The sequence below is a fragment of the Lissotriton helveticus genome, chromosome 1_1 (genome assembly GCF_964261635.1).
Source record: "Lissotriton helveticus chromosome 1_1, aLisHel1.1, whole genome shotgun sequence".
Taxonomy (NCBI): Eukaryota; Metazoa; Chordata; class Amphibia; order Caudata; family Salamandridae; genus Lissotriton; species Lissotriton helveticus.
In genome coordinates this window covers 56,198,107-56,270,195 of record NC_136057.1, presented here as the reverse complement: position 1 = coordinate 56,270,195, position 72,089 = coordinate 56,198,107, and positions in this window count along the sequence as shown.

Here is a 72,089-nt window from a genome sequence, read left to right as displayed (position 1 = left end):
GAGGCGGTCAAGTGGAGGGGGGCGGGGAAGGTTTGGTTTCTAACAATATTGAACAGTTCTCTGGGTCTATTTTGGCATGGGCGAATTGTGAACGAAAGAAGGATGCCTTTTCAAAGAAAATGTGTTTCTTGAAAAGTAGATCTAGTGGTTCTGAGGAGGACGAGATTGGAGGGGGAAGGGTGTTCTCTCCAAGTTCTTTCATCCAGTCTGAGAGCAATTCTTTCATTGGTGAGGGCTGAGTTAAACCATGATTTGGAAGGGGTATTTTTTTGAGTTTTTCATTTGGATGGTGCCAGTTGATCTAAAACCTCGGAGACAGTTTTATTATAGTGCTCAGTGAGCTCATTTGCATTAAGAGAGAGAGAGGGGTACAACTAAGTTGAGCTTGGAGTTTGGCCTCCAGTACACCAGGGGGGATAAGATTAAGGTTTTTGGTAGAAATGTTGGTTTTGTTGTTTTTAGGTGGGGGGCGGGGCTAATGGGGAGATCATGAACAGTATGAGGTGGTGGTCAGACCAATTAACAGGGATAATGTTGGATAGGGAAGCCAAATCATTGTTTGCAATGATGGCGTCAAGAGTCGCCCCTTTAGAGTGGGTTGGGGAATGGCAGAGTTGTTTGAGGTCATTAATCTCAAGAAGTTGTTTGAGGTCATTAATCTCAAGAAGGTTATTGAGAAGTTTAATGGTAGGGTCCTCGTGCACGTTCCAGTGAAGGTTTGAGTCTCCTAGGATGAGATTTTTAGAGCTAGAAAGTGACGATTGAGTAAGGAAGGTCAGATAATTCCTAAGCGAAGGGAAGAGGTTCACCCGGAGGGTGATCGATGTTGTGTAGACATATTGGGGGGAGCGTCTTGGATCTTAAGTTCCGCTCCTTGGTATTCAAAGGTTGCAAAGTCTGTGTTTTTGACTAGGGAGAGCTATAGTTAGCTTTTAAAGATTATTTCTAATCCACCTCATATTCTCTTTGGTCTGTCATTTCTGATGATAGAGTAACTGGGGGCGGAGGGGAGTAAGTCAAGAATGGGTGTTGAATGATCATTGAGCCAGATTTCCGTGAGGAAGGCGACGTCTATATCTTCACTAAGGATTATTACGGAAATTGTGGTCGCACGTTGAACCGCCGAACGGCAGTTCACGGGCATGCAGGCCAGGGCTTAGGGTTGTTTTTGTGTGGGGGGCACGAGTGGATGGCGGAAAGTTGAGGAATGGGTCTGGGGAGCCGGGAGAGGAGGGGATTCTGCTAGTCCCTATTATAACAGGGATGTTGGAGTGAGGAACGGCCGTTTCCTTAAGTGAGGTTATTGGCGGGTAGGAGTTGCAGATGTCGGATAGGTCAGTGGTGGAGTGGTCACTTAAGGTGCGAAGAGGTCTATGTGTACTGTTGTGTAGTAGTGTGGTTTTCCAAGGTTTGGGATTAGTGGGTTTTTGAGGACCAGTGTATGGTGAATTGGACCAGAAGAGGCGGGCTTTGGGGGTTAAGGGATTTGAAGTCTTTGAAATCCTCTGTAAGTGGGGGACTTCAGATACCAAGTAAGCAATATTGCAGTCAATGTTGCAAAGTGTCTGAGTTAAAAGAGTGAGATGGGACATAGTTGAGGCAGGAGGTGTTTTCTGAGTTGGTCGGGGGAGGTGTTCTGGCGTTCAGAGAGGGTGGGAGGTCTGGGGCGATAACGGTGCTGACGTTGTGGGAGTGGGGAGGTCTGTGGGGGGAGTTCTGGCAGTCAGAGGGGGAGGTACGTGGGGAAGGACGGGATAGTTATAAGAGGTAGTTGGGGCAGGAGGAGTGGAGGAGGTGTGTTTGTAGTTGGTCGGGGTGGAGGTCTGGTGTTGGGAGAGGGTGAGAGGCCTTGGGGGTGGTAAGCGGGGTGCTGAAGCTGTGGGAATAGGGGAGGTCTGGGGAAGAGAAGGGTGATCTGGCAGTGTTCGGGAGGGACAGGCATGGAGAAGGGTGGGATAGTTGTAGGGGTTTGGGGACGGGATAGTAGGAGAAGAGAGGGTGTAAGGAGTGAGTGGAGAGGCAACATCAGAGTTGGGGGTAGAGGAAATTCAGAGAGGGGGGTGTAGGGGCAGGAGGGAGTATGGTGGTGCTAGCTAAGAGGGGAGCTTGGGGGAAGGAGAGGGGTTAGCAGTGGTACTTGGGGTTAGAAGGTAATGGTTGTTGGAGAGCATGGGAGTTTGGGGGATGGTGAGTGAGTTTGAGATGTTTTGGGGGGTTCGGGGTTGGGTGGTGGATAGGAAGTCATAGAATAGGATATATCCTTGAGGTTAGAGATGTCTAGGGGAAGAAGTGTATTTGTCGTGGAGGCAGGGGAGCACAGGGTTGTGTCCGGGGAATGGGGAGTAGAGATGGGAGGAGTAGGTAAGGGCAATTGGTGGAAAACAACAGTTGATGGACAGAATGCAGAACAATGTCATACATTCACCCCAGTACGGAGATATGGGCCTAAATCCATCCTTTTTTGCACTCCACCCCAGTTCAGACATGGCCATATGCAAATCAGCCTTGACCCTGTGCCTCATGGGAACAGTCCAGCCCGGACTGACAAGCCATATCTTTCCTGGACCGGAATCAAGCATGCTAGGTCCGGTTTCTGGCTATCAGCTGTCTTCAAAAAGTGTGAGCCCACCTTCCTGGGTTCAGAGATCTGTCTTGTGTTATGGCTCTTCTCAAACAAATTATAAGTAGAGCCAAAAAATTACAGAAAGAAAAAAAAAATTCTTGCTTGAGTCCCTTCACTCACCGGCTTTTCCTCGCGGTGACATGCTTCATCATTGGGGCCATCCCAGTTCTCTACGAAAAGGGGCGTGCTGCGACTTGCGAACTACGTAGGAGCACTTAGTTGTGAAGGACTATGTGTGGTGCAAAAAAAGGGTGTAGTGAGATGGAGTGGTGAAGGTAAATTAAAAATACCGTGCTAGTGGGCCTCAATAATTTATTCTGCTCCTAGGTTGGTATGCTTAAAAATGGGGTTCATACTGAAATCCGACCAACTATGAAGGTAGGGTCAGTATATGGTCAACATGTTTCACGCCACCCCTGGCGTTTCTTCAGGACCATACAAATATTGGGGTATCTAATGTTTCGACACTTTACATGAACCAAGTATTAGGATATCTTATGTACATTGACTCCCTACCTGCTCACTCCCCTCTCCTCTCTATGCACCCTTACTAACTCCCCCTCTCTTTACCCTCGTACTCCTACTCTCCCTCACCTCTCTCCCCTCTCCCTACTAACTTTCTTTTTCCATTACCATCCCAACCTCTATCTCTATTCTCCCTGCCCCTTTTAGACACGCCGGCAATCAGTAACATGTTTGTAACTCGTTCTCGCTTAAATCTCTTTAATCTACTTAATTGTATTTGTGTTCTCATGCCTTGTAAAGCGCTCTGATACTCTTGGGTCCAGTAGCGCTATATAAAACCTTTGAAATAAATGAAATAAATAAAATAAATAAATACAGGGTCCAGCCCTGTATTTCCCACTCCCAAAAACCTAAAATAAAGGTTAGGTGAGTGAGTCCCATGCTCTCCACACCACTGGAGTCAAGCTATCCTGGCTGAAGACGGCTGATATCCAGAAACCGGTCCTAGGATGCTTGATTCGGGTCCAGGAAAGACATGGCTTGGCAGTTCGGGCTGGACTGGTCCCATGAGGCACAGGGTCAAGGCTGATTTGCATATGGCCATGTCTGAACTGGGGTGGTGTGGAGTGCAATGAAAAGATGGATTTAGGCCCAGATCTCTGTACTGGGGTGAATGTATGACATTGTTCTGCATTCTGTCCATCAACTGTTGTTTTTGCATTTGTCACCCCGAGTGCTTTGGGTATGCTCAGACGTGAGTCCCATGCTCTCCACACCACTGGAGTCAAGCTATCCTGGCTGAAGACGGCTGATAGCCAGAAACCGGTCCTAGGATGCTTGATTCCGGTCCAGGAAAGACATGGCTTGGCAGTTCAGGCTGGATTGTTCCCATAAGGCAAAGGGTCAAGGCTGATTTGCATATGGCCATGTCTGAACTGGGGTGGTGTGGAGTGCAAAAAACGATGGAATTAGGCCCAGATCTCTGTACTGGGGTGAATGTATGACATTGTTCTGCATTCTGTCCATCAACTGTTGTTTTTGCATTTGTCACCCGAGTGGGATGGGTATGCTCAGACGTGAGTCCCATGCTCTCCACACCACTGGAGTCAAGCTATCCTGGCTGAAGACGGCTGATAGACAGAAACCAGTCCTAGGATGCTTGATTCCGGTCCAGGAAAGACATGGCTTGGCAGTTCGGGCTGGACTGTTCCCATGAGGCCCAGGGTCAAGGCTGATTTGCATATGGCCATGTCTGAACTAGGGTGGTGTGGAGTGCTAAAAAAGATGGATTTAGGCCCAGATCTCTGTACTGGGGTGAATGTATGACATTGTTCTGCATTCTGTCCATCAACTGTTGTTTTTGCAAGGGCAATTGGTGGGACAGAGTGCTGAAATGATGCTCAAAGATGTTGAGGTGGTGTTCAGAGGCTTGTATGAGGATATTTTGAGTTTTGAAGATGGAGATGTCCATTTCACCAGGGAAAATAGGGGAAGGAGTAGTAGATAGTTTGAAACCGTAAGGAATATTGATAGATTTAGTAACTGGGAGGTAGCGTAGGAAGGTGCTCTTTCATTTGGAGAGGCGCTTAGAATAGAAAATGTAGTTGGTTATTATAGGGGACGTGAGGCTGTGGTAGTTATTTACAATTAGGGTTTCGGGATGCCTGATTAGTTATTTATGTTTGACATTTTTCTTAGCATTTTTAGAAAGATTGGGAGGGTAGAGAATGGACCAAGAGTTGGGGCCATGTTTGATGAGGGAGGGGTGTAGGGAGGAGAGAGCGGGGTTGGAGTGAGACATGGGATTAGGACTAAGGTGAAGCATGATGGTCTAAAGGTTGGAGGAGATGGGGGAAAGGAGGGAGGGTGGAGTGATATAAAGCTAATAAGAGGATAACGAGGAGTTAGGAGTGGGAGGTTGTAGTAGGATGAGGGAATAGGCTAAAACACTGTAAAAAAATTGTATTGACAATAAAATATTCATTAATTAATAATAAATGGATATATACATTTAACACTAAAAACTATCAATAAAAACAAGTATTAATTAATACAAATTAATCAATACATTTTAAATAATGAAATTACTTCCCACCCTATTCCCCCATAAACCCACAACCCAGCTACAGACTAAAAGCGCAAAACTCATTTTAAATAAATTAATACATTTAATATAATTACATTTCTTCCCACCCTATTCCTCTATAAACCCACAACCCGCTATGGAATTATAAGCACAACATTCATATTAAAATGTATATTAAAAAAAATAATAATAATACATTTATTATAATTAAATTACCTCCCACCCTATGCCCCTATAAACCCACAACTCACTACAGAACTAAAAGTGCAAAATGTAGATCATTTTTTTATAACTACTAAAAATATAAAAAATACAAACAATTCTTGTACACAACATACATCACATGCATATAAAATTTACACTGAAATACATAACCATAATAAAAACGATATTTTTAACAACTGTATTTTTGCAAACGATATTGAAGACTTTGGTATTTGTAAAATCGATATTATTTACCTGAATTCGATATTCTTAACCTCTATATTTTTGCTGTTGATATTTCTGACCCACGATATTTCGAACTTGGTATTTGTGCACCTCGACATTGTGTCCTCTATATTCTGTTTCGACACCGTTAAATATAGCTTAACGATGATACAATATCTCTCCCAGTGCCTTCGCACTTTCCCAAGTGATTTCCTGTTTCCAGAATTTAGACAAATGGTCTACCTTGTTAAACATACCTGGGCCGGGACTTGTGTGGAGGGGGGAGTGTCCTCTTGCTGATACTGAAAGGGGTGCCACCAAGAATGGTGGTTCAATCCCTGTGTACAGCCACCGGAGAACCCATTATGGGGAATGCTTCGATAGTACAGACATTCCCGTGTTTTAACCAAACATTATATATCCACATGATAACACTACCCCAGGACCACAAAGACAACTTTATGGATGACATAACCCTACCATGGGCGGAGGGAGGCAAGCAGAAAATTGTACTCACCCCATCATGCTGCAGAAGGTACTGACGGCTGTATAAAGTCTGGCGGGTGGCAGGTTCCTCAACTCTAACGGGTTAAGACACGTATGAAAGGTTTGTCCTAAATTAATTTGAGTAGTGCACAGTAATTTATAAATTGATACCAGATATGAAGAGAAAAACCGTCTAATTATTGATTAGAAATAGGTGCACTTTCTTGCACCAGTATTCCCTCGTTTTCATGAGATTAGCACACATGCACTGCTAGTCCGAAGCTTGAGAGATGTTTGGTGATGTCAAAGTGTGAATGATGTGTAGTAGTACTTGTATAGCGCACGAATCAACCCATGAGGGTATCTCGGCGCTTGTACGCATACCGCTGTGGAAACCTTCCTGGCTTTTCCCTGTGAAGTGCCCACTCCTGGACACCCCCAAGGTGAAGCCAGGCATCCCAGCACTGTTGGGGCCGTTGTGGAGATTAAGCAAGCTATTGCCCAGAGTTGCAGAGTGGGACCCATGATTAGAATAGGCACCGAGGCGAGAATGATCAGGTCTGAGGAAATTGAGCCCAAGACCCGCCGAGGCGGGAATTGAACCCTGGTCCCGGGCTAGACCTCTGCATCAGGGTCTGCCCCTCTAACCATTGAGCCACACTTCTCCACTTCAATGATGCATTTCTCACAGTGACAGTGACCTATTCAGCATAAGCAGTAACAACATTTGTGGACGTGATTCAAGATACCAGTATCTTGCTGCTTTCCATAATGCAAGATTGCAGGTTGCTGATTTCTTCTGATTAAATTTACTAATTTGATCGGTAGATGTTTTGTTGATTTTATTGATCAGGATTTTGTCCCAGCATATGATAAGATAGAAGTTTAATAGGCTGTTATGTTTACATACGTAACAATATGATGTTAAAGGAGATTTTAATTAGCCCTAATATAAGATGAATTTTTAATGTTACACTACTTGCTAGAACTTTATCAAATAGTTATAAAGTTAACTTGTGAGTAAATGTGCAGCGAGTTGTAATGCTATTCGATGTTGGAAAGTAAACTCTTACTTGTGAGAGTCCACTGTATTTGTTGAATGATGTGAGAGAGATGATGCAATCTGTCTGTTGGCAGATTGCACTGTATGTGAGATATGGGATTTTATTTTAGCGGGAACTTTTCATGGAGTTGTTGCAGTTACATGTGTCCATTACAGGTATGGAAATGGGATTTGTTTCAAAAAGAAAAAATAGCTTTCTTTTAATTTTTTAAGAGTAGGCAGTGGTGCGTGGGACCTCTGCCAGCTCTTAAAATTTTTTTTGCAAATATTCTCACAGAGGAATGGGTCCCGAGGGGGCCCCTTTCCATTTGCAAATGGGTTACCACCTACTTGGAGTAGGTGGAAAAAAGTAATTCCATCGATTCTATCGCTTTTTAAGAAACCATCGCGTAAATCCCCCATCCTTACTGTACACAGTACACGGACTGACGGCCTGAAGGAATCTGCCTCAGATGCACCCGCTTCACCATCAACAATCTTAATCAACTCAAGGGACCCTTGCGACAGTTTAGTCGACGAGCAGCTCCCCTGTTCAAACATATTTGCAATACTAGAGCACATCACTCAGAGTAAACAAACAATCTACCACTGGTATTAGTGACTCAGCACCAAGATGTAATTGTGGATCTAGAAATGAGGGCTGGGCTCATAAAGTTGCATCACTCCAATTGGAGGTGGCATTTCTAAAGAAAATGGTGGAGCATTTAAATCGTAGGGTTGAGCTCCTCCCCCTAGCTACCAAGCCACCATCTCAGCCTCCCCCCCCCTGCACCTGTTTCATCAACAAGTATGTAATTGTCTGATGCTCCCCCTGGGGTGGGTGATAGGATTCAAAGTGCGCTACACAATCAAGGCCAATATTTTTGTAGTCCTCCGAGCACTCTATGAGTCAATGTCAATGTCGAATTTCAATAAATTGAACTTCTAAAGACATTTCTGGATTCTAATTTGGATGATTATTGATGAATGAAGACAATATTCGACATTGACATTGACTCATAGAGTGCTCGGAGGACTACAAAAATATTGGCCTTTGGTTTCTTCAGAGATCGTGGTAACCGATCTCATTTCTCCTCCTGAGCACCGACAATACGTATGACTCTATAAATTGACTATTTGCCTATATTCTGCTGTGCGCTCTTGTTGACCGTTACCTATTCTTGTTGTTATACACAATCAAGGCAATGGCCCCTCTTCCAATGTACCCCTCTTAGTACTGTAAGATCTTATGCTGATTCCACAAAAGCCTCGGGGGTTCCACGCACTTCTTCTAATACAGCTGTGCAGGATAGACCCGCCCTTCATGGGAACCGCAACCCCCCTGGGGATAGTTCGCCAACAGTCTATATGGTCAAAGTCCCCAAATGTTCTCCTAGGCAAGTTTTTGAAAGCAGTGAATCCCTGCGCAACAAAGCAATACACTGGTTGCGCCATGTGAGGGGATGCAGGTCTATAATTCGTGAAGACATGTTTAGAGTAAGGAGGATTTCATCAAGCAATTCCCAGACAGACTGCATCGAGTTGTTGCTAACCCATGCCGTACTTGCCAAGAATTTATTGGCTCTGGAGTTTCGTACTTCATCTCCAGAGCACTCAGCCATCCAGATGAGACGCTCTCCAATTTGGTTACCATCTAGACCACCGGTACTCATAGTACGGCCCGTGGGCCAACAGCGGCCCGGCAAGCCTTCCCTGGCAGCCCGCGTACCATCCAAACATCGTACCCATGTTTTCATTTTCTTTTTTTTAAAGTGTGTCAGCAAACACCCCTGCGCGACTCAAGAGACTCTGCTGCTCTGTGGAGGCGGGCGATTCCCGCCATAGTCAGAGTGGAGCTGCAGGGGCCTAAGAGGTAAACAAAGCCTCATTAACATGTGAATGGTCTTTTAAAGACCTGTGAAGGGCTCGGGTGCGGCTGTGTTTGTGTGTGCCCGGAAGCTGTCTCAGCCAGGGCACACACAGGCAGGGTGAGATGAAGAGGGTGACAGAGGGAGAGGGAGGAGGTAGAGGGGGAGAGAGACAGAGGCAGACAGAGGGACAGCGAGGGAGGGAGCAAGAGGCAGACAGAGGGAGAGCGAGGGAGAGCGCGAGTGAGGGAGTGAGACAGAGGCAGACAGAGGGAGAGCAAGGGAGGGAGACAGAGGGAGAGCGAGGGAGGGAGACAGATGGAGAGCAAGGGAGAGGCAGACAGAGGGAGAGCGAGGGAGAGCGTGGGAGAATGAAGGAGAGTGAGGGAGAGCCAGGGAGGGAGACAGAGGACGAGGGAGGGAGGGAGAGCGAGGGAGGGAGACAGAGGGAGAGCGAGGGAGATCACGGGAGAGCGGCGAGAGTGAGTGAGGGAGACAGAGGCAGACAGAAGGAGGGCAAGACAGAGCGAGGGAGGGAGAGCGAGGGAGTGAGACAGAGGCCGAGGAGGGAGACAGAGGTAGACAGAGGGAGAGCGAGGGAGAGCGAGGGAGGGAGACAGAGAGAGAGCGAGGGAGAGCGAGGGAGAGGCAGACAGAGGGAGATCGAGGGAGGGCGAGCGAGGGAGGGAGACAGAGGGAGAGGCAGACAGAGGGAGAGCGAGGGAGAGCGCGAGTGAGGGAGTGAGACAGAGGCAGACAGAGGCAGAGCAAGGGAGGGAGACAGAGGGAGAGCGAGGGAGGGAGACAGATGGAGAGCAAGGGAGAGGCAGACAGAGGGAGAGCGAGGGAGAGCGTGGGAGAATGAAGGAGAGTAAGGGAGAGCCAGGGAGGGAGACAGAGGACGAGGGAGGAAGGGAGAGCGAGGGAGAGCGAGGGAGGGAGACAGAGGGAGAGCGAGGGAGATCACGGGAGAGCGGCGAGAGTGAGTGAGGGAGACAGAGGCAGACAGAAAAGGGCAAGACAGAGCGAGGGAAGGAGAGCGAGGGAGAGCGAGGGAGTGAGACAGAGGCCGAGGAGGGAGACAGAGGGAGAGCGAGGGAGAGCGAGGGAGGGAGACACAGGGAGAGCGAGGGAGACAGAGGCAGACAGAGGGAGAGCAAGGGAGTGCGAGGAAGGAAGACAAAGGCAGATAGAGAGAGAGCGAGGGAGAGTGAGGGAGAGCGAGGGAGAGTGAGGGAGAGCAAGGGAGAGCGAGGGAGAGCAAGGGAGAGCAAGGGAGAGTGAGGGAGAGGGAGAGGGAGGGACAGAGAGGGACAGAGAGGGAGAGGGAGAGAGCGAGGGAGAGCGAGGCAGAGCGAGGGAGAGAGACAGAGGCAGACCTAGGGAGAGCAAGGGAGACCGAGGGAGAGCAAGGGAGGGAGACAGAGGGAGAGCAAGGGAGAGGGAAGGAGACAGAGGAGCGAGGGAGAACGAGGGAGGGGGAGGGAGACAGAGGAGCGAGGGAGACAGAGTGAGGGAGGGAGACAGAGCAAAGGAGGGAGACAAAGCGAGGGAGGGAGACAGAGCGACGGAGGGAGGGAGACAGCGAGGGAGGGAGGGAGACAGAATGAGGGAGTGAGAGAGGGAAACAGAGCGAGGGGAGGGAGGGAGACAGAGTGAGGGAGGAAGACCTCAGAGTGAGGGAGACCTCAGAGTGAGGGAGGGGGAAGGAGAGAGAGGGAGACAGAGGGAAGGAGGGAGAGGGAAGTAAAGAGAGAGGGAAGGAGAGAGAGGGTGAGGGAAATAGAGTGAGGGAGAGAGAAACAGAATGAAGTAGAGGGAAACAGAGAGAGAGGGAGACAGAGAGAGAGTGAGACAGAGTGAGTGAGACAGAGGGAGAGAGGGAGTGAGACAGTCAGAGTGAGGGAGACAGAGGGAAAGAGAGAGTGAGAGGGATTGAGACAGTCAGAGTGAGTGAGACAGAGGGAGACAGAGACAGAAGGAGAGAGAGGTAGAGAGAGGGAGGAAGAGAGAGGGAGAGAGGGAGGGAGACAGAGAGAGTGTCAGACCTTACTATCTTGTCAAAACGACTGTTCTAATTCTTACCTTTGACTTGCACGGGAACAGAGATGCTAGGTCCCAAAACCCTCTCAGGAATACTCCAGAGGTCAACTTATACTGAGCCTCAGAACTACTCCCTCGGGAGAAGGGGGAATGGATAAAATAACAAACAAAGAAGAGACTGGTCCTGGGCTGGTTCCTCTAGTTCTTAGTCTGTCCCGCACACTCTTTCTTCTATGGAATCTGTGGAATGAATAGGAAATTAACTACCAGTTCTAAACTTTCCTCTCCTACTCTATTCTTATAATGTCTTAACTTATTTTTCACTTACCCTGGTCTTCCAAGATCTATGCTTCTCTTCTGTCTTTTCTGTTTATTCTAGTTATCAGATTTATGTCAAATTAGTTGAACCTGAAATGACAAGATTAACGTTTTTTAACTTTAGTTCTTGCTTTGTCTAACTTCCTATTTATTATCCTCTGACTCCTTTACTTACTTCACTAATTTGCCGTACTCCTATTATTCTGCTTTTCTTCTCTGTTCTAGATATTCTTTTCCTATGTCTGTGTTTATTCACTCCTATCTATAGAATACATAAATGGTCATTAGTTTTCCACCTAAGCTTAACCATGTAATTATCTATTCTTAGGTTTTTCACTTACTCTTAAGAGTGTTTGCTGCTTATTACTCCTTCTCTTCTATTAGGCGTCTATTCTTTCCTGCTTTCTTTAATATTAACCGTCTGTTCCTTTTGTTTCATAGGTTACCCTTCTTATTTGACTGACTGAAGATTCGAAGGAAAACCTCTCCTCTACGATTGCTGGTAAGTATCGAATTATCTTATTCACTATTTATGTGTCTTATTAGCTCATATTGTCAATCTCTCAAATCACTTAGCTTTTGTCTTCTTTCGGTGTTTCTCTCCTCAGGTCTCCGGTTCTCACTACGAGCTCGCGCTGATATCTGTCGCTGTGTTGAATCCGTAATTCACAAGAATGCCGGTGGTGCTGAAACACTGGTCAGGTAATCTTAAAAAAAAACGAGTTATCTGCTATTCGTTACCTTAACCTCTCTACAAGGGGGCCTTAAATGATAACTCCGACTAAACTAGGAACGTAGTGAAATGGCTGCTTAACCCGGTTGATTCTCTGGTGAAGTGCGCACTTTCCCTCACGTTCCCCCTTCACCACGATCCCCGAGCAGCACTATTCAGCGACTTGAATATCGAAATCGGTGGCAATCTTGGAACACCGATTTCGAACGAGAACCGACCAGGAATGTTTTTCTGGCAGTACTTCGCTCGTTTTAGTCAAATCGAAGCGGACTGTTGCCAAAATCTGAGTTGGGGTCCTGACAGAGAGAGACTGAAAAAGAAGGAGAGAGAGAGAGAGATGTGTGTATTTGATTTGATTTGATTTGAAAAGAACTTGTTAAGCGCGGCTAACACCGTTAGGTTTCTTGGCGCTGTGCTGGGGCATGGTAAAAATAGATAGAAAGGAAACCGGATCTAAGGATACGAGATAGTGAAGAGGAAAGTTTTGAGAAGTGATCTAAAGCCAGAGTATGAGGGTGCTAGTCTAAGAGAAAGGGGAAGAGAGTTCCAGAAAGATGGGGCCAGAAGAGAGAACCTCAGGCCCCCATGTTTTTTTCTCTTGAACCTAGGGGTGGATAGCAGGGCCATTTGGGATGAACGTAAGGTACGGGATGGAGTGTAAGAGTGAAGAAGAAAGGAGATAAAGGAGGGACCAGAACCAGAGAGGGACTTATAGATAGTGCAGCCTAACTTGAATTGGCAGCGGGCAGAGACCGGCAGCCAGTGAAGACTCTTTAAGAGTGGACGAACGTGCTGATCTCTGGGCTGGTGAAAAATCAGGCGAGCAGCCTGGTTTTGTATCAGCTGGAGTCTTCTCTGTTGGTACTCAGGAATACCGACGAGCCGACTGATCACTAATGCCAAGAGTGCTAACGTGAGTGCTTCGGTGGTAAGAAGACGGGATATTTTCCGGAGTTTCCTGAGTTGGAAGTGGCTGGCGGACACCACTGCACTGATCTGGGGAGTCATTGAAAGATCATTGCTGATAATGACACCCAGACTTTTGGCAGAGTGGACTGGAGAGGGGGGGTTTCCAAGGCTGGCAGGCCAGATGGACGGTTGCCATGGGTTGGAGGCTCCCCCGACAAGAATTAATTCAGTCTTGTCGGGGTTGAGCTTTAGATGATTTGAGCTCATCCAGTCACTGATAAGACAGAGTGTATTTTGGAAAGTGGAAATGGAGTCCTCAGAGGAATCATGTATGCCGGGTCTGGTGGCTCAGTGGACGAAGACGTCCGCTGGAGGGACCAGTGATCAACCTCATGGTACCAGTTTTTTTTGTTGCTCTAGCCCTGCCCCCTCCCCCACTGACCCCGCACCCATCGGTGCCGCCCTCGGAATCAAACCACACTGTAAATTTGGCCCCCGAGAGAAAGTTTGTGAGTACGCATGATCTAGACAGTCACAGCATGATGTGCCAGGGAGACTGGGAGGTGGGTCCGGCCTAAACGCAATTGACTGACTAAATGGGGGTTTAATTCAGAATACCTTTACCATCCCGGTAGGAGCCGGATGCAGGGAGTTTAATTCTATCCCTAGCTTCCCCCATATAGAAGGATCAAAGAGCAAGAGACGTATTGCTGACCAGGCACGGGCCCTCGCCTGTACCTTAGACACTAAAGCCCCCGCGTAATGGTCCAATTTAAAAGTCCTCGAATTTCTTTCCTGGAATATAGTGGGGCTTCAGAAGAAACTACTCATCCCTGAGTGGAATGAGTTCATCGAAAAGTTCGATGTGTGCCTATTCCAGGAAACTTGGAGCCTAACACCTCTATACAAACCTGGCTTCACCACGTATTTTATTTCAGCAATAAGTTCAGGCAAGGGTCGTCCCTCTGGGGGATTGCACATCTGGATTAATATGTCGCTAAATTCGTCGATCGTCACACACACCTCCTTGTCACGAGACATTCTTCATCTGACCATTAGTGAGCCAGCTAATAGCACAACTGTTGAGCTATTTAATATATATGCTAGAGGTTCTCCTGGCGCCCAAACATCCGCAACCATAGCAGCACTGGAGTGGGAGTTATCCCACACTCTGCCTCATTTAACCACCATAGTAGCCGGGGACTTCAACTGCACATTTGAACCTCTGAGCGGGGAGGACCTCTTGGGAATAAACGAAGAAGATGCTAAATGGGCTATTCCGACCCTTACTATTGCTCCTATCAAGAACTGGTCACAGAGGGCTATCCAAATTAATGCCCTAATCCTGGAATACAATTTAAGAGCGGTAAACGGAAGGACATGCTCGGACCAGAGCGGGGCAAATACTTTTAACAGGATGAGCACCCCGTCCCAAATAGATTACATACTTGTAGATGTGAGATTATGGGGGGCATCTTGGATATGGTTGTCAAACATTCTCTGGATAGCGACCATAATCCTTTATGTATGCAAATCAATAACGATTGGTGACCTTCCGCGACAAAGGCCCCAACCTCTTCTCTAATGTCGACAAGAGAGGTAACCCCCTCCAACTGCAATAGATGCCTTAAATGACACAAATTATCTCAGCAAGAATGTAAACTCCAAAACATTAGGGAACTTCTTGATTTAAAGATTAAGGAGCTTGAAACGATCCACTGTGAAGCGGAGAAATTACCTTCTTTTCCTCTGTTTTATCGAGAAACTCTAGATAAGATTGGCTCCTTTTTTTATCATAGATGAGAACAGGGCACGAAAGAGATGTTCAGCAAGGCCCACAAACCCCTGGTACTCACCGGCTTGTAGGGAGAAAAGGCAGGCCTTAGCGTTAGCTGTCAGAACGAAAGACTCCCTGGCAATCAGAGCAGCAAGAAAGGCGTACTCCAGGGCATTAGAGGAGGCAAAACAAAATTGGGATGAGGCACACTGGCAGGAGCTTAAACACGCCTCCAAACAATAGTACTCTACCCTATTCTGGTAGCTAATTAATAGTGGGAAAAGAAAGGGATCTGACCCAATCACGAACCACATTACAGGGCAACAATGGCAGGATCACTTCTCCAATCTTTATTCAGGAGACGAAGGCCCCCTGTGCTTCCAGACTGAGATTCACACAACTACCCCTGATGCCTCCTTGCTACCTGACTGTTTTGATCTATATGAGGTGGACCTAGCAATAAGCTGCATCTCTCCGGGTAAGGCTGCCCGACCTGATGGCCTTCCAGGTGATTTGCTTCTCCATGACCCGATGCCTTGGGCTCATTTTATTTTACTGTTAAAGAATTTGATAGATAGGGGGCCGATTAGTTTAATCGATGTGATTCAGAAGGTGGTTGGCAGGGTCCTCCTTATGAGGCTGAGGTCCTGGATGGAGGACTGGAATATCCTTTCGCACTATCGAGCAGGCTTTAGACAGAAGGTGGGCACGATAGACCAGGTTTTCAGATTTTTCATGATCCACTGGAAAGCAGTGGTGATTGGGAAAGGTAGTTTGTATTTGGTGTTCATAGATCTGAAGACCGCATTCGATCTCATGCCACGCGCCAAGCTTTGGCAGGTCCTGCATGTACTGGGCATCTCCCCTCAGATTCTCAATTTCATAAAACTTCTCCATGAGGACAACTTTGCCAGAATAAGGTGGGGCTCTCAGAGGCAGCTGACGGAGAGGGTCGTGTTGAACAGGGGGTTGCGCCATGGTTGCGTCCTGGCCCCGACCCTGTTCTCTTTATTTATGAACGGTAGATGCTAGCTGCCAAGATCAAATCAGGTTCTCCGCTTGATCCATGTCCTCCAGATATAATGAATCAACTGCATAATATCATTTCTCAGCCACTTACCATCATTTGTAATGCTATCTTCAAGACAGGCGTCTACCCAGAGATCTGGAAGAAGGCCATCGTAAAGCCTTTGCTCAAAAAGCCTTCTTAGACCCTACTATTGCGGCCAACTACAGACCCATTGCTTGCCTTCCCTTTCCCGCTAAAATCGTAGAGGCCATTATGAACCAGCAGCTCTCAGAGTTCATTGAACAACACGAACTCTTGGATGACACGCAATTCGGTTTCCGGAGGGGACACGGAACCGAAACAGCGCTGATAAAGGCCTCCGATGAAATTAGAGAAATCTTGGATTCGGGAGGAGCAGCAGTGCTCATTCTGTTGGATCTCTCGGCGGCTTTCGACACGGTCGACCATGCTATCTTGGTCGACCGTGTCGTAGCCCTGGGGATCAACCATCTGGCCAAAGATCTTATAGCTTCTTTTTTAGCTAACCGCAAACAGGCAGTTAAACTGGGCAATTATTATTCATCAACTTCTAAACTGCCATGCGGGGTCCCCCAAGGATCATCACTAAGTCCTGCGCTTTTTAACATTTATGTCGCAGACTTGGCAAGGGTCATAAAATCTCATGGGATGCGTTTAACTACCTACGCTGATGACACCCAACTTGTGCTGGCGGTGCATAAGAACGGACCAACGGTGGCAGCTAAGTTTCAGGAGGGGATATTAGAGATACAAGCATGGATGCATAGTAATTGCCTAAAATTGAACGCGGAGAAAACGGAGGTTATGACCTTCGGTAACATCCTTCCAGAATGGTCTCCGACTTGGTGGCCGACTCAGATGGGTCCTCCTCCAGTCCCAGTCGCAAAGGTCAGGAATCTTGGAGTGATCTTTGATAAACAACTATCATTCAAACATCATGTAAATAAGGTTGTCTCAGCTGCCTTCTTTATGCTGAAAAAGATAAAAAAACTGCTACCGTATTTACCAGCATCAGCTGGAAAAACCCTAATTACCACCTTGGTGTTTTCCAAGCTTGATTACGGAAATGCCCTCTTTTTCAACACCCATAAATATATTCTGAACAAGCTTCAATCGGTTCAAAATATGGCAGCCAGAATCCTTCTCAACATTCCAAGGCGCCAGTCCACCTCGGCAGCTATACGCCATCTTCATTGGCTAAGAGTGGAGAGCAGGATCAAATTTAAGGCCTTATGCATTGCCTATAAGGCCATTCATCACACTGGCCCGAAGTTTCTAAAGGAGGCATTTCAGGTATTTACCCCTATAAGGAACCTAAGATCAGCAGCTAGTTGCCTACTATCTGTTCCCCGAACAAGAACTGCTACCTGGGGAGACAGACGATTCCTGGTAGCAACTCCTAGATTGTGGAATTCCCTCCCTCCAAACATGAAAACTGCCCCCACTCTCATCTGTTTCCGTAGGGCCTTGAAGACCTGGCTCTTCAACCAATAAGTTTGTGCGCTGATCATCGTATCCTAGAGTATATTTTGCGCCTAGACACCCTCGGGTATTAGCTGCGCATTAAAAAATCCTATAAATAAATAAAATAAATAAATAAATCATCTTAGAGAGGTACCAGCTGTCGCTCCAATTCTGGCCTGGGAGAAAACCCCCACCCTCCTGTTCATCGACGACACCCTCCTGATTTCCAAAACACCGGGCGGCCTTCAGACATTTTTAAACAGGTTTAGCCTTTTTTGCGACTCTTGGGCGTTGACAATAAATACAAGCAAAACAATGTTAATGATAATCAACCCACCAAAACGCTTCAGAAACGGCATGACCCTTAATGACGTTCCACTTGACACCATTGAGTCTTTTGATTATCTGGGAATCTGGGACGTAATAGGGATGAAATGGAGCTCCTTAGCCATAAACGGGTGTCCGGGGCTATCATAAGAGAGCAGCATCTGTCTGTAAGTAGGCCAGTTGCCCCCGCCATTGTGGTCTATGATGGTTAATCGCTACCCTCGGCCCTATGTGGGGCTGAGTTATGGGGCTTCGAGAACACCACTGAACTGGCAAGATCTGAAAATAAGGGATCTCGTCTCTCTTCCAACCTCCACCCCGCTGAAGTCCCTATACCAGGACTTGGGAAGATGTTCGAGCAAGGATATTGTACGTCTGCGCCCCCTACTCTTTTGGGCACGCAAAAGAAGGACCCCTGAGCTGTCCAATTATGCTGCTGCCGTTAGCGAATTGATAATAGCTGACATAGGAAATAGGATCAAATGGATCCCCAACCTCAGACAGCTTTGAATTGATATTGGGTTTGGGGAGGCTTGGGCTAGTCAGACTCCTCCATCCAAGCAGGACCTAAAAAGTGCCCACTGGCAATGGGTACAGGAAGAAGAGATGCGCAATCCCAAAATGGGGAAACTCTCTAAGATGTTCCTTGAGCATAAACCCATTTGCAAATTAGAATCCTTTCTTGATTTTATTCAAACACCCAGCGATAGGGCACTTTATCTGAAAATGAGATTAGGGACTCTCCCGCTAAACGAGGTGACAGCAACCTTGAACCGGCATAAATCTCCATCTGTTCCCTGCCCAGGCTGTGCAGCCCCAAATGAGTCCATTGCCCATTTCTTCTTTGCGTGCCCGGGGTACAGGATGGCTAGAGCCAAGTGGCCCAAACCAGTCTGTAAAATACTTGGCTCCAAGAACTACTGGGTGGCATTGCACATCTTAAAGACTGACACCTCCTCCCTTACTCTGGTCTGTGGTGTGGCTCCATTTTTGGGTTGCACATGGCTAACAAGAACAAAGCTCTTAGCGAGAAATAGCTGCCCGGCAGCCCATGCACATGTCACTTGATGTACTTACCTTGATCTTTGTTTTCTACGAGTTTTTATGGAACTTTGTAACCTAACACCGGACGGCCTTCAGAAATTTTTAAACAGGTTTAGCCTTTTTTGCGACTCTTGGGCGTTGACAATAAATACAAGCAAAACAATGTTAATGATAATCAACCCACCAAAACGCTTCAGAAACGGCATGACCCTTAATGACGTTCCACTTGACACCATTGAGTCTTTTGACTATCTGGGAATCTGGGACGTAAAAGGGATGAAATGGAGCTCCCACATGGCCAAGATGCTCCTTAGCCATAAACGGGTGTCCGGGGCTATCATAAGAGAGCAGCATCTGTCTGTAAGTAGGCCAGTTGCCCCCGCCATTGTGGTCTATGATGGTTAATCGCTACCCTCGGCCCTATGTGGGGCTGAGTTATGGGGCTTCGAGAACACCACTGAACTGGCAAGATCTGAAAATAAGGGATCTCGTCTCTCTTCCAACCTCCACCCCGCTGAAGTCCCTATACCAGGACTTGGGAAGATGTTCGAGCAAGGATATTGTACGTCTGCGCCCCCTACTCTTTTGGGCACGCAAAAGAAGGACCCCTGAGCTGTCCAATTATGCTGCTGCCGTTAGCGAATTGATAATAGCTGACATAGGAAATAGGATCAAATGGATCCCCAACCTCAGACAGCTTTGAATTGATATTGGGTTTGGGGAGGCTTGGGCTAGTCAGACTCCTCCATCCAAGCAGGACCTAAAAAGTGCCTACTGGCAATGGGTACAGGAAGAAGAGATGCGCAATCCCAAAATGGGGAAACTCTCTAAGATGTTCCTTGAGCATAAACCCATTTGCAAATTAGAATCCTTTCTTGATTTTATTCAAACACCCAGCGATAGGGCACTTTATCTGAAAATGAGATTAGGGACTCTCCCGCTAAACGAGGTGACAGCAACCTTGAACCGGCATAAATCTCCATCTGTTCCCTGCCCAGGCTGTGCAGCCCCAAATGAGTCCATTGCCCATTTCTTCTTTGGGTGCTCGGGGTACAGGATGGCTAGAGCCAAGTGGCCCAAACCAGTCTGTAAAATACTTGGCTCCAAGAACTACTGGGTGGCATTGCACATCTTAAAGACTGACACCTCCTCCCTTACTCTGGTCTGTGGTGTGGCTACATTTTTGGGTTGCACATGGCTAACAAGAACAAAGCTCTTAGCGAGAAATAGCTGCCCGGCAGCCCATGCACATGTCACTTGATGTACTTACCTTGATCTTTGTTTTCTACGAGTTTTTATGGAACTTTTTAACCTAATTTTAATTGTAAATATATGATGTATAGTCGGTCTTATCTATTACATTGCATATATGTTTTATATATATACATTTTGGATGTATATGCTTTTATGATCAATTTTATCGAATAAAGCTTATTACTACTGTTAAATGGGTTACCACCTACTTGAAGTAGGTGGAAAAATGTTGATGTTTTGCAACCTTACGTAGGTTGCAAAACATTCACCATACCACTGCGATTCGGTATTAGGAATGGACGCACTAAACACGCCCCTTACTAATACTAAGTCGCAAACCCAATTTGCAATTCAGTGATAGATTACTAAATTTCAAATTGGGCCTTTGTACATTAAAAATTGTTATTTGGAGGACGCAATCATATTCTGTGATTGGGGAAGTTTGCGACCTCACAAAAGGTTTGTACGCCTGGCCCTCTGTGGTTACACAAGCAGCTCTTCTGTTTAAAGGTTCATTGTCATACACATGGTTAACTTGAAAAGAATGCAAGATTGTATGTGACAGACTGATATGAAACCGACATGGCCATTCCTGTCCTACACTGGCTCCTGCCCTACACAAAGAATGAGACTGCATTTGCATTCCTGGGGAAAGTAGCCACCTCCGTCATATAATATCTCGGATGGAAGCAGCTACTATTGGCCAGTCAAAGGCCGGCACATTACAGGGTCCATAACTGGACCAGTGTTCTTCTCTGGCTGAGAGCCTGAATTATTGTGAGCGACCATAGAAACTTATTCAGTTAAATCAGGGCCGCTGTTGTATTTACTGTTGTTAATTGTTGAATTTGCTCTTGTTAATGTGACTAACTAAAGTTAACTTACAGTATTTACCTTTCTCCTGTCATGATAATTCTCTAGAGTTCTTCCAGAGGACATCTAATTGTTTGAAAGGCAACTAACCTCTGCATTAAGGGCAGAACATTCTGCAAAATCTAGACTCCTTAATAATTTGGCCGCAAGATAAGACAAACCAGAGCCATGGGCATGTCCCTGCCCCCAATGCTGAACACATTGGGAATGTTCCATCAATATTCCAATCAGTGTTGGGCACATTTAAATTGAATCTCCCACTCAGCCAGCCAAATTCAACTCCAGAAATTGACTCTAAATTGGTAAAATGGAAGCATTGCGCTGATTCAAAATTGAAGAAATCAGAGCAAACGAGGGAATTGGAAGACTCTCTGAGACCACTACCATCTTACGCAAAGGCAAGATGTGAGAGACATTGGTGTGACACAATTTGCAACAGCAACAAACCGGACAGAGATACCAAGCTACGGTTCACCCAACATAACCCTCTGCAGACCAATGTTCACAAGTGTTGCGATGACTCACTCTCCAATATTGCCTACAGCATGAGACAAAAAAAAACTATCAAACCCACTGAAAAAGCCTGCACTTGTAGTGGTAGATTCACCGCCCACCTCAACAAAGAATCTATTGCCTTAGGCAAACAAATCTGCAAATACAATGGCAACACGCAACAGACAGAAAGTCAAGGACACTAGCCACACAATGATAAATTGAAAAAAACATTTGTTATATATTTAAAGAAACAATCACATTCATACACTGATCATGTTGAAAGCTGTGATCCAACATCTTCAGAGGAGCGTGAGATTGGATCACCCCGAGCCCCACCCACCTCCATCAAGATCTACTGGTTGAGATGGAAAAAGCATTCAATTTAATCATGAACACAACCATCAAGACCCCATCATGGGGAGTAAGAGCCAAATCAACAGAATGAAGAGTGACAGGGACCTCTTGTAACTAAATCTATTCCAATCTGCCAGGTACTGCAAGGCATCCTTTTTATAAGACACAAGAAAACTACAAAAACAGTGCAAAACATCTCCATCAAAATACCCCAGCTCTACTCCCACTCTATCAGTCCATCAAATTGTGCTACCTAAATCTGTGGAAGAGCCCTCTCCTCATCCCCTGCACATGGATAGGCCTCGCTTGTGCATGTCCTCAAGCTTCTTCAGGGAAGGAGTACCTCAAGCACCCAGCAAGATTTGCACACCAAACCTTTTTGCTCTGGCAGCTCCAAATTGTTGTTTCCATTCTCCACTATCCTGCCATTGGTTTCCTTTTTTGCCTCACACAAGGGCCAGGCCACTATTGTCCCCAGTGCATTCTTCATTGCTCCCATATGCTTTCCCACTTATAGGGGCGGCCTCTCCACTCATAGACCTGCTGTTCCACCAACATGCACCCATCCATGTCTGTTTACCCAGGTTCACATTTTGAGGCATATCAGATCCTTATTTCATGCCCACATTCCTTTTTGCTGTTATCAGCCCCATGGTGGTGAGAGTGCTGTGTGTGTGGGGTGTGTTCAATCTCTCCAAATGTTGAGTACCTCTAGCCTGGGAGACAGTTTTCCCTGGAATCCAGTGACATCGCTCTGGCACGCCCATGCAGCCTCCAGTAGCCAGTTAGCCTTTGGCCGCCCCATAGTGCATGAAGAAAGGTTCCCAATCAGCTGCATCCTCTGGCACAGATCTCTGACCCTGTTTTCCCCATCTTACACAGCCTAGATTTTGTTTAGTAGGATGTCTGTAGAAAGAGCAGCTGGACCAGGCAAAAGCTAGCCCAGATCACTATTTCTCGAGGGTGCTAAGTGCCTACTCCCACCCCCTATTTAGCTTCTCTACGGCATTTCAGTAATTGTCGAGTGCTATAAGTAAGTGAGATGGTTTCTTGGTAAGGGGTTCTGACAGCAGGGTGGTCTTTCAGCGGGGGCGCCTTCGCAACCAATGCTCCCACCAATATGTGAGTCGACATAGTATGGTGTGTCTGGAACTAGAAAAAGACCTCCATCTCAGCCCTCTGGCAGTCCTCCCAAAGGACTATCCTGGTGTATCAGCCTCCCATTTTGGCACAAGCTCCCAATTCTCGGATACATGTCTAGTCCCATCCCTCAGATCTCTGCGTTTTCTGCACTTCAGCCTGTGCCACACTGTCCCATATCAGGGTTTGATTCACTATTTCCTTCACCCATACACTTATCCAGTGGTCTCCTTCCGTGATTGAATCATGGACTTGGTATGACACTTTAGTGCTGCCATTGTCTTGGGTCCATACAAAACTGTTGGGTAGCCCCTATTTCCCAGAATCGCTGTATCTACTTTTAGGAATGGCTCATTGCAATGCAGAATAGTATTCCTAGCTATCCAGTAGCGCAATTCCACTGTCATAGACACTCCTCGTGAGTTTGGCAAGGCTGTTGGCACGTCCCCTCCATCACGCAGTAGCATTGTGATTTCTGCCTCCAGCTTTCTTTTTTCTCTTTGTTTTCATAGATTAGGATAAAACAGTGTAGATCATAAGTCGAAGTGAATACAAAACACTTCCAGCATCAATTTCTGTCCACACTCCTCTGACCCTCCCCAACTCTTTGACCCTCCCGTTCCCACTCAGGAGAACTGCATGGATATGACTCACTCGGCTGTGAAACTCAGGAGTTACTAAGGATAGCATGCTTCATTTGTTCATGGCCACATGTGAAACATCCTAGAAAAGGTCAAGAGTATATTCTTGAAAAATGAGCATATCTAATGTATTTACTTCTCACATTAAGAATGTCCTTTAGGTGGGAGGACCCCCGCTTAACTCTAAAACTGCTGGGGCAGACACCAGGTGCTTCCCGTGGTGCTCTTACTCTATGTGCCTGGATTAAGGGAATCTTATGTGGTGGGCCCTCTTTGAGTACAATTTGGAAAAGAGACTTATGGTACAGGATGATGTCATCACATTCCTCTGTTCCGAAACATTCCGGATCAGCACATTATCTCACCGTGATCCATTTTACGAATCTTTCAATTTTCCCAGAGCGCCTTGATTTCTTCAACCTTATTAGATAGGGAACCCAGTATGTTCTTGACCTCTTTGCTCATGGCAAGTATGTCATGTGTTAAAGACCTTGACCTTTGACCCCTCTTTCCCAAGCGTCAGGTAGCTATGTCCTTGCCGGAGTGTTGAAGACCTTGATCTTTGACCCCCTCTTTCCCACGCGTCAGGTAGTTATGTACTCGCCGGAGTGTTGAACACCTTGAACTTTGACCCCCTCATTCCCATGCATCCGGTAGGTATGTCCTCTCTGGAGTGTCGAAAACCTTGACCTCTGACCCCCTCTTTCCCACGCGTGAGGTAAGTATGTCTTCGCCTGAGGGTCGTAGACCTTGACCTTTGATGCACTCTTTCCCACGCGTCAGGTAGGTATGTCCTCGCAGGAGTGTTGAAGACCTTGACCTTTGAACCACTCTTTCCAACACTTTCCGGTAAGTATGTCCTCGCCTTAGTGTCGAAGACCTTGAACTTTGGCCCACTTTTTACAACACATCAGGTAGGTATGTCCTCGCCGGGGTGTTGACTACCTTGACCTTCACCCACTCTTTCCCATGCGTCAGGTAGATATGTCCTCGCAGGAGTGTTGAAGACCATGACCTTTGAACCACTCTTTCCAACACTTTCCAGTAGGTATGTCCTCCCCTTAGTGTCGAAGATCTTGACCTTTGACCCACTTTTTACAACCCTTTCCGGTAGGGATGTCCTCACCGGAGTGTTGAAGACCTTGAACTTTGACCCTCTCTTTCCCACACATTTGGTAGGTATGCCCTCGCCGGAGTGTTGAAGACCATGACCTTTGACCTCTCTTTCCTACGCGTCAGGTAGGTATGTCCTCTCCGTAGTGTTTAAGACCTTGACCTTTTACCCCCTCTTTCCCACGCATCAGGTAGACATGTCCTCTCTGGAGTGTCGAAGACCTTGACCTTTGACCCTCTCTTTCCCACTCGTCAGGTAGGTATGTCCTAGCAGGAGTGTCGACGACCTTGACCTTTTACCCACTTTTTCCAACACTTTCCGGTAGGTATGTCCTTACCGCAGTGTTGAAGACCTTAACCTTTGACCCCCTCTTTCCCACGCATCAGGTAGGGATATCCTCTTCGGAGTGTTGAAGAACATGACCCGCTCTTTCCCACGCATCAGGTAGGTATGTCCTCGCCGAGGTGTCGAAAACCTTGACATTTGACTCGCTCTTTCCAACGCGCCAGGTAGGTATGTCCTCACCAGAGTGTCGAAGTCTTAGACCCACTCTTTGCCATGTGTCAGGTAGGTATGTCCTCACCGGCCTTTCGAAGACCTTGACCTTTGACCCACTCTTTCCCACGCGTCAGGTAGGTATGTCCTTGCAGGAGTGTCGAAGACCTTGACCTTTGACCCTCTTTTTCTAACAATTTCCAGTAGGTATGTCCTCGCCGGAGTGTTGAGGACCTTGACCTTTGACCCCCTCTTTCCCACGCATCAGGTAGGTATGTCCTCGCCGGAGTGTTCAAGACCTGGACCTTTGACCCCCTCTTTCCCACGTGTCAGGTAGGTATGTACTCGCGGAGTGTTGAAGACGTTGAGCTTTGACCCCTCTTTACCATGCATCAGGTAGGTATGTCCTGTCCTGTAGTGTTTAAGACCTTGACCTTTTACCCCCTCTTTCCCACGTGTCAGGTAGATATGTCCTCTCCGGAGCGTTGAAGACCTTGACCCGTTTTTTCCCACTCGTCAGGTAGGTATGTCCTCGCCGGAGTGTGGAACACCTTGACCTTTGGCCCCCTCGTTCCCACACAACAGGTAGGTTTGTCCTAGCCGGAGTGTCGACGACCTTGACCTTTGACCCACTTTTTCCAACACTTTCCGGTAAGTATGTCCTCACCGGAGTGTTGAAGGCCTTGATCTTTGACCCCCTCTTTCCCATGCATCAGGTATGTAAATCCTCGCCGGAGTGTTGAAGACCTTGACCTTTGACCCCCTCTTTCCCACACGTCAGGTAGGTATGTCCTCGCCAGAGTGTCGAAGACCTTGACCTTTGAACCCCTCTTTCCCATGCGTCAGGTAGGTATGTCCTCGCGGGGCTTTCGAAGACCTTGGCCTTTGACACACTCTTTCCCACGCGTCAGGTAGGTATGTCCTTAGCCGAGTGCCGAAGACCATGGCCTTTGACCCAGTCTTTCCCACGCGTCAGGTATATATGTCATCTCTGGAGTGTCAAAGACCTTGACCTATGACCCCCTCTTTCCTACTCTAGAGGTAGGTATTTCCTCGCTGGAAAGTCGAAGACCTTGACCTTTGACCCACTCTTTCCCACGCATCAGGTAAATATGTCCTAGCCGGAGTGTTGAAGACCTTGACCTGTGACCCACTCTTTCCCATGCGTCAGATAGGTATGTCCTCGCAGGAGTGTCAAAGACCTTGACTTTTGAACCACTCTTTCCCACTCGTCAGGTAGGTATGTCCTAGCAGGAGTGTCGACGACCTTGACCTTTTACCCACTTTTTCCAACACTTCCGGTAGGTATGTCCTCACCGGAGTGTTGAAGACCTTGACTTTTGATCCCCTCTTTCCCACGCGTCAGGTATGTATATCCTCGCCGGAGTATTGAAGACCTTGACCTTTGACCCCCTCTTTCCCACGCGTCAGGTAGGGATATCCCTGCCAGAGTGTTGAAGTCTTTGACCCACTCTTTCCCACACGTCCGGTAGGTATGTCCTCGCCAGTGTGTTGAAGCCTTTGACACACTCTTTCCCACGCGTCAGGTAGGTATGTCCTCGCCGGACTTACAAAGACCTTGACCTTTGACCCACTCTTTCCCACGCATCAGGTAGGTATGTCCTCGCCGGAGTGTTGAACACCTTGACCTTTGACCCCCTCTTTCCCACGCATTAGGTAGGAATGTCCTCGCCGGAGTGTTCAAGACCTTGACCTTTGACCCCCTCTTTCCTACGCGTCAGGTAGGTATGTCCTCGTCGGAATGTTGAAGACTTTGACCTTTGACCCCTCTTTCCCATGCATCAGGTAGGTATGTCATCTCCGTAGTGTTTAAGACCTTGACCTTTTACCCACTCTTTCCCAAGAGTCAGGTAGATATGTCCTCTCCGGAGCATTGAGGACCTTGACCAGCTCTTTCCCACGCGTCAGGTAGGTATGTCCTCGCCGGAGTGTCGAACACCTTGACCTTTGACCCCCTCTTTCTCACTCGTCAGGTAGGTATGTCCTAGCTGGACTGACGACAACCTTGACTTTTGACCCACTTTTTCCAACACTTTCCAGTAGGTATGTCCTCACTGGAGTGTTGAAGACCTTGACCTTTGACCCCCCTCTATCCCACGCATCAGGTATGTATATCCTTGCCAGAGTGGTGAAGACCTAGACCTTTGACCGCCCCTTTCCCACGTGTCAGGTAGGTATGTCCTCGCCGGAGTGTTCAAGACCTTGACCTTTGACCCCCCTCTTTCCCACACGTCAGGTAGGTATGTCCTCTCTGGAGTGTCGAAGACCTTGACCTATGACCTTCTCTTTCCCATGCGTGAAGTATGTATGTCCTCGCCGAAGGGTCGAAGACCTTGACCTTTGACCCATTCTTTCCCACGCGTCAGGTAGGTATGTCCTCTCAGGAGCGTTGACCTTGACTCGCTCTTTCCCACGCGTCAGGTAGGTATGTCCTCTCTGGAGTGTCCCAGACCTTGACCTATGACCCCCTCTTTCCCACGCGTGAGGTATGTATGTCCTTGCCGGAGAGTCGAAGACCTTGTCCTTTGACCCACTCTTTCCCACGCATCAGGTAGGTATGTCCTCGCCTTAGTGTCGAAGACCTTGAACTTTGACCCACTTTTTCCAACACTTCAAATAGGTATGTTCTCGCCGGCGTGTTGTCTACCTTGTCCTTTGACCCACTCATTCCCACGCGTCAGGTAGGTATGTCCTAGCCGGAGTGTCGAAAAACCTTGCCCTTTTAACCACTCTTTCCAACACTTTCCGGTAGGTATGTCCTCGCCTTACTGTTGAAGACCTTCACCTTCGACCTACTTTTTACAATACTTTCCGGTAGATATGTCCTCACTGGAGTGTTGGTGACTTTGACCTTTGGCCCCCTATTTTCCCCACGTCAGGTAGGTATGTCCTCTCAATAGTGTTTAAGACCTTGACCTTTTACCCCCTCTTTCCCAGGCGTCAGGAAGATATGTCCTCTCCAGAGCGTTGAAGAACTATGACCCCCTATTTCCCACGCGTGAGGTAAGTATGTCCTCGCCGGAATGTCGAAGACCTTGACCTTTGACCCACCTCTTTCCCACGCGTCACGTATGTATATCCTTGCCGGAATGTCGAAGACCTTGACCTTTGACCACCTCTTTCCCTTGCAACAGGTAGGTATGTCCTAGCCGGAGTGTCGATGACCTTGACCTTTGACCCACTTTTTCTAACACTTTCCGGTAAGTATGTCCTCACCGGAATGTTGAAGACCCTGACCTTTGACCCCCTCTTTCCCACGCGTCAGGTAGGTATGCCCTCGCCGGAGTGTTAAAGACCATGACCTTTGTCCTCTCTTTCCCATGCGTCAGGTAGGTATGTCCTCGCAGGAGTGTTGCAGACCTTAACCTTTGACCCACTTTTTTCAACAATTTCCGGTAGGTATTTCCATGCCGGAGTGTTGAAGACCTTGACCTTTGACAGCATCTTTCTCACACGTCAAGTAGGTATATGCTCTCCGTAGTGTTGAAGACGATGACCCGCTCTTTCCCACGCGTCAGGTAGGTATGTCTTTGCCAGAGTGTCGAATCTTTTGACCCACTCTTTCCCACGCATCAGGTAGGTATGTCCTCGCCGGACTTTCGAAGACCTTGACCCTTGAACCCACTCTTTCCCACACGTCAAGTAGGTATGTCCTGGCAGGAGTCTCGAAGACCTTGACCTTTGACCCACTTTTTTCAACAATTTCAGGTAGGTTTTTCCTCGCCGGAGTGTTTAAGACCATGACCTTTGACCCCTTCTTTCCTACGCGTCAGGTAGGTATGTCCTCGCCGGAGTGTTGAAGACCTTGACCGTTGACCCACTTTTTTCAACAATTTCAGGTAGGTATGTCCTCACAGGAGTGTTTAAGACCATGACCTTTGACCCCCTCTTTCCTACGCGTCAGGGAGGTATGTTCTCGCCGGAGTGTTGAAGACCTTGACCTTTGACCCACTTTTTTCAACAATTTCAGGTAGGTATGTCCTCACAGGAGTGTTTAAGACCATGACCTTTGACCCCCTATTTCCTACGCGTCAGGGAGGTATGTCCTCGCAGGAGTGTTGCAGACCTTAACCTTTGACCCACTTTTTTCAACAATTTCCGGTAGGTATTTCCATGCCGGAGTGTTGAAGACCTTGACCTTTGACAGCATCTTTCCCACACGTCAAGTAGGTATATGCTCTCCGGAGTGTTGAAGACGATGACCCGCTCTTTCCCACGCGTCAGGTAGGTATGTCTTTGCCAGAGTGTCAAATCTTTTGACCCACTCTTTCCCACGCATCAGGTAGGTATGTCCTCGCCGGACTTTCGAAGACCTTGACCCTTGACCCACTCTTTCCCACACGTCAAGTAGGTATGTCCTCGCAGGAGTCTCGAAGACCTTGACCTTTGACCCACTTTTTTCAACAATTTCAGGTAGGTTTTTCCTCGCCGGAGTGTTTAAGACCATGACCTTTGACCCCTTCTTTCCTACGCGTCAGGTAGGTATGTCCTCGCCGGAGTGTTGAAGACCTTGACCTTTGACCCACTTTTTTCAACAATTTCAGGTAGGTATGTCCTCACAGGAGTGTTTAAGACCATGACCTTTGACCCCCTCTTTCCTACGCGTCAGGGAGGTATGTCCTCGCCGGAGTGTTGAAGACCTTGACCTTTGACCCCTCTTTCCCATGCATCAGGTAGGTATGTCCTCGCCGGAGTATTCAAGACCTTGACCTTTGACCCCCTCTTTCCTACGCGTCAGGTAGGTATGTCCTGCCGGAGCCTTGAAGGCCTTGACCTTTGACCCTCTCTTTCCTACGCGTCAGGTAGGTATGTCCTCGCCGGAGTGTTGAACACCTTGACCTTTGACTCCCTTTTTCTCATTCGTCAGGTAGGTATGTACTCACCGGAGTGTTGAAGACCTTGACCTTTGACTCCCTCTTTCCCACACGTCACGTATGTATATCCTTGCCGGAGTGTCGAAGACCTTGACCTTTGACCACCTCTTTGCCTTGCAACAGGTAGGTATGTCCTAGCCGGAGTGTCGACGACCTTGACCTTTGACCCACTCTTTACCACACATCAGGTAGGTATGTCCTCGCCGGAGTGTTCAAGACCTTGACCTTTGACCCCCTCTTTCCTACGTGTCAGGTAGGTATGTCCTCGCCGGAGTATCGAACACCTTGACTTTTGACCCCATCTTTCTCACTCGTCAGGTAGGTATGTCCTCACCGGAGTGTTGAAGACCTTGACCTTTGACCCCCTCTTTCCCACGCGTCAGGTGGGTATGCCCTCGCCAGAGTGTTAAAGACCATGACCTTTGTCCTCTCCCACGGTCAGGTAGGTATTTCCTCGAAGGAGTGTTGAAGACCTTGACCTTTGACCCACTTTTTCCAATAATTTCCGGTAGGTATTTCCTTGCCGGAGTGTTGAAGACCTTGACATTTGACCCCCTCTTTCCCAAACGTCATGTAGGTATGTCTTTGCCAGAGTGTCGAATCTTTTGACCCACTCTTTCCCACGCATAAGGTAGGTATGTCCTCGCAGGACTTTCGAAGACCTTGACCTTTGACCCACTCTTTTCCACACGTCAGGTAGGTTTGTTCTCGCAGGAGTCTCGAAGACCTTGACCTTTGACCCACTTTTTTCAACAATTTCAGGTAGGTATGTCCTCGCCGGAGTGTTGAAGACCTTGTCCTTTGACCCCCTCTTTCCTACGCGTCAGGTAGGTATGTCCTCGCCGAAGTGTTGAAGACCTTGACCTTTGACCCCTCTTTCCCATGCATCAGGTAGGTATGTCCTCGCCGGAGTATTCAAGACCTTGACCTTTGACCCCCTCTTTCCTATGCGTCAGGTAGGTATGTCCTGCCGGAGTCTTGAAGGCCTTGACCTTTGACCCTCTCTTTCCTACGCGTCAGGTAGGTATGTCCTCGCCGGAGTGTTGAACACCTTGACCTTTGACTCCCTCTTTCTCACTCGTCAGGTAGGTATGTCCTCACCGGAGTGTCGACGACCTTGACCTTTGACCCACCATTTCCAACAATTTCCGCTAAGTTTGTCCTCACCGGAGTGTTGAAGACCCTGACCTTTGACCACCTCTTTCCCACGCGTCAGGTAGATATGTCCTCGCAGGACTGTTGAAGACCTTGACCTTTGACCCACTTTTTCCAACAATTTCCGGTAGGTATTTCCTTGCCGGAGTGTTGAAGACCTTGACCTTTGAACCCCTCTTTCCCACACGTCATGTAGGTATATGCTCTCCGGAGTGTTGAAGACCATGACCCGTTCTTTTCCACGCGTCAGGTAGGTATGTCTTCACCAGAGTGTCGAATCTTTTGACCCACTCTTTCCCACGCATCAGGTAGATGTGTCCTCGCCGGACTTTCAAAGACCTTGACCTTTGACCCACTCTTTCCCACACGTCAGGTAGGTATGTCCTCGCAGGAGTCTCGAAGATCTTGACCTTTGACCCACTTTTTCCAACAATTTCAGGTAGGTATGTCCTTGCCGGAGTGTTGAAGACCTTGATCTTTGACCCACTCTTTCCCACACATCAGGTAGGTATGTCCTCGCCGGAGTGTTTAAGACCTTGACCTTTGACCCTTTGACCCCCTCTTTCCTACTCGTCGGGTAGGTATGTCCTCGTCGGAGTGTTGAAGACCTTGACCTCTCTTTCCCATGCATCAGGTAGGTATGTCCTCGCCGGAGTGTTCAAGACCTTGACCTTTGACCCCCTCTTTCCTACGCGTCAGGTAAGTATGTCCTTTCCGGAGTGTTGAAGGCCTTGACCTTTGACCCTCTCTTTCCCACACGTCAGGTAGGTATGTCCTCGCCGGAGTGTCGCACACCTTGACCTTTGACCCCCTCTTTCTCACTCGTCAGGTAGGTATGTCCTCACTGGAGTGTTGAAGACCTTGACCTTGACCTTTGACCCCCTCTGTCCCACGCGTCACGTATGTATATCCTTGCCGGAGTGTCGGAGACCTTGACCTTTGACCCCCCTCTTTCCTACGCGTCAGGTAAGTATGTCCTTTCCGGAGTGTTGAAGGCCTTGACCTTTGACCCTCTCTTTCCCACACGTCAGGTAGGTATGTCCTAGCCGGAGTGTCGACGACCTTGTCCTTTGACCCACTTTTTCCAACACTTTCCGGTAAGTATGTCCTCACCGGAGTGTTGAAGACCCTGACCTTTGACCCCCTCTTTCCCACGCGTCAGGTAGGTATGTCCTCTCCGTAGTGTTTAAGACCTTGACCTTTTACCCCCTCTTTCCCACGCGTCAGGTAGATATGTCCCCTCCAGAGCATTGAAGACCTTGACCCGCTCTTTCCCACACGTCAGGTAGGTATGGCCCCAAGAGAGTGTCGAAGACCTTGACCTTTGACCCCCTCTTTCCCACTAGTCAGGTAGGTATGTCCTCGCCTGAGTGTTGAACACCTTGAACTTTGACCGCCCCTCTTTCCCATGCGTCAAGTAGGTATGTCCTCGCCGGAGTGATGAAGACCTTAACCTTTGACTCGCTCTTTCCCACACGTCAGGTAGGTATGCCTTCGCCAGAGTCTCAAGCCTTTGACGCACTCTTTCCCACTCATCAGGTAGGTATGTCCTCGCCGGACTTTCAAAGACCTTGACCTTTGATCCACTCTTTCCCACACGTCAGGTTGGTATGTCCTCGCAGGAGTGTTGAAGACCTTGACCTTTGACCCACTTTTTCCAACAATTTCCGGTAGGTATTTCCTTGCTGTAATGTTGAAGATCTTGACCTTTGACCCACTCTTTCCCACACATCAGGTAGGTATGTCCTTGCCGGAGTGTTCGAGACCTTGACCTTTGACCCCCTCATTCCCATGCATCAGGTAGGTATGTCTCTCCGTAGTGTTTAAGACCTTGACCTTTTACCCCCTCTTTCCCACGCGTCAGGTAGATATGTCCTCTCCGGAGCTTTGAAGACCTTGACCCGCTCTTTCCCATGTGTCAGGTAGGTAGGTCCTCACTGGAGTGTCAAAGACCTTGACCTTTATCCCACTCTTTCCCACGCGTCAGGTAGATATGTCCTCAGCCTGAGTGTCAAAGACCTTGACCTTTGAGCCCCTCTTTCCCACGCTTCAGGTAGGTATGTCCTCGCCAGAGTGTTGAAAACCTTGACCTTTGACCCCTCTTTCCCACGCGTCATGTAGGTATGTCCTCGCAGGAGTGTGGAAGACCTTGACCTTTGACCCCCTCTTTCCCACGTATCAGGTAGGTATGTCCTCGCCGGAATGTTGAAGACCTTGACCTTTGACCCCCTCTTTTCCACGTGTTAGGTAGCTATGTCGTTGGTGGAGTTTTGAAGACCTTGACCTTTGACCCCCTCTTTCCCACGCGTTAGGTAGCTATGTCTCTGCCGGAGTGTTGAAGACCTTGATCTTTGACCCCCTCTTTCCCAAGTGTCAGGTAGGCATGTCCTCGCCTGAGTGTTGAACACCTTGAACTATGACCGCCCCTCTTTCCCATGCGTCAAGTAGGTATGTCCTCGCCGGAGTGTCAAAGACCTTGATCTTTGTCCCTTTCTTTCCCATGCGTCAGGTAGGTATGTCCTCCCCGGAGTGTTGAAGACTTTGACCCACTCTTTCCCATGCGTCAGGTAGGTATGTCCTTGCAGGAGTGTCGAACACCTTGACCTGTGACCCTCTCTTTCCCACGCTTCAGGTAGGTATGTATTCGCCGAAGTGTCGAAGACATTAACCTTTGACCACTTCTTTCCCACGCATCAGGTTGGTATATCCTCGCCAGAGTGTCGAAGCCTTTGACCAACTCTTGTCCATGCGTCAGGTAGCTATGTCCTTGCAGGAGTGTCGAAGACCTTGACCTTTGACTCTCTCTTTCCTACGCGTCAGGTAGGTATGTCCCCCCCAGAGGGTTGTAAACCTTGACCTTTGACCCACACTTTCCCAAGCGTCAGGTAGGTATATGCTCACCCGAGTGTCGAAGACTTTGACCTTTGACCCACTCTTTCCCACACGTCAGGTAGGTATGTCCTTGTCTGAGTGTCGAAGACTTTGACCTTTGACCCCCTCTTTCCAAGGCATCAGGTAGGTATGTACTCGCCGAAGTGTTGAACACCTTGACCTTTGACCCCCTCATTCTCATGCATCCGGTAGGTATGTCCTCGCCGGAGTATTGCAGATCTTGACCTTTGACCCCTCCTCTTGCCCATGCTTCAGGTAGGTATGTTCATGCCGGAGTGTTGAAGACCTTGAAATTTTACCGCCTCTTTCCCAAGCGTCAGGTAGGTATGTCCTCTCCAGAGTGTTAAAGACCTTGACCTTTGACCCCTCATTCCCAGGCATCAGGTAGGTATGTCTCTCCGTAGTGTTTAAGACCTTGATCTTTTACCCCCTCTTTCCCACGCGCCAGGTAGATATGTCCTCTCCGGAGCTTTGAAGACCTTGACCCGCTCTTTCCCATGCGTCAGGTAGGTATGTCCTCGCCGGAGTGTCGAACACCTTGACCTTTGACCCCCTCTTTCTCACTCGTCAGGTAGGTATATCCTCGCTGGAGTGTCAAAGAAGACCGTGACCCTCTTTCCCACGATTCAAATAGGTATGTCCTCTCCGAAGTGTTGAAGACCTTAACCTTTGACACCCCCTTTCCCACACGTCAGGGAGGTATGTCCTCGCCGGAGTGCCGAAGACCATGACCTATGACCCCCTCTGTCCCACGCGTGAGGTAGGTATGTCCTCAGCGTAGTGTCGAAGACTTTGACCTTTGACCCACTCTTTCCCACGCGTCAGGTAGGTATGTCCTCGGCCTGAGTGTCAAAGACCTTGACCTTTGACCCCCTCTTTCCCACGCTTCAGGTAGGTATGTCCTCGCCGGAGTGTGAAAACCTTGACCTTTGACCCTTGTCCCCTCTTTCCCACGCGTCATGTAGGTATGTCCTCGCAGGAGTGTGGAAGACCTTGACCTTTGACCCCCTCTTTCCCACGCATCAGGTAGGTATGTCCTCGCCGGAATGTTGAAGACCTTGACCTTTGACTCCCTCTTTTCCACACGCTAGGTAGCTATGTCATTCCTGGAGTTTTGAAGACCTTGACCTTTGACCCCCTCTTTCCCACGCGTTAGGTAGCTATGTCTCTGCCGGAGTGTTGAAGACCTTGATCTTTGACCCCCTCTTTCCCAGGTGTCAGGTAGGTATGTCCTCGCCTGAGTGTTGAACACCTTGAACTTTGACCGCCCCTCTTTCCCATGCGTCAAGTAGGTATGTCCTTGCCGGAGTGTCGAAGACCGTGACATTTTACTGCCCCTTTCCAAAGCGTCAGGTAGATATGTCCTCTCCAGAGTGTTGAAGACCTTGACTTTTGACCCCCTCTTTCCCACGCGTCAGGTAGGTATGTCCTCGCCGGAGTGTCGAAGACCTTGATCTTTGTCCCTCTCTTTCCCATGCGTCAGGTAGGTATGTCCTCCCCGGAGTGTTGAAGACTTTGACCCACTCTTTCCCATGCGTCAGGTAGGTATGTCCTTGCAGGAGTGTCGAACACCTTGACCTTTGACCCTCTCTTTCCCACGCTTCAGGTAGGTATGTCTTCGCCGAAGTGTCGAAGACATTAACCTTTGACCCCTTCTTTCCCACGCATAAGGTTGGTATGTCCTCGCCAGAGTGTCGAAGCCTTTGACCAACTCTTTTCCATGCGTCAGGTGGCTATGTCCTTGCAGGAGTGTCGAAGACCTTGGCCATTGACCCTCTCTTTCCTACGCGTCAGGTAGGTATGTCCCCCCAGAGGGTTGTAAACCTTGACCTTTGACCCACACTTTCCCAAGCTTCAGGTAGGTATATGCTCACCCGAGTGTCGAAGACTTTGACCTTTGACCCACTCTTTCCCACGCGTCAGGTAGGTATGTCCTTGTCGGAGTGTAGAAGACTTTGACCTTTGACCCCCTCTTTCCAAGGCATCAGGTAAGCATGTACTCGCCGAAGTGTTGAACGCCTTGACCCCCTCATTCCCATGCATCCGGTAGGTATGTCCTCGCCGGAGTATTGCAGATCTTGATCTTTGACCCCCCTCTTGCCAATGCTTCAGGTAGGTATGTTCATGCCGGAGTGTCGAAGACCTTGACCTTTGACCACCTCTTTCCCACGTGTCAGGTAGGTATGTCCTCGCCGGAGTGTCGAACCCTTTGACCTACTCTTTCCCATGCGTCAGGTAGTTATGTCCTTGCCGGAGTGTCGAAGACCTTGACCTATGACCCTCTCTTTCCCATGTGTCAGGTAGGTAGGTATGTCCTAGCCGGAGTGTCGAATACCTTAACCTTTGACTCCCTCTTTCCCACGCGTCAGGTAGGTATGTCCTCACCGGAGTGTCGAAGACTTTGACCCACTCTTTCCCATGCGTCAGGTAGGTATGTCCATGCAGGAGTGTCGAAGACCTTGTCCTTTGACCCTCTCTTTCCCACTCGTCAGGTGGGTATGTCCTCCCAGAGGGTTGAAGACCTTGACCTTTGATCCACACTTTCCCATGCGTCAGGTAGGTATATCCTCACCCGAGTGTCGAAAACTTTGACCTTTGACCCACTGTTTCCCACGCGTCAGGTAGGTACGTCCTTGTCGGAGTGTCGAAGTCCTTGACCTTTGACCCCCTGTTTCCCACGCGTCAGGTTGGTATGCACTCGCCCGAGTGTTGAACACCTTGACCTTTGACCCTCTCATTCCCATGCATCCGGTAGGTATGTCCTCGCAGGAGTGTCGAAGACCTTGACCTTTGACCCCCTCTTTCCCATACGTCAGGTAGGTATGTCCTCACCGGAGTGTCGAAGCCATTGACCCATTCTTTCCCATGCGTCATGTAGGTATATCCTCACCGGAGTGTCGAAGCCTTTGACTCCCTCTTTCCCACGCGTTAAGTAGGTATGTCCTCGCAGGAGTGTCGAAGACCGTGACCTTTGACCCACTCTTTCCCACACGTAAGGTAGGTATGTCCTTGCAGGAGTGTCAAAGACTTCGACCTTTGACCCACTTTTTCCCACACGTCAGGTAGGTTAGTCTTTGCCGGAGTGTCGAAGACCTTGACCTTTAACCCCCTCTTTACCACATGTCAGGTAGGTATGTCCTCTCCCGAGTGTTGAAGACCTTGATCTTGGATCCCCTCTTTCCCACGCGTCAGCTAGGTATGTCCTCCCGGAGTGTTGAAGACCTTGACCTTTGACCCCCCTCTTTCACACGTGTCCGGTAGTTATGTCTTCGTCGGTGTGTTAAAAACCTTGACCTCTGACCCACTCTTTCCCACGCTTCCGGTAGGTATGTCCTCACAAGAGTGTCGAAGACCTTAACCTTTGATCTACTCTTTCCCACGCGTCAGGTCGGTATGTCCTCCCGGAGTGTCGAAGACCTTGACCTTTGACCCACTCTTTCCCACATGTCAGGTAGAGATGTCCTCCGCGGAGTGTCGAAGACCTTGACCTTTGACCCACTCTTTCTACGCTTCAGGTAGGTGTGTCCTCACCGGAGTGTCGAAGACCTTGACCTTTGACCCACTCTTTCCCACATGTCAGGGAGGTATGTCCTCGCAGGATTGTCAAAGACCTTGACCTTTGACCCACTCTTTCCCACCCGTCATCTAGGTATGTCCTCGTCGGAGTGTTGAAGACCTTGACCTTTGACCCACTCTTTCCCAAGCTTCCGGTAGGTATGTCCTCGCAGGAGTGTTGAAGACCTTAACCTTTGACCCACTCTTTCCCACGTGTCAGGTAGGTATGTCCTCGATGGAGTGTCGAAGACCTTGACCTTTGACCCACTCTTTCCCACACGTCAGGTAGATATGTCCTCCGCGGAGTGTCGAAGACCTTTACCTTTGACCCAGTCTTTCCCACGCTTCAGGTAGGTGTGTCCTTGCCAGAGTGTCGAAGACCTTGACCTATGACCCACTCTTTCGAACGTGTCAGGTAGGTATGTCCTTGCCGGAGTGTCGAAGACCTTGACCTCTGACCCACTCTTTCAAACGATTCTGGTAGGTATGCCATCGCCGGAGTGTTGAAAACCTTGACCTCTGACCCACTCTTTCCAACACTTTCCGGTAGGTATGTCCTCTCCGGAGTGTTTAAGATCTTGACCTCTGACCCACCCTTTCCAACACTTCAGGTAGGTATGTCCTTTACAGAGTGTTGAAGACTTTCGCTGTATAAAGGTATAGCATGGCTAAATCTTCTCGGTGATCTCTAACTCTAGTAAGGTTGCCATATAGGTGTTTGAGGTTTAGCCTAGTAAGGCATGAAGCCCAACTGGTCTAGGTGCACCAGTTTCAGGATGAACTGCCTTAGTCGAGTGCCCAGTACTTTTGCTAGTATTAAGCAGTGATATAGTCCTATAGAAAGGCACAACTATCTGCTGGTTTCCTGTCTTTCAGGACTGCCACTACCATAGATAACTGCTGGTCATAGGGTATCTGGCTTATTTAATTGGCTTCAGGGAACATCTGACTCTTGTGCGGCGCTAAACCATACTTTTATAGAGTTCTATTGGAAATTTGTTCAGCCCTGGAGCTTTCCCAGATGAATGTCTTTGATGGTCCTAACTGTCTCACTTTATACTATGTCTCCATCTAATTAATTTGTTTCCTCTGGCATCGGGACCAGGAGGCGTATATGTTTGCGGAAGCCTCCTGTGTCACTTTGTAACTTGCTCATGATTGACCGATATAGGTCTTGATAGTAACTTGCGATTTCTGCCACTATTTCTGTTTGCCTCTTGACGAGCGGCTCCTTCTTTCGACGTATTTCCTATGCCAAATTTCTATCCCTTTCTTGCTCAGCCATACAAGAACCTCCCTGGTCTATTGCCTACCTTGTTTATTCAGTACTGCGAGGTCAAGGTGGTGGTTCTCTCTTTATTATCAGCCGGGTCCCCTTAATCTTGCTCTCGAACCCTCAGTAATATCTTACTTTCTTATTTACATACTTTTGAAGCCCCTCAGGACCACCATGTAGGCTTCCCTTGCTATGAGCTCTGAGGTTTCTTTATCCAAGTTTTCTTCAAAGTAGTGGACAGTGCCTTTTCTCAACTCCTGAGTGATGCCTCTATCTTTGAGGTACCACAATTATTGAGTCCAAGCCATGTCTCTATACACATATGGGTCCTGCAGCTTGGCCCACATCTGTGAGTGATTTGAGATCCTGTTCGCAATCAGGCTAGTGTAGTGATTTTATATAAGGATCGATATTTGATAAACTGTTGCATGATCTGGAGTGGAAAGTCTTTTGGCACGCCCTGGCGTGCTGGTTGTCTAGATGTTAGATAGAGCTTTGGCCCAAAGGAATTCCACCAAAGGAATCTCCCTTGCCCGTCCCTGTCATTGTGGGTATCTATCCTCTCCATCACTCACCACCAGATTTAAGTTGCCTAAATGTAGTACCCAGTCAGGTAGGCGCAATAGGAGGGTGCCCAGCGTCTTCAAGGTCTATGCAAGGAGTTTAGGTGGGACGTATAGGGAGCAAAGGTTGATTTGCATGCTGTCCTAGCAGTCCGAATCTTCAACTTATCACCCTTGCACGTCGACACACGTATGATGAGTGTTGACTTCTTAATTAGCAGTCCTACTCCCTTTGAGTCAGATGCGTGTGCCAAATGTGCCAGCACTTTATATCCCCCTTTTCAGTTTCTCACAGTTGTTTCCCTTCTGGTGTGTTTCTTGTAACATTGCCCCTTCATGTCACTTGTGAACCTCTATGCATCTCTTTGTTTTGTTCCCACGTCCATTTATATTCCAGGTCAAAGCTGTTAATTTTCCCCCCTCCGCTGCATGCTTTGTGTAGATACATAGTGAGACGCTTTGCTTTCCTCTTGATCTACCCAGTTGTCTGGCTTCCCATGTCTCCTGGAGTCTCTGAGACTCTGGAGTCGACGCGGTCAGTTTAGACCAATGGTAGCAGCTAAGTGAATAACTCCCCTCTGAACCACCCCATCTCCTTGTCCCTCCCTGCTACCTTGCTGTCTGGGTTTAAAACTGCTTGGCCTCCCCAACCCGCCTGTTGTGTCCTCTCTGACCTTGGAAGCTGTACTGGAACCTTCTCAGCTTTGTCCTCGCTCCCCCTATTCCCTGCAGCCACCATTTCCCCCTCCATCATTTCGCCCAGCGGAGGAGATGCAGACATCTAACTGATAGTCCAAATCGTGTTTAGGGTCATTTAACATAATGATAAAACCTCAACAAACTATGCCAGCACTGTCCTCAGTCCTCACTAGTCCATCAAATAACACTAGCTAAATCTGGGGACGAGCCCTCTCTTCATCCCCCACACATCGATGCGCCTGACTTGTACATGTCACCGAGCCTTTGAGATAGGGAGTATCCCAAACCAACAGCACATGACAGGGAACGTATCTGTGCCAGCACTCAGGCCAAGGAACACCCAGTAGGTGAAACAGGAGAAAAGTCAACACCCTTTCAGCAAGTCCACCAGCTGTAACCCAGAGCTTGAGTCTTTTTTTATTCCATTAGAACCGCAATACAACTTTAAAGGGAACATGATTACTTGAACAAGGCAACATTTTCAAACTCCTAACGTATCTCCAGAATGTCCCAATGTTTTTTTCTGAAGAATCAATAAAAAAATTGCATTTCTTTCTGCATTGAAAGGAGAAAGAAGAAAAACCATAACAATGGAAAAAAAATACCGGAATGTGTTTGACTGCATTACGATACAAAAACCAACATTTGCCAAGTGGGGCATTCTAATTTCACACCTGGAGCCTGGTCACACTCTAACAATATGCCTACAGTGCATCACAAAAACCCCCAAAAATGATCGGAACTCTATGAAAATCTCTGGCTTTTAGGGGAAGATCCATCACCCACCTCAACAATGGACTTATTGCCTTTGGCACATGAATCTGCAAACCCAACGAAAAAAATGCAAATATACACAGACACAAGAATATGAGGATATAGCTGCAGCGCAAAATCAAGGAAACCTGACGCACAATGATATATTAAAAGAAGAAATTAAGCCTTGTATTTAAAAAAGGAACACGTAGAAGTACAAGAGGAGCTTTGGACTTTTAAAAAGCAAAGTCTGATGGCTCCGTTGGTGTGGTGATGTCTTGCAATATTCTCCAGAAATCAGTCGTAAAATGGTGTCAACACGTGCAATTCTTCACAATATAGTGACTCAGAAAGAATTGGAAGTTTGGATGTCCGAGTCAGAGTCTGATGAAGAGGGCAGAGAGCCATCAGCACCTCAACAAAATAATGACTCAAGGACAGCCCAAGGCCGCGGACGCCTCACTAAGGGTAAGTTATAAATAAACCAAATCATTTTAGCATAATAATACAAGTGCTTCGTAGTTGGTAAAGCATAGTCTCGCTTTACTTTCAGATATGGTAACGTATGTAAGCAAAGTAATGTAACATTGCTCTATGACACAAAATGTAAATGATAAGGTACAATACGTATATGTGTGCCTTATAATAATATAAAATAAAAGGTATACCATGTGTGTTGTTACACTAAACGCACCAAAAATAACCAATGACAAATAAAATGTCTAGCTTTTCCTTCATGGAAATCTAGGTTCAAGCATGAGGACGTTGAATTTTTTGAAAACCAAATGTAATGATTTTCTTCATATTTGTCTTTTCATTCCAGGTACTGAACCTTAAGTATTGACGCCTTCAAACCTCCAAAGAGTTGCACATTTTCGTCATTATGAGCAGTTCTCAGAATTTGTTGCGATTGTGTGTTGGCAACATGGCGAGTGCGAGCTCCACATCGACTGGATTTGTCTTAGCCTCCCTACAGTTTCCTGGGTGGCACGCTGTGTGTCTCTTCCACACACTTCTTGCACTAAATGTGTATGATCTGTGACTCTGACAATTATATATTCCGCTTAGAGTGCTGTGCCCTGGCTATGAAGATTAATTGGTCAGTGAGATTTCACAAGTCCCTCGGCTTCATACACATCACTTCCATGAGCCTGGATATCTGTTAGAAAATGGAATCATGATTCATAAACTTGTTGTACTCAAGCTAATGTGTTAATGTGTTTTCACTACATCTACCATAATACACTATGAACAATCACTGCTTTTTTAATGTACACTATTATGTGGATTCCATTCCTTATTTATATATACACAAGAATTAAAAAGGTTGTATAATGTATGTGTTTTGACACTGCCTAACCACATATATGTTTATATGCAACAATGCTATCTTATACTTCCCTAGAGGCTCCTGGAATGTCAGGTGCATCAGGTTTACTGATCCATTGACGGATTCTGATCTCAGAGTAGTTTTTACAAGTTCGTCTATCGCAGTTGCTTTGGGAAGTGTCGGACCTCCTCCAGTAGCTCTAGCCTCGATTAGACAGTATGCAACCTTCTTGTTTGTCCATGATCTGAGATCTTGCCATCGTTTCCTGATTTCCTTCAATAAATCTTCACATCACACCAACAGAATTGATTTTTTCTGTATTGCTTTCCATATTTAATTCTTTTGTGATAAAGGCACTGTGAGGGATGATTTCCCAAAAGGTTTGTCATGGTGCGCAGTGCACTGCTCTGTCAATATTTCCAGTTCTTGTCTTGAATATTTTATTTTGCGTTTCCAGGCCCCAGCCTCCTTCTCTGTGTCCTTTCTTGACATTCGATGTCTTTATCGGTGGATGCCACTCACAGAGGTCGATGTTGTTTGGATACTGTCCACAATCTCCACCATGCACACGCTGCTGTTTCCAATTGAGCATCAATGTTCAGTTGTGAGGTCATCAGGCTATGCCAAAATACGACGGCCACTAATTCTGACAGAACTCACAATTATTGAAGTTGAAGAATGCGATTACCTTAGTAGCGCACCAAACAAACACTGATTCTCAAATTGTTGATGCAACTACTACTGTGCATTCTGAATAGAGATTTCCTAATTGCGAGGTACTATTTGTCGCAATTAGGAAATCACACTCCAGTGCAGCAAATCTACTGGGCCTCTACACTCCCTGCTCCATTATATACTAGTGACTAGGCACTTATAGGTAGTTTGAATCCCCCTTACCTTATTATATCCTAGGGACTTGCAGGGTCTCTCATTGCCAATTCGAATTATATGGAATTATAACATACTTTTAATCCAAACAGAGGCCCTGGGTCTGGTTAACAGAGCCCATGGAGCTGTCAGAGTCACAAAACCAGCACCTACTAGGCAAAATGGGGGCTAAAAGTGGGGGGACGCTGCTAATAGGTCCTGATGTCTCACAGTGCACAATTACTATGCATTTGCCTCTTTTACTGCATCTGTAATACAGCGTGGATGCAATGCCAGAAGGTTGCCTCATTTCCCTGGTCCTTTACTTGAACCGGACGCCACACTGGCAAACAGCTGGAGCAATTGCACTCTAAACTTTTATATACAAAACCAACTTCAATACTCATCAAACTAAGAAGTATAAATGATGACAACATGTGTACTGAGCCCTGAAGAAGTTCTTGGCGGACGAAATACATTGGCTACTGTTCGATTGAGGTGATTTTAAGAAAAATGGAGATGAATAAAGATTTACTGAAAGAAGAAATTATCTTCACATCTGTTTATTGAGACTAGATGATGACATTGCTTGAAGTTACAAATTGTGTACAATAGACTCAAGTTTCACTATACACATTTGACAACTTTAGAATTGAGTGCTGAACCACTATCTTGTGTGCCGGGGCAGAGATGTTGGGGCCGATTCACAGAACTAACTTAAGACAAAATCCTAAACGTACTACTTTGGTATTCACAAAAGGCATTTAGTAGTAGTAAAGTAAGGATTTTGTCTTAAGTTTGACTTAAGACAAACTTAAGACAGACTTAAGACAAACTTAAGACAGACTTTAAGACAGACTTAAGACAAACTGAAGACAAAATCCTAGCTTAAGTCTGTCTTAAGTCTGTTTTAAGTTTGTCTTAAGTCAAACTTAAGACAAAATCCTAACTTTACTACTACTAAATGCCTTCTGTGAATACCAAAAGTAGTAAGTTTATGAATTTGTCTTCAGTTAGTTCTGTGAATCGGGCCCGTTGTGACTACTGCTGAAGACCTTAATGTCAAGTCAAGTCAAGTCAAAAAAACACTTTATTCGATTACTTAAAAATCATAAAAGTATACTATACAAATTCATAATATTATGCAACCAAAGAAAATAAAAAACATCGTACAAAAATAATATTTAGTGTACATTTAAAAATCAGTGGCAAATACATATAGATCAGCACATAGTTCACAGAATGATCAAAATTTGTAGCAAATATGTTAATTTATACTATCTGGTGCAGAGTAAACATTTACCGCAACCCCAACTGTACTCATCCGGAGTCTCTTCCGTCTAGCACGGATTGATGCAATCAAAAAATTGGCTACACAAAACATCACTAAATGAGTTTCCATTAATTGGAGAAAAAGCAGTGCAGGTTTCAACTGTACAAACCCCATTTCCCTTAACAGTGGCTTAATACATTTTTCCCTACTTTCCAAAAAGAATGGACAGAAAAATACAAAATGTGTCTTATCCTGGTCAGAAAAATTGTCACATTCACATGGCACATTTTCCTTTGGGGTGCACCACTTATCATAAATACCCAGCAAAAAATGTGCCTGATTAAATCTAAATTTTGTTAGCAGCCATCGATGGTAGGGTCTAGTAACAGTAGTCAAGTATGGTTGTATTGACATTGAAGTAATCAACAAAAAGTGTGACCTTACTGTTGGTTTAATAATTTCTTTTGTTTCTCGTTCCAGTTCTCGGATTTTTATAAAATTAGTTTTTACCCAGTTAATATCTTCCTTTTTCAGATTTTCCGGTTTTAAATATAATTCCGGTCGGCCCAGGTATACTGCTGTTGTTTTGATAAATGTCAACCACTGAATATCAGCCACTCTGTCCCGCCCCAAACAATCACTAATAATCTTATGATTCAATGTAAGGCTGGGGTTCAGCCAAGTTCTGATCCATAATAAAAGCGGCGCCATGTTTAACATATCTGCAATATACCCTATCCCCAACTCCATGTGAGCTGCAAAAGATGATGTAGATTGGGGGAGGCCCAGGAGGGATCGCAGAAATTTGTTTTCCTCTCTCTGTATCAGAGATAGATCTTTATGGCCCCAAATTGCTGCCCCATACCTAGCTATGGCTATAGTTTTAGCTCTATAGATCGTCAAAATGGCCTCAGCAGGTTTCCCACCCAACCTTTTCGCAAAGCCTAATATGGCAGCCGATGATCTTTTCACGGCCACTACTTTGTTAGTGACTTGGGGTGCCCAGGACCCCATGTCATCAAACACTACGCCAAGGTAGGTGAAAACTTTTACTCTCGATATTACTGAGCCATTACAAGAGAGGGTTTTGATGTTATTCCGACCTTTCCCCATGGACATAACGTGCGATTTCTTTACATTTATCACAAGGTCCAGATTTTGCATAAAATCCCCAAAGGAATTTAAAAGACGTTGTAAGCCTATAGGTGTCCTTGCAGCAGCACCGTGTCATCAGCATATAGTAAAACAGGCAATGGGGTTCCCCCATGCACGGGACATCAGCTGATGCCGCCGCCAAGTTTGATCCCAATGAGTTAATATATAGAGAGAATAACATTGGGGCCAGGATGCACCCCTGGCGAACTCCCCTCCCAGACTTAAGATCAGCAGTGCACTTCCCCTCTTCTGTCATACGTATAACCGCTGTCAGGTCTCTGTGCAGCTCTGCCAGGAAGTTCACCAAGGCCTGATCTAGCCCCATCTCCAGGAGCATTGTCCACAGCTTTGACCTATTAACTAGGTCAAAAGCTGTGGACAAGTCCATAAAAGCCAGGTAGATTGACCCCTTTGTTGCAACAGTATATTTACTGACTATTAGATGTAAATTCAGGCACTGATCCTCAGTGCCTCGGCCAGATCTAAAACCATACTGCGCATCACACAAAATATCGTTATTAGATGCCCATGTTGAGACCTTAGCTAGAATAACCTTCCCCAATATTTTAAATGACGAATCCAGTAATGATATCGGTCTATAGCATCTTGCGTCCCCCCTCTGGCCCTTCTTAAAAATTGGGACTATAATAGACTGTGACCAGGATATAGGCAATCTAGTTTTATCAATACAAACTATATTAAAAACATTTGTGAGGACAATTGACCATGTATTAAGATTTGATTTAAACATATCGGCTGGTACCCATCTGGGCCAGGGGCCTTATGACCAGCTGTGTCCTCTATAGCCTTTTGCACTTCTTTAATTGTAAATTTCAGTGGGGGCTCACGTTGCTCGCTCGCTATAGGTACAAATGGGTCTACTGTGAGATTACTACCATACATTTTGTCTAAATGGTCTAGCCATTCCCGCTCAGATATGTTAAGTTCTAATGGGGAGTTTTCTTTATCATTAAACAGTGGAGTATTTACAATGTCCCAGAATTTGGAACTATCCCTCAGGGTAGCCCTATCATAAAGTGAGTCCCATGCATTTTTTTTAATGTCATTCTTACGAGACTCAACAATAGTTTTATAATTCTTTCTTAATCTGCCCACTTCCTGTTTATCTTGAGGTGTCTTTTTTAGTTCAACCAATAGGTCTCTATGCGCTTTGGAGCACTTAGCGTCAAACCACCCATGCAGTTTTTGCTCCTTATGTTTCATCTTAGATGTTAAGTCCATAGCCACTTGCTGGCAGATTGTTTCAAAAGAGGTGATAATATCTCCTCCATGCCTAAGCGGATCTACACAGGTATTTATTTCCTTACCCACCTTTTCGCTAAGTGTAGAATAGAAATCCTCTGGTATAATTTTACTCCACTTTACCCGTCTCCCCTGGTCTTGGACGGCTAGCTCCATGTGAGTTACAGTGTTTATTTTTCCAGAGAGTATGGATGGGTTTTTGTTACGCAATTCCATTACCACTGGATTATGGTCACTAAAAGTGGTTTGTATAGCATTATAAAAAATTACATTTTGTAGCAAGCCTGGTGAAACAAATATAAAGTCTATAATAGAATTTGAGTCCCTAGCACTATATGTTGCTACCCGGTCATTGGAGTCGATAAACTCCGGCTCGGATAGATCAGCATCTGACAATAAATCTTCTAGAGCAGCCCCCTTTGTGGTATGTTCAAAGTGTGAATGGGGCAAACAATCTATATCTGAATGGACCCTATATTGGCAATTAAGCTGGCACAAATGTATATTAAAATCCCCTAAAAGAATTAAATAAACAAAAGTGGTTTGACTCTCCTTATAAGTAATAAAAAATGTTGCTAATGCATTAATGTTTTCATTACAGTGCGTACCATGTGGGGCATTATAAAAATTGACACACAGAATTTTATACTTATTAGGCAAAGTTAATTTACAGGCTAAAAAGTTAGGGGATGTGGTGCTTACAATTTTCACAGATCCCCTATGTTTGACAGAAATTAGGAACATAAGACCCCCTCGGTCTCTCCCTGAGCTTGATGCTTGGGTGGCTTGGAAGTAGGATGAGTACCCATCTAACCAAAAATTACATTCCCTATCCCAGGTCTCCTGGAGTGCCACTACCTCATAGCCCTTTATTTGTTCCAGCCAAATTCTGTCATCCCTCTTGGAGCGGAGACCTGCAATGTTCCAGCTCATGATTTTAACTGTCTCCCCTGCTTCCCTATCTATAGTAGAGGTACAATAGGTCTGACCTTTACGGGCGACATTACAAGTCAGTCAATCGTTTTCGTTCAGGTTTGATGAGGCAGTGAATCTATTTGTTAACTCCAGAGTAGCCCTATTTGTAGGTCTAATGGGGTCAGTATGACTAGGGGTCAAGCCTGGTGTTTGCAGTGCTCAAGACGACAACCCAATACTCCGTCTCTGTGCACCTTGCTGACCCTCATTTCCTAGAGGCAATTTGGGGGGGGATTGGTCGTGGGTAAAAATAACCTAAAGGTACAGCTCAAATCCTTCCAACCTTTACATCAGTAGCATCCCAAAATAAACGGGTAGCCTCATGGGGTCTATTCAAATTTATTATGATACAATCACCGGGTAGATTTTTTACTGTGTGCCCCAGCCAGTCAACTCGTCTCCCCATAGTAATGTGAGTGGATATGTCCCTTGGCCCTGAGCAATTTTCATCACACCACACCTTAATATTCTCTAATAGGGTACACTGGGACTCCACCTCATCTGGGCTCAGATGTGGGATGTTTACTAACACGGCAACAAAAGGGGTTGCCTCAGGTGGCAAATTTGCACGAGGCTTCACACGCTGCCTCTTTTCTCCCCGTAGGTCTCCTCCTTTATGTACAGTAGTTTTACCAGCAGAAGTATTAGTACAGCCCCCATCATGGGCCAGAGCCAATAATTCAGTATTCCTAGCTGTTATTGTAACTGCTTTTAAACGTATTGGCACTGGGGGAGCTGGGGGCAGAATAGAGACTGATGGAATTACATTCCCTGTCCCCTCCATAGGTGGATCGTGTTGGGCGATAGGCACAGGTGTATCAGGTGATGAACATTCGGGTATTTTCGATGATATCAACATATTTAACCGATCACATTTCCCCAATATTTCTGACACACACTCATTCAGAGTCTCAATAATGTCATTAGCAATCTGGACAAGGGTAGTTTCTATTTTATCAGTAAGCACTTTTTCTACCATGACCTTTATGCCTGTTTCAAAGTTACTTGTAGCTTGACGCGATTTTGCAAAAAACTGCATGGCCTTCTTTTTTGGTCTCCTTATCAGCCTTTTGGTGCGCTTAGTAACTGGGGTTGCAGTGTCTTGAATGGGACCTTGATCAATGTTTGTGCCCAGCAGATTAGGTTCATCGGGGCCTGTTGTAATGCAATGGGCTTGGGGTGTCATATCATTAACTGTAATGATTTGAACGGCAGGCTCCAAAGGTATAGCTTGTCTCCCGATCAATGAGGGCACCAAAATGTCTGACAGTGATTTATCTAGCCCCAGTTCCCGTTCTTTCTCAGCAATCTCTTGATTAAGTTTCCCCACAGCAGACGTAAGATAGGACATGATATTAGCTGATGTAGAAGCTTTACGGGGAACTTTAGTTTTTCCCGCGCCACCAGTAATGGATGTTTGCAATTTACGCTTACCCATGTTGGAGTTGGAAGCTTTAGGGGGGTACCCGTCCCGTCCCTCTTCGTCCCTAGACGGCCACAGACAGCCCGCCCTCTGCCCGGGCTCCGCCCGGCGTCGCCCGCGCTCGTCCCGCGACGCGGGAGGGGCGCCGCGTTTAAATGCGCCTCCGGGCGCGGGAAAGTGGCGCTGCTGTGGGCGTCCCGTCGTCCCAGCAAGGGACGCTGGGAAATGTAGTTTTTAACTCGCTCCCCCCTCTCGGCAGCCGCGATGAGAACTGCGGCGGCGGGGGAGAGCGGCAGGATGCAGGCGCGGTGTCCGGTGGTCAAAAAGGCTGCCTGGCTGGGTGAGTTTCTGCCAGTGCTCCCAAATAAATTGGTCTGCAAATACAGGATACTTGGTGGTAGACTGGGAAAATATTAAAATTAGAAGCTGGCTCCCTAGCTGCTCTTCCAGAGAGGGGGTAAAACCTTGGAAATTCTGTGTGGGCACCCTCCCTGCTTCACCTGTGGTGCAGGATCATGGGCTTGCCAGAAGCTGGCTGGGAGCTGCAGACAGTGTTCATCATTATCCTCTTGGGGGAATAAATAATGTCTCGTAACCATCCTGCTTCCACATGACTGCAGGGGTTTGCCATGGTCAATAAGACTAGAATTAGGGGCAGTTACCACTTCCCTGCCACAGGGACTGCTCCTGTTCGCCTCACTGCCATTATCAAATTCATATCCCTGCATGTGCAAAGTTATGTTAGTTCAGTTGTGTTATGTCGTGTTGTTATGCTGTGCTGTGTTATATTATATTGTGTTGTGCTATGTTATGCTGTACCATGCACAGAAGAATGTCATGTTGGTATGTTATGTTGTGTTGTGTTGTATTGTGTTGTGTTGCGGTATCCCATGTTATGTTAGTTATGTTATGTGTACAGCACACAAGTAACCATGGATGTTATTCTGCCACTAAAGCTGGTGTTATATGGGCCGAGCCAGGCTCCCGGGCTAAGGAAAGAGGCAGGGTTTCCGCTTCTTGGGGAATTCAAAAGCTGACGTACAAGGGCAGGTCGTCCCAGGCTTTATCAGCGAGATGGGATGAGGTGCAAACTCTGGATCTGGTCCTGTGTCTGAAGGAGGAGGAGGGCAAGTAGGAGTCTGGCTGAACAGAGATGTCTGGCAGGTTTGTGCAAGTAGATGATGTTGTTGAGGTACATAAGGCTGATGCTTATTTGCAGATAGGCAGTCAGTAGAGCTCTTTGAGGTGTAACGTAATATACATGCAGGCTGGTGGGTTGAGGATGAGACTGCTGGCTGAGTTTTAAAGGTCTGTGAGGTGTAACGTGCTACACATGCAGGCTGGTGTGTTGAGGACGAGGCTGGTGGCTGAGTTTTGAAAGGTCTGTGAGGTGTAACGTGCTAAGCATAAGGCTGGTCGGTTGAGGATGAGGCTGGTGGCTGAGTTTTGTAAGGAATGTGAGGTGTAATGTGCTAAGCATGCAGGCTGGTGGGATGAGGATGAGGCTGGGGGCTGAGTTTTGAAAGGTCTGTGAGGTGTAACGTGCTACGCATGCAGGCTGGTGTGTTGAGGACGAGGCTGGTTGCTGAGTTTTGTAAGGTCTGTGAGGTGTAACGTGCTAAGCATGCAGGTTGGTGGGTGAGGATGAGGCTGATGGCTGAGTTTTGAAAGGTCTGTGAGGTGTAACGTGCTATGCATGCAGGTTGGTAGGTTGAGGACGAGACTGGTGGCTGAGTTTTGTCAGGTCTTTGAGGTGTAACGTGCTATGCATGCAGGTTGGTAGGTTGAGGACGAGGCTGGTTGCTGAGTTTTGAAAGGTCTGTGAGGTGTACCGTGCTATGCATGCGGGCTGGTGGGTTGAGGATGAGGCTCATGGCTGAGTTTTGTACGGTCTGTGAGGCGTAACATGCTATGCATGCAGGCTGTTGGGTTGAGGACGAGACTAGTGGCTGAGTTTTGTAAGGTTTGTGAGGTATAACGTGCAATGCATGCAGGCTTGTAGGTTGGGGATAAGACTGGTGGCTGAGTTTTGTACGGTCTGTGAGGTGTAACATGCTATGCATGCAGGCTGGTAAGTTGAGGATGAGGCTGATGACTGAGATTTGTAAGGTCTGTGAGGTATAAAGTGATATGCATGCAGGCTGGAAGGTTGAGAACGAGGCGTGCCGATGAGTTTTCTATGGTCTGTGAGGTATAACGTGCTATGTATACAGGCTGGTAGGTTGAGGATGAGGCTGGTGGCTGAGTTTCGTACGGTCTGTGAGGTGTAACGTGCTATGCATGCAGGCTGGTAGATTGAGGATGAGGCTGGTGGCTGAGTTTTGTAAGGTCAGTGAGGTGTAACGTCCTATGCATGCAGGCTGGTGGGTTGAGGATGAGACTCGTGGCTGGTCTTTGTAAGGTCTGTGAGGTGTAACGTGCTATGAAAGCAGGCTGGTGGATTTAGGATGAGGCTGGTGGCTGAGTTTTGTAAGGTCTGTGAGGTGGAACATGCTATGCATGCAGTCTGGTACGTTAAGGACGAGGCTGGTGGCTGAGTTTTGTACGGTCTGTGAGGTGTACCGTGCAATGCATGCAGGCTGGAAGGTTGAAAACGAGGCGTGCCGATGAGTTTTCTAAGGTCTGTGAGGTGTACCGTTCTATGCATGCAGGCTGGTGGGTTGAGGATGAGACTAGTGGCTGAGTTTTGTAAGGTTTGTGAGGTATAACGTGCAATGCATGCAGGCTGGAAGGTTGAAAACGAGGCGTGCCGATGAGTTTTCTAAGGTCTGTGAGGTGTACCGTGCTATGCATGCAGGCTCATAGGTGGAGAACGAGGTGTGCCGCTGAGTTTTGTAAGGTCTGTGAGCTATAACGTGCTATGTATACAGGCTGGTAGGTTGAGGATGAGGCTGGTGGCTGAGTTTTGTAAGGTCAGTGAGGTGTAACGTCCTATGCATGCAGGCTGGTGGGTTGAGGATGAGACTCGTGGCTGGTCTTTGTAAGGTCTGTGAGGTGTAACGTGCTATGCATGCAGGCTGGTAGGTTAAGTATGAGGCTGGTGGCTGAGTTTTGTAAGGTCTGTGAGGCGTAACGTGCTATGCATGCAGGCTGGTGGGTTGAGGCTGAGACTGGTGGCTGGGCTTTGTAAGGTCCTTGAAGTGTAACATGCATGTAGGCTGGTAGGTCGAGGGTGAGGCTGGTGGCTGAGTTTTGTAAGGTCTGTGAGGTGTAACGTGCTATGCATGCAGGATGGAAGGTTGAGAACGAGGCCTGCCACTGAGTTTTGTAAGGTCTGTGAGGTGCTACGTGCTACGGGAGGCTGGTGGCTGAGATTTGTAAGGTCTGTGAGTTGTAACGTCCTATGCATGCAGGCTCGTAGGTGGAGAACGAGGCATGCCGCTGAGTTTTGTAAAGTCTGTGAGGTGTAACGTGCTATGCATAAAGGCTGGTAGGTTGAGGATAAGGCTGGTGGCTGAGTTTTGTAAGGTCTGTGAGGTGTAACATGCTATGCATGCAGACTGGTGGGTTGGGGATGAGGCTGGTGGCTGAGTTTTGCAAGGTCTGTGAAGTGTAACGTGCTATGCATTTAGGCTGGTACATTGAGGACGAGGCTGGTGGATGAATTATGTAAGGTCTGTGAGATGTAACGTACTATGCATGCATGCATGCTGGTGGGTTGAGCATGAGGCTGGTGGCTAAGTTTTGTAAGGTCTGCGAGGTGTACCGTGATGTGCAGGCAGGCTTGTAGGTTGAAGATGAGAATGGTGGCTGAGTTTTGTATGGTCTGCGAGACATAATGTGCTATGCATGCAGGCTGGTAGGTTGAGGACGAGGCTGGTGGCTGAGTTTGTAAGGTCTGTGAGATGTAATGAGCTATACATTAACCCTGGGCGAAGCACTACGCTACTCTGGCGTAGTTGGTGAAGTTTCCTCTACTTCGCACTATGCGAACTGCACGTAGCACAGTGCAAACACTCGTAGCGTAGTGCAGCTGTCATTTTTTTGCTTGCTCGCGGTCCTTAACGTCAAGTTGGCGACCGCGAGCAAGCAAAATGACATTCTGGTGAGACTTTTTCCTCGATCGCGATCAGCAACATCAAGTTGCTGATCGCGAGCGTGGAAAATAAACCTCCCAGCGAGATTCTCAACGCGGGGAGGTCAGGTTTCTCATTGTGAGCGGTTGCGTATGCTCGCGACCGCTCGCGATGAGAAACTATCAGTCTGCGTTGAGAAAGCTGCTGCTCGAGTAAAAATCTACTTGAGCGGCAGAAAACTACAGCTCACACTGTGCAAGATGCCATTTTCAATGATTGCACAGTGCCAGATGCTTGTCCGCACTGTGAAATCATTGAAAACTGCATCTTGCACAGTGCGAACAGGGTTTTAAGCAGTTCATGTAGTGCTATGCGTAGCTGGCGTAGTGCGAAGTGCACTTCGCATAGTTATGCATAGCGCTACTTCGCGAACTACGCCCATGGTTACTATGAATGCACGCTGTTGGGTTGAGGATGAACTGGTGGCTGAGTTTTGTACAGTCTGTGAGGTGTAACGTGCTATGCATACAGGCTGGTAGGTTGAGGACGAAGCTGGTGGATGAGTTTTGTAAGGTCTGTGAGGTGTAACATGCTATGCATGCAGGCTGGTGGGTTGAGAATAAGACTGTTATGTTATGTTATGTTATGTTAATATATATTTTTAAAGCGCTCGTACGCCCGTCGGCTTCATGGCGCTATCGAAGAGGGTAGTATAAACGCAACATAATAGTCTAATGGTAGGCCTGTTTGAAAAGCCAGGTCTTTAGGATCTGTCTGAATATCAGGAGATCCTGGCTCTGTCTGATCGACAGTGGTAGGGAGTTCCAGAGGGAAGCCGCTAGGTGGTGAAAGCAGCTGCCGCCCTGTCGTTTCCTTTTAAACCGAGGTACAATTACTAGTGCCTTGAGAGCGGAACAGAGGTTCCGTGAGGGGACATATTTTGACACTAGCTCCCTGATTAAATTGGGGCCTTTGTTCTGTAGAGCTTTGAAGGTGATGCATCCGGTTTTAAAGGCCACTCTTTGAGCTACCGGAAGCCAGAGTAGCTTTTCCAGGCCAGGTCTAATAGATTGCCATTTTGGTTGTTTCCAGATAAGTCTGGCCGCCTGGTTCTGGACCAGTTGTAGTCTTCTCAAAAGACCTGCTGGGAGTCCTAAGTAGAGGCTGTTTGAAAAGTCTAAGCGGGAGAGAACAAGTGCAATAGTCACCTGAATCAGTGCAGAATGTGACAAGTGTGCTATTTTTTTAATCTTTATAAGCTGGCAGATACAACAGCTCCCACCTGTGCTTTGAGAGAAAGATCTGCGCTGAGCGTGACCCCGAGGCTCTTGACCGACATAGATTTAGCAGGGGGGGGGCCCAGGTCAAGTGGCCAAAAGAGTGGACCCCAGCTTAGTTCGCTTTTCCCGGGCAAGATCAGTTCCGTCTTACCCGGGTTCAGCTTAAGATGGTTGACATTCATCCATCTCTGTATGTGTGTCATAGTCTTTTGGAACTCGGCCACAGAGTCTGGAGTATTTAAGGGAAAGACAAGCTGAAGGTCGTCTGCATAATTAAAAATGGTGACTTTAAAATTCTTTAGGGAGTGTAGTAATGGGCGGAGGTATAGATTAAACAATAATGGGGAAAGTGAGGATCCCTGAGGGACCCCACAGGTGGAGAGAGATCTAGAAGCTGTGAAAGTCCCTAATCACACTGATTGTGTGCGGCCTTCAATGAAGGAGGTTATCCATCTCAGAGCAGGGCCCCTGAGGCCCGCCTGCTCGACACAGTTGATCAGAATGTCATAGTCAACCGTGTCGAACGTGGCCGACAAATCGAGGAGCACAAGGGCCTGATGGATATCCTTATCTGCATTGGATCTTAGAGTGTCTTGTACTGCTAGTATCACGGCTTCAGTAGAGTGGCATGGACGGAAGCCTGCCTGGTTCGGTTCCAGATAAACAGTACTCTCAATAAAGTTTGACAGGCAACTAGAGACATACGCCTCTAAAAGTTTAGACAGATAGGGCAGGAGAGAAATAGGCCTGTAGTTGGTTGAATCCAGCGGGTCCGCTCCCGGTTTCTTTACTGTATTGTATACCACAGTTTGCCTTAATTCATGATGAGGTGTTATTGTGTCTACATAGCGCCTTAAAGTGTCACTTAAAAAAGCGTGCTAAAAATTAAAGTTTCCAGCTTGACTTGGAACATTGTCTAGAAATAAGAAGATGACAGCTGGGCTGTATGTTTGCACGAAGTGGTGAGATGCAATTGTATTTAAAGTCCATCATTTGTCCCCTTGGGCGTGGATTTTTCATGATATTCAGGTAACCACATGCTGTGGGGGGATAATGTGTGGGTCTAGAGGGATGGGGTCTCCCCACATCCATGCTGTCAATATTGTGGAGTTGTTAAACATCAATTGAATAATCTGCTTTTTATTCTGTCCTGATCTTTTTTATCTGCAGAATTTTTTTTTATCCTGTGATATTAAGGTATTCTGTAGTAACACACAAACAAGCACTTAACTTTTTTTAAACCCTTCATCTGTGAATATTTGTTATCGTTTAATTAGGTTTTTGGGTGCTTTCTTAATATAAATTGACCTATTTGTATTTTGCTTGCTGTAATCAAGTTTTGTATTGTTTTAATTACCTGTATTTTCAATTCACTGTATTTATTTATGATTGACTGTTGTGGTATTTAAGTTTAATATGTGGATGCACTTTAGAGTCAATTATTTTTATTATGGGGAAAGACATATGGTACACAGCGCAGCTGCCTACATCAACTTGCCGGCAGGGCGAAAACGCAGCGCCTCAACACGGCGTCTGGACCTACATCCCGGAGGACGGCCCCGTGAAATGCTATGAACCGAAATGACCGCCCCGCCTGTGCTGAGGCCACCGCCTTTTCAGGAAATTAACTAATGAGAATGTAAACACCCTCTCCCAACTCCCCCTCTCCCCCCCAGAAACACACACACACACACACACTCGCCCCTCTCCCTATCCCACCCGCACTCCGCATCAGCTTTAGCTATACAAGTACTATAAAATCCAGCAATGTTCCAAAGGAAGGTTCAACCCCCTGGGTAAGCCCTGTCCGATTCTAAGGGAATGAGTTGTAGGATCTGAAGGTATTTTGGGCAAGTTACTTCTCGTAGGTCCTTGGACAGGAGATGCAAGAACGAGCCCCACAATTTAGCATACTCCGAGCCTTTCCCATCCATCCCGAGCCTTTCCATTGCTAATGTGTGCCAGAGCCGTTGGAACCAATCTCGGGGATCCGGATTGTCAACATTAGGAGTCATCGGAGAGGGAAACGTGGTCCACCCCTTTTGTTGCGCCAGCTGGTTCCATGCCCTAAGAGTCGGTGCCGTCACTGGGGAAGAGTAGAGGCCCCAGGCTCTATGCTTGCGGGGCAGCCACAGCTCCCGCCAGATATTGCAACCCGCGACCGTATGGTCCATAAAGTTCCAGTGTTTACTAGACATGGGCCTGTTCCATTCCACTATGTAATGCAGGGTGGACGCTTGAAGGTAGGCTGACAGTAAGGGAATACCCAGTCCCCCAGCCGCCTTCGGAGCAACCGCCACGGACAATGCCTATCGCGGCCGCTTGTTGTCCCACAGGAATCTATTAAGGAGCCCCTGCAGTTTCCACAGGATGCCCTGCGGCGGGGTCAGCGGCAGCATTTGAAACAAGTACAATATGCGGAAAGAACAGTCATTTTCAGAGCTGCCAGCCTCCCATACCAGGCCAGCTTGAGCCAGGACCAGTCTGAGAGAGCCTTGGTGACCTGCTAAACCAGCATCTTATAGTTCAGGGACACTGTTTTAGGGATCGAAGGTGCCAGGCGGGCAACCAGATACTGAATATCAGATGGCGCCCCGCCAGGTAGGAGAAGGATCTTCCTCCGGTGGTGGTTCTGCGAATGCGTGGAATGGTGGCGAGTGCGAGGCTGGTGGATCGGAGCTGACGTGTGGGTGTGTAGAATGTGAGGCGTTGTTGAGGTATTTGAGCCCCATGTCATGGCGAGCCTTGTGTGCGTGGGTGAGTAGTCTGAACGTGATCCTCTTGCTGACGGGGAGCCAGTGCAGGTTTCTCAGCTGGGGAGTGATGTGGCTGTGGCGGGGGGTGTCCAAGATGAGTCCTGCAGAGGAGTTCTGTATGCGTTGGAGTCTTTTCTGTAGTTTGGCTGTGGTTCCAGCGTAGAGGGTGCTTCCATAGTCCAGTCGGCTGGCGGCGAGGGCCTGTGTGACCGTCTTCCTGGTGTCGGTGGGGATCCACTGGAAGATCTTGCAGAGCATGCGCAGGGTGTTGAAGCAGGATGACGAGACGGCGTTGACTTGCTTGGTCATCGTGAGGGAGGAGTCCAGGACGAAGCCCAGGTTGCGTGCATGGTCCGTTGGCTTGGGGGCGGTGCCCAGGGCAGGGGGCCACCAGGAGTTGTCACAGGCAGAAGGGGATGTTCCCAGGATGAGGACTTCCTTCCATTCCTTCCTGGAGGTTGGCTCTGCCGGTGGCGGGGTCTTTTGTAAGGGACAGGGTCAGCTGGGTGTCGTCTGCGTAGGAGATGATGTTTAGGTTGTGTTGGCGTGCGATGGCTGCGAGGGGGGTCATGTAGACGTTGAAGAGGGTAGGGCTGAGCGAGGATCCTTGCAGGATGCCGCTGCACCTATGTGTGAAGCTGAAGTGAAAAATAGTGAGAGGCAGGGCACGTAAGCTACTGTATGTGAGTGTTTAGGAAGTGTGTAAATACATTTCAGCATATGTGAAAGCGTTTTGGTGTCTTGTGTGTTTAACAGACTGCTGAGACTGTGTCCTCACAAGCATGTAGCTGCCATTATGAACTCCAGGGCCCTCTGGATAAGCTCGGCGGGGCCCCTGCCACCCTCCCTGCCACCAGGGGCCGGCACCCTGGCGGTGCCCCCCCTCTGCTGGGACAGGCTCTGCCCAGGTGGTGCCCGTCACCGGCAGCACCCACGGCAGCCTCCTTCCTGTCCTCCATGCTCCTCTGCCAGTCAGATGCCAAGGGAGGCGGCTGCGAAAGATCACATTTCAGCGTACTCGAGTGGCCACGGAGATGTGCTCTGTGAACTTTGGGGAAGGCAGAGGCACATGCTGTAACTTTAGGAAAGCTGCATATTGAAAGATGCTGTTTGCGGCACTGTGTACCAGGTTTTTCCGGCTCCCAGTTCAAAGGGCATACTTTCAAACACAGCGAAAGGAAGAATTGGGGTGCCACTTACCAGCTGGAGCGGAAGACAAGCGTGCACCTGGCGCAGTGATGAAAACGGCGGGTCCGGGAGCCACGTCACGTGAGTGACCTTTCGAACGTCCTTGACGTAGGGACGCCGGCATTGTAGCCTGATTGGACAATATTCTTGGCCTGCGGCCGGGTAAAGTTCGACCGTGACACCAAAATGCAAAATAATCCTACTGTCTGTCGAACCTTACCCGGCCGCAGGCCAAGATTATTTTCAACTTGGACCACGGTGTCACCCCATGTGATGGTGTCACCCGGTGCGGTCAGCACCCCCCGCACCCCTCTAGTGACGCCACTGACCATAGTACCATAATTTTAGTACTCAATACTGTAGTCAACTCTCTAAGCACTAAGTTGATTTTTGTCACCGTCTTTTGTCCTACAGCAGCCTTCCTCATCTTTCAGTCCCACCTGCGCCCATTCAGTCAGCTCGCTCTGTGTGCCTGTCGTCTGTGTGTCCCTTATAGTCGCCCTAGCGTCAGTCCAGTGTTCTGCTTGTGTCCTGGTCACATACATGCGTGTCGTGGTTCTGTCTTGTGCTGTGGGTCGGGCAGTAATGTCTGCTAGTGCATTTCCCTGCCCAATGAGATCAGTCACCTTCTTATGAGCCTGACACTTAATTACCTGCTAGCTGCTTGAGGAGGAGGACTGCTTCTGTCAATGCGGAGACTAGGTCCCCGTGTAAGATGGGTGTGCCGTGTGACGTCAGGAACCCTCTTTCCCTCCAAAGGACTCCGAAATGATGAACTACCCCAAAGGCGTACTGGCTATCGGTGTATTTGTTGACTGTCGTGCCAGCCGCTAGAATGCATGCTCGTGTAAGGGCAATGAGCTCAGCTGCTTGGGCAGATCGTTGGGCAATGCGGGCAGTTTCTTGGATAGTTTGAGCTGTGGTCACAGCATACGCTGCTGAGGTAGTGCCATCAGGGAGCTTGAGGCATGAGCCGTCTACCCATAGTTCCCCGTTCTGGGAAGGTAGTGTCTCGGAGATCAACTCTACTTTTAGTCTGCTCGTCAGTGAGGGTTACGCAGTAGTGTAGCGAAATTGTATTAGGGTCATTTTCTGGAAGAGGCTGCAATGTGGCTGGATTGAGGATGGAACATCGTTTCAGCGTAATGTGTGGTGCTAACAGGGTCAGTTCGTATCCAGTCAGTCGGGCACTCGTCAAATGTTGCGTCTTAGTCTGGTTTAGCAATGTGTCAACTGCATGTGGTACTATCACTGTGATGGGGTTGGAGAGCACTATTCCCTCGCTCTATCGTATGGAGACTGCTGCAGCTGCTACAGCGCGCAAGCATGCGGGTAGCGCACTAGCTACTGGGTCGAGGGTGGCAGAAAAATACGCATAGGGGCGTGGCTTGTGGCCAATTGATTGTGTCAGGACAGATAATGCACATCCCTCCCTTTCGTGTGTATAGAGGGAAAATGGTTTGGAGTAGTCTGGTGTCCCTAGAACAGGTGCTGAACAAAGGGCATCTCGTAATTCCTCGAATGCTGACTGGCTTTTGGGTGTCCAAGGGAGTGGAAAGGGTGTGTTTTGGCTAGGAGGGAGAGAAGGGGTTTGACAATGAGGCTGAAGTTTGGTAACCATTGTCGACAGAATGAAGTGAGGCCTATCAGTGAGTCGACTTGTTTCTGGTTTTTGGGGACAGGAGTGTCTAGAATGGTCTGGATCCTGTCTGGTGTGAGCGTTCTCCCTTCCTTTGACAAAAGGTGTCCTAAATACGTCACTTGTGGTTGGCAGAATTGCAGTTTCTTGCGGGAGACCTTGTGACCATTTTCGGCAAGGAAATGTAGTAACTGAATGGTGGCAGCGACTGCTATTGGAGTGGTGTCTGCTGCTAGCAAAATGCCGTCTACGTATTGTATCAGTGCTACTCCGTCTGGCAATTGTATGGCATCCAGCTGTCGTTTGAGTGCCTGACTATAGATGCTTGGACTTTCTGTGTACCCCTGCGGTGCTCTACAAAATCTAAATGAGCAGGATCTTAGTGTAAATCCAAAAAGATAGCGGCTGTGCTCATGAATGGGTATAGAAAAGAATGCATTTTTGGGATTGATAACAGTGAAAATGGTGGCAGTGGATGGGATGAGGGTCAGGATGGTGGTAATGTCGGAAACAACTGGATATTGGATCTTGTTTACCTCTCTTAGGTCAATGATAAAGCGGTAGGCTTTTCCATCTCCCTCTCCCTGTTTCTTTATGATCGGCAGAATAGGACTGTTACAAACGTTGCTCACCACTTCTTCTACCACCCCTGCTTCTACAAGTGAGAGAATGATATCTGTGAGTGCTCTCTCTCCCTCTGGTGAGATTGTGTACTGCGGTATCTTTGGCAGAGTCACGTCTTGTCGTATTGTTACATGCACTGGGTCAATCATCATTTGTCCTACGTCTGAGTCAGCCCTAGCCCACAAGTGCGATGGTAAAGTGGCCAGTAGGGATGTGTCTGCTTTGGAAACGGGATACATGCGTTGGAGTGGACTATCTCTCTGGTGTTGGTGATTGTCATATAAGATGACTCGCACTCCGTCCGGGGAACATCGAATAGTTGCACGGACGTGCTTCAGTAAGTCGAGACCCATAATGGCGTCTGGGGTGTTGGAAGAGGGAAGGAATGTCGTGTCGATGATGTTATTTTCTAGATTAAAAGGGAGGGGTCTGGACAAAGGGTTAATGGAGGGCGTACCTTCAAATCCTATTGAGGTCACATGTGAGCCAGACAAGGGTGCCCTTGGAATCGGTCATTTGGATAGTGCACTACGTGTTGCTCCTGTGTCTACCAAAAATGGCGACTCTGTGCCCAGAACCTTTGCGGTAACATAAGGGCCTTGCTGATCAACATAGAGCTCGACTGGATCCCTCCCTTACCCTTGGCTGTCCTATGCAAAGTCGTATGTGTTGTCGTAGTCTGATTGCTGATACTGGTTCTGTCGGGGCTGTCAAAAGCATTTGTCCTACCTGGCCTCTCCTCACTAATGTTGTAAGTGTACCCTCTTCCTCGTCCTCTACCTCTTGGCCCATTTACTAATTCTCTTGTTCCCTTTTCTTTATTTATTTCTGCCAGGATCGGGCATTGGGATTTCCAGTGTCCATACCCTTTACAAAATGCACACTGATCTTCCCCTAAGTCTCTGCGTCCGTTGTATGGGGCAGGCACGTTATTTCTAGGTGGTGGTGTCGCTCTAGGGGTATTTTGCTGATATCGTCCCTTGTCCTGTTCCCTTCCTAAATTTACACCCTGTAGCTGCGCTATCATGACTCTTTCTTTCAAATCTTTCTTTTTCTTTTCATTGGCTCTTTCGTTTTCGTTTTTCTGGTGTTCATAGTATTGGGCCATCTGGAGGATGGCTGCTGGTTTAGAGGCCGCCCAACTGCTCTCACTGGTCTGTAGTTTCTGTGAGACTTCTGGCAACAGTCCCTTAACATAGTTCTGTACGAACAAGTGGTCTCCGGTCGCAGTGGACATGTCTTGTCCACTATAATCGGAGAACACTATCTCAAACCGGGAGAAGAATTCCGAAACATCTTCTTGAGGTTTCTGGCGGCAAGCTGTTACGATAGACCAATCTATCTTTTTCTCGGGAATCAGGGTCTTTACCTTCTGCACTATTTTGTCAGGGAGGTCTAGTATGGCTTTCAAGGGTTTCTGACCAGGGTTTCGCTTTTTATCCAGCCCATCGAGTTGTCCCCAGGTATGACCGAATAGGTCTGTGTGGTCTACTTTCCTGATCTGTTTCCACACATCGGCTGGCCGACATAGCCCAAAGAACAAATCGATGTCGGCTAGCGTCATAATTGTCGACCCTAGGGCTGTACCTAACTCCATGAAAAATGCGGTAGGATTCTTTCATAAGTCCGGCAGGGATTTTCGGAACGTCAGAATGTCCTGTCTATCCCAGGGCTGTTATAGATCACCCTTCCCTTAGCGTCTTGGTGATTTATGTCATCGTGAGTTCCTTGTCCTCTAGGGGGGGACCCAATAGGGGGCAGCTTCCTTAATGGGCATCATGTTATCTATTCTCTCTATCGGGGGTTCCGTCATTGCAGATGTTGTATTTTTGTCTACCTGCCCTTGCTCCATGAGGTGGCGGAAGACTTCTAATGTATAGGAAAAAAGTTTCGCTACATCGGATTCACTCTCATCTCCTGTATCTACCTTTCTGTACAGAGTCACGAGTCGGTCGGGTCCTTTATTCCTATACTTTTCCTCATACGCTGTGAGTGTGTAATAACAAAAGCGCACAACAAAGTGTCGTTTGCGGTTGTCGGCGTAGGAGTTACATATATCTGTTATGTATTCCTCTGTTTCTTTCCTGTCTACTAGGGTTTTAACTATCCTATCGATGCCTGCTCGCTCATTTGTACTTAATCGTGGGATTCTCACCAGCCCTTTCACTTCGATTCTTTCTGATGTGTCCTCTGGCAAGGCATTAGGCGTGAGAGGCTCGCTTGGCGCAGAGGCCGTGGATACCTAGGCCCTGTCGCTACCTTCAGTTGTATTCTGAGATCCTTGTTGTTGCACTAGAGGATGGGTAGGGGCATATGGAGGTGGCATGTAGATAATCGGTGGACCTAGGAGTAGATTGTCGTCTACCCTGTGTTTCGATGGGAGCTAAGGGTAAAGAGTTGAGGGAGCTCTAACCGGGTGTTGACCTGAGATCTCTGCCTCTCGCTCCTTCCTAGCTTTTTCTCAACTTCCTCTTCTAACTTTTTGCCAGCTAGGTGAGCTGATTTTCGTAGTTCTTTTTCTATTCTCGCTTCATCACTTTTCTTTCGCTGTGTTGTTTCTTTTCGCCATAAGCCGAAGCTGTCAAGCATAGTCGGAGTGGTTTTCTTTTCACGTAAGGCTATTTCTAGCGTTTCTATTTTAGCAGGATCAAAAGATCCCGTCAGTGGCCACTGATTTTCTCGATCCTTCCTAGTGTGCTTGTGCCATAGTTTGCTATAGGCTACAGCGACTAATCCATACTTCAGATACATGTCCTTATTAGGGGTGCCCTCCGGTGGAGCCGGATGACTGACCTCTAATAAGCGGTCCGTGCTGAACCAATTACCAGTCAGTGGGGAGAAGATAGGCATGACGTATAATCGGACAAATAAAGATCTCAAACAATTGTGGTCAAAGGTCCGCACTACCTATCCTTCGCTGCCTGCAAAGAGAGAGACTATTCCTATTCTTCGTTGTTTGCAAACAGGGAATATCTCAAAAAGAGCCAACGTACCAAAATAGCTAACAAACCAATGAAGTGCAATACTAGTATTGAATCCAAACAATTCCAATACAATCAATCATTCGACAGCAGTCGTTTTCACGACCTTACCCGGACCGCATGGACAGTTCTTTGTCTTCCACTTCCAGCGCCCGATCGTCCTCTTTTCTCCGTATTAGCCGCGGCACTCCTGTGGGATCCCAGTCAGGACCGTAGGTCACTCAAGAGAGGTCCGTTCGGAACCGGTGAAGTTCGGATGATTGGCTGCCAGACGAGGGTCTCTTTCAGGCAAGTGCACTTTCCCGATCGTTGCAGTCGTTCACTCCGTCGTAAGGACCTCTCCACCGGACCCCGTGTCGCTGATGGGCCACGCGTTGGGACGCCAATTTGTGGAAAAAACAGCCAATCTCTTACGAATACCCAGGCTGCTTGGCGCAAGACACCTCTAATTCCCAATATCGATAGTTACCAACATAAAGAGGAAACTGGAAAGCATGAACAAGTTTATTGCTCTAGAGGAGAACACGTCAGGTCTGACACAAGGGATGTCTTCAGGAGGTGTTCTAACAACTTCTCTGCTGCTCTCCTTTTTATACAATTTACAGTAACATTATTGGTGGTCAAACATCCTAGGAATTCCCGCCTCCAGCAGGTTCTCACAGAGTCCCAACAATTTGTCGTCCCCCCACATGGGTCCTAATTAGTGATTGATATCTCGCAGCTGGACATTCCAACAAGATCTGTAAATGTGTGTGATTAGTCACATCTAAGGGTTATGTAAGTGATAAGATCAAGCATTTCTGTTCATGCAACAAGTCCTGCCTTGTGGGGGCAATAAACTACGTCCGCAGGGCATGGTTTACAGCCTGGGACTGGATCGAGTGGCCAGGGGCAGTTGGGGGTTATCAGAAGGGCCTGCTCGAGTGTGGAGGATGAAAGGACAAACATGTTTAGGGCGGGAAGTGGCTCCAGGGTCTTGTCACGAGGACAAGGTTTTATGACCTTAGTGCATTTGGTCATGCTGAATCAGGGCACTGGGGATGGTTGCGAGGTCAGGGTGAATCGTGGATGACTTACAAAGTGCGAGATGGCCGTGGCACCTAAAATGGATGCCGTTTACTTGCGGACAATGGCTCTTGTTAGGCAAGATGGCGCCGGTGATGTTCATGTTTGTAAACTGCGATTTAACACAACCTTCCCCCTGGCTGGACCTTACACCCGAACACTACACTTCACGACCCCCCCCGACACTACCCTGAACCCTAAAACACTACCCTACACTACACAAACACCACACCACTACTCTAAACCCTAAAACACTACCGCCCTGCACGACCCTCACCCTTCCCCCGTTCACTCCCTACACTGCAACACTACCCTGCACGACACCCCAACACTACCCTGAACCCTAAAACACTACCCTACACTACACAAACACCACACCACTACCCTAATCCCTAATATACTACCCCCTTCACGACCTTCACCCTTCCTGGACCTTACACTCGAACACTACACTTCACGACCCCCCACACCACTACCCTAAACCCTAAAACAATACTCCTTGCATGACCCTTACCTTTACCCCAGTCTGCTCCCTACACTACACTACCCTGCACGACACCCCAACACCACCCTAATCCCTAAAACACTACCCTACACAAACACCGCATCACTATTCCCCAACACAACACTTCACGACCCCCGACACTACCCTAAACTCAAATACACTACTCTATACTACTCAAACACAACCCAATAACCTAAAAAACCACCCCTGCATGACTAAAAAAAACTACACTTACCTCTCTCTCTCCTCCGTGGTTCCTCTCTTCTCCGGCTTCCAGCGACGTCAGATCTGCACTTCGTTGTTTGCAAACAGAAGCGCCTTCCAAACAACGATGTGGATAGCGCATACCATGACAACGCATGCATTGTAAAAACGCTTGCAATGTAATAACTTGCGTACTTATGGTACGTGTTGTAACATCGCAAGTGTAGTAATGTTTGCGAAGTAATGATATGCGCACTAGGAGCTGCGTACAAAGGGCCAGATGTAGATAGGCAAATACCGGTCGGTAACGGCCAAAATTCGGTAATTTCGGCTGTTACAGACCGGTCTTTGGAAAATGAGATGTAGGGCCACCTAAAATACAGATTCGGTAATTTTACAGATTCGGTAAAATTACCGATTCTGTAAAAAACCGAATCTGTATCATGAGATGTAGGTAGGCTTTAAGAATTCGTTATTTACCACCAACTAGAAGTTGGTGGTAACTAATGAAAAGCCTTGAAAAAGCATTTTTTTTGCTTTTCAAACGCTGCCATGTTGCAGACATACATGCCCTTAGGCATATATGTCTGCAACATGTGCACCCATAAACGATTGAGGGGTGCAACAGGGTGTCAAAGTGACACCCTGCCACCCTTCAATGTTTCCCCCAATTACCGAATCGGTATTTACCGATTCAGTAATTGTCATTCATTCCTATGGGCCTCCAGGTCCATAGGAATGAAGGGCAATTACCGAATCGGTAAATACCGATTTGGTAATTACCGAATCTTACCGATTCAGTAATTTAAAAAGAGAAATTACCTACATCCCATTTACCTGCTCTTAAATACCGAATCGGTATGATTCGGTATTTAAGAGTAGGTAAATCGAGATTACCTACATCTGGCCCTAAATGTTGTTAACCAGACAGAGTACTCCATTTTATTTAATGGAGCGCTGAACATTCCACTGTTTAATCATAGCCTTATTGCTCTACTCCACCATTAAAGCCTACTCCAGTGTTAAAGGCCCAAGCCGAAGGTAAAGGCCTTTAAAAAGGGAGCAGGTCTTTAATGGCTGGTATAGCCCTGCGACAGCAGGTTGTAAGGCTATGTTGGACTTGGCCCTCTTGGCAGGGTCATCCCTGAACTTTTTGCCTTCTCCAATATTCTCTCTGACCTGTTTTTGTTGGTTTAATGACTCTGGGCACTTTACCACTGCTGACCAGTGCTAAAGTGCATATGCTCTCCCTACTGTAAATTGCTACATGTGATTGGTTTCCATAATTGGCTAATTCGGTTAACTCTCAGTCCCCAGTAAAGTGCACCAGGAGTGCCAGGGCTTGTAAATACAAATGCTGCTGGTGGGCTTGCAGCACTGGTTGTACCACCCACAGAAGCGGCCTACTAAAATGTGCCTAAGGTCTGCCATTGCAAGACCTGCGTGCAGTCTGGTAATGTCATGCTAACTGCACAAGTACACCTACTTGCCAGTCCCTAAACCTTCCCTTAACTTCATATTAGTCACCCCTATGGTAGGCCCTAGGGCAGGGTGCATTGTAAGCATAAGGTAGGACATGCCCTGATGTGTGTGGCATGTTCTAATAGTGAGTTAGAGCCAATTTTGTTTTTCATTATTGTAAGGCTACCTGTTCTCATAGGCCAGAATGGGCTGATGGAATTATTACACTCTATAATCCCAGCAGGCTCAGGGAACATGGTAGAAGGTCAAGTTTAGAATGCCTGAACTCAGAATAATAAAATACTTATTTTAGTAAAGTTTATTTTAATATCCTGTGTTTGCAAATGCTACTTTTAGAAAGTTAGCATTTGCTTGCCTAACCATTTCAGCCCGCCTCTGCTCTTATGTGTATCTGCTGTCTGGGTTCTGTGAGTGACCGGGCTAGGGATGACAGTTGGTGAATAGAGGGATTACACCAGGATGGGTGGGGGAGTGCCCCTTGACTCTGAATAGGGCTGTGCTCTGCCACCACAATGCTGGCTCCGCCCCCTGGGGAGCGACTGATGACTCTGCCCTGCACCTGGCCCAGGAAGAGGGAATACTGTCAACAGAGTGCTCCTGGCTCTACTTGTCATCACAATGCTGGCTCCACCTCCTGCGGAGCGTCTGATGTCACTGCTCCTCACACTGAAAGGAGAAACCAGAGCCTGCAAAACCAAGTGCTCAGAGACTGACTGGATTAGGCAAAGGCCCCCCTGGCCTGCAAGAACAAAAGAAATGTCCTATAAAAGTAGGAGCCCTGCTCCTAAGAAATCGGATCCTGTTTGCGCTAATAAGAAACTCTGCCCGAAGAGAAGGACCTGGGAAAGCTGCATGGAGGACTACTGTCTCTAATCCTGAGAGACTGGCCTGTGGTGGGTGCCTTGCTGCAAGAAGGAGAGGAGACAAAGACTTAGAAAGACTTTATTTTATTCAACTGGTGCATTCTTCTACAAAGATCTCCAAGGGCTTGCTTGTGAACTTGCCCCCTGAATTGTGCCCCAGGAACATTGGGCACTACCCCCCTGAAGAAGGAACTGCTGTGTGTGCTGCTTGTCCCTGCAGCGCTGATCGAGGAGACTGAGAGCGTTGTGCACCCTCGCCGCGCTCTCCGTGATTCAGTGTACCCGTGTCCCCCGAGCACCATGACTTTGGCCTGAGTGTGCTGCAAAAACAAAGTAGAGACCAGCCCTCCGCTGGCCTGAGCACCGTGACTGCACCCGCACCGAGCCCTAGCTCGCAAAGTGAAGGATGACCCATCTGGTCCAAGCATCGAGATCTACTGAGCCCCGCGCCGTAGATCACAAAGCAAAGACGGACCTCCGCCCTGCATCACCTCCCGCTGATTAACGTCCTGCCTGAAGTGTCCGCCGCTGTGAAGTGCACAGCTGCGACCCGCACTGCGGCTTGGTACGTCCCGCACTTGGGGACCGTACTGCCGCTTGTCCCGCACTCTGACAGCCTGTGCCCCCACCTGGTCCAAGCAACTTGAACCCGTGGCCCCCGAGCTGCAGGAACGCACAGTAAAGACTGGTGGCCCCCGGACTCGTCCCTCCAAAGAAGAGGCCCTGTTCACAGCATATCGCCGCTGGGAGTATCTCCAGCCACTGCCCCCTCTTCAGGTCGCGGACTCTGTTTATGAGCCTGCGTCCCCCCGATCACCGCCAACCAAAGGAAAAGTGATCCCTTGGCCCCCGCGCTGCAACACTCTTCTGGACTGCACCGCAACGTGGGACGTCAGCCTAGCATCGTCCGCATCGCACCCGCACATCAAGGAAAATGTATTGTGCCCTTTGTGTCCGAGATCGACTGTGCGAGGCGTACCGCTGCATTGCTAAGGCCTGTACGCCTCGCCTTTGGCATTGAGACTGTGCACCTCGCATTTGACACCAGCCCGATACGCAGTTCACCCTTGCTTTGAAGAGGGCCGTACTCGGAGTACAGTACGCTCGGTACCGCGAGATGCGTGAGCATCGGTAGGGCCTTTCAACTCGCATAGAACGAAGCGCACAGAAGCGCTAGTAAGCACCGTACCTTACAGGAACTTGCCTAAAAGAACTGAATTTTGCCTACAAAGAACTGTGGCCTATTTTAAACGGTACTGAGACACATCCGAAAGCCTAATGACTGTATTTTTGAAGCCTGTTTGAAAGTTATATATAAAGGATATATATAGTTTTACAAACCTAAAGTCTTGTGTCCCTGTGTGATGGGTTGATGGTCATTGTGGGGGATGCCTCAAATGCTTAACCGTATGTACTCCAGAGATCAGCCTTGACTGCTTGCGCCACACTACCTAGAGGGTGAGCAGGGGTTATTTCCTGAGAGCAATCCTTTGCCCTGAGTTAGAGGAGAGGGTCCCTGCTTGTCGCAAGGGCATACCTGCGCCAACCAGAGACCCCCAATTCTAACAGGCTATTAGGAATCCCCTCGGGCTCTGTGAGGCCTTGGTTCAGAGCTGTTGCTGTGAAAGACAAACCCTGTCATGTGTGAGCTCCGGTCTTCTAACAGCCATTAGAAGCCCAGCGCCTCTCATGGCCTTCAATGGAAGGCGCAACATTCCAATGTCTAATAGCAATAAACAGCCCCCCCCCTTCCAGAGTTTGTTCTTGATTTCAGACAGGCGTGCCCTATCACTGATCTTTCTTCAGGGTTCGTAGAAACATTTCAAACAGAAAAGCAGACCGTGAAATCTTAGGGTAGCAAACTGTACATACATGTGTGCATGTTGTTGTGGGTCTAGTTGTTAGATGCTGTAATCACTTCCTATTGGTTGCTAGGCACGCGAGCATCAGGGAATAACAGACGTCAGTGAGAGATGACATGATGTGACTCTGCGCAGTCCCCACTCCTCGCACAAGCTCTTTCACGTGTTAAATAAAAATCTTTAAAAATTAATTCTTTTCTTCTGGGAGTTCTTCATTATTCATATCACTACAAATGGCGACGAGTTCGGGACAAAAGTAAGAGCTTGTGGTGGAGATTTCTTCGTGAGGACCTCACCTTATTTCGAGGCAAGTGTCTATTTTCTTTTCAATTTCAGGAACATTCTTATTGTAATTCGCTTCTTTTCTATTTTCAAGCCGTGAATTCAGACTGCGGATTGTCAACGTTATTCAGTGAAGTGCTGCATGAGGAAGAATGTTTGTATCCGTGTAGCCGCTTAAAGTATTTATTCAAGTGTAATAGAGTTCTTCCGGTGAGAGGCAGCGTTCGACGAAAGAACATCACGGGGAAACATTCGCACTCGCTGAGCCGTTTCAAGAGTATTTTCAGGCAAGTTCAGAGCGCTTTTCATTCCAACAGAAGTTTCATCTTTTTGATTGTGCTTTTCCTGTCAACTTATGTGTTCACAGCGTTGAGGTAATTGAAGTGGGTGACGCCCGTCTAAGATTCAGTCACAGTTGACGGTTATGTCTATCCAACTGTCACCTGTCAACCGTCTCAGCTGTGCAACAACAAGGTCTCCGTTCACACGTCATTACGTCCGTGAGGTAGGCAACGCGACGCCATTTTGTGCGCCGAGTTCAAATTGAAACACACAGCCTCATCGCACACTTACCGGAACATCAAGGTATCGGCAGAGTTGTATGTTGTTGTTCATTTGGGATAATAGCGAAGTCAATATTCATTGTCCCTTCATACAACAGAAAATAAGAGTTCATCAATTAGAATTAAAACGATTAGAGGGTTTCCAGGAAGATAAAATTCCTGCGTCAAATTAGTCGCTTTCCACACAGAAGTGTAGGTGCTTTCATTCAAGTGTCTATTCTCTGAGAACTGATAGAAAGAACTGTCGAGTAGAAAAATCTGTGTAGTACTTTATAAACGTTTTTCATTTCATGATCAAATGTGCATGCATGTTTGTTAATTAGTTTCCTTCACTTAATATCAATATATCAATGCATCTTTGAAAAGATATTTTATGTAAAAGCCATTTTTTTTATTAGCATTTAGGTCTGTTAGCAGCAAGTTAAGGTGAACATAGCTCGCATTTCCAACACTTAGCAAAACAGAAGGTAAACTAGGTAAACCATTATACTTGTAGCATAAAAGTTGGAAACGGATAGAACTCCTTATCGTTAGTGAATTACGCTTCTTGTCTTAGTAATCGGTCACATTCAAAGGTAACTTTCTTCCTGTCATTTCATCTTTAAGGATCTGTTCGAGTACCGTGGTACAATATTATATATAGACTGTTGCTATTCTTTTAAATTCCATTCTAATTGTCAAAATCCGGCATCACAATTGATATCAGAGTTAAAAGAGAGTCAGGGGAAGAAATCCAAGTCATGGCCAGTGAAAGTATTTTCAATGCTCCAGCTCATTTTCTCGAAGTTCCAGGTAAACCGGTGATGAAATGGAAGATATGGTACAAGGCTTTCGAAAATTATTTGGTTGCGATAAATGGCAAGAAGTATGACGCTGAACGGAAAAAAGCTATCCTTTTTGGACTTTTAGGAGTTGCTGGCCAAGAAATGTTTGAAAGCCTACCAGAATATGAACCTGCTCCGGGACAGTTCATCCCCCTCGATGAATATCAGGAGGCGGTGAAAAGATTAGAAAAACAATTTGACGAGGAAGAGAACATTATGGTGGGCAGATATCGTTTTTCGTTAAGGAAACTATTTGAGTCAGAAAATGTAGAAGAGTACATTGGTAGTTTAAGGGTGTTAGCCTCAAAATGCAATTTTGGCGACATGGCAGATATATACATCCGTGACCAATTTGTATTTCACTGTTTCGAGCATAAAATTCAGGAGCGTTTGCTTGCTTGTAAAAAACCTACATTGTCAGAGGTGGTAGATATCGCCAAGGGCATCGAGCGTTCACTTGAGGGCAGAAAAGAATTGGCTAAAGCTAATGAAGCTTCATGTTCATATGTTTCTTATCAATTCAATTCAATTCAAAAGTGCTTTATTCGAGTATTACTCATAAAAGCAGACAAACAAACACATAATAAAAGTACAATTAAATTACAAGATCGAATATGATTTAAGCACAATACATATTAAAAAGACAATTAAAATTACATTTCATCCAGTATATATGATCCAAAGTGCAAAGTTCATTTGATAAAAAACAGATTAAAACCAGATAAGACACCTCGCGTGGGGAACAGAGAATAGATAATCTAGCAATCTCTGTTCAACTAAGCAGAGAGTAGTTACCCTACTAGCAATCTCTGCCTAATTACCCACGCCCACCCCAGATACTTTGCAGTCGCTA